Raw genomic sequence first — 56,633 nt, 5'->3', positions numbered from 1 at the left:
ATAACATATAGAATATACTTTTCTTAACATTCTTATTTCATTCATGACTATTTTAATTATCTCTCCCCGTGCTCTCTGACATGTGTTGTAAAAACACCAAACACGAATGTGTTTCTGTCTATGTGTTCAACACTTCCTCCTACAATCAAAACACTAACGTGTTAAAATTCAACATACGAGACCTCTTAACACACCCTAATTTCAACTCTAGACCCTGAGGTACTATTCTGAAAGTGGCTAACTCTAAAGTGTAGCGTCAGAGAGCCTAACTACATCATTCAACCTTTAACACATATTCACCATGATTTAATCTTTACAGTCACACGAATAACAAATTTTTAACATTACTTTCACTTTTACCATATCACGGTATTTCTAAACATTCAAAATAACAGTTCACATGTATACAAGAACATATCAAGATGCCGTTAATTTTACACATTTGAAAACATACATTAGTAGTACATTGTTAACTTCTATTCTTTTCAAAGCAAGTGCCAATTCTTTCTACATTGAAATAATACTACATTTCAAAAAGTCTTTCAGACTAAAACTTCTTTCTTGTTAGAATGTTTTAAATAAAATTTATACAATAACTTTTTACAATATTTAAGTCTTTATACAACGCTATTATACATCAACTTTAGTTTTACGCGCGAGTAATTGAAAAACATAATAAGAAAATCGGTCACAACTCATTTCTCGCCCTTTTGGCGATAAAGGTAGACCTCGCATGAGGTAAAACTTCTTGAAATCTGCCACTTGCAGTAAGAATGAAAGATTAACTTAAGTTTGTAAAGTAACATAAAATTTTACTTATCTTTGTAATATTCAGACATCCTTTTCTGGGCCCAGTCTTTAAAGGTGCTGCAGACCGTAGCTTGGTTGATCCTCCTTCTTGTACGGGCTCGCCCTTCAGTGCTTTCCTCTGGAAGCTTCCGTTTTTCACCACTACGGCCACCCTTGAACATCTTCCTTTTGTGCTCTGCTTGTGGTCTTGGCCGTTTGAAGGCAGCTGGTCTTGGTGGAACCGGGAAACTTCTGTCGTGATCCTGCTTGGACCTCGTTGTTGGCCGTTCAAATTTTTCTTGTACTTTTTCCTCCGCCGCTGATGGCCCTTCCGCAGTTCGGCGACTTTTGCTGCGGAGAGTTCTGTCGGATGAGTCAATCTTCCGTTTCACAGCCGGGTTATAGTTGCCGTCCTTTCTCCCGGTCTTTTCCACATACGTCGTCCTTCTCCCTTCTTCATTCTGGGGGTGTTCGTGAACTCTGTTTTTTGGACGGTGGAACGGCTTCTTTTTCTTTTTACCTTCAGTTTTTCCGCGGGGCAATTTTCTTTTCACTTGCTTCTGTCTCTCATTGGCTTGCCCTTGTACCTGTCGTTTTCCCACCTCTGGAACTTGTACCTGCGGTGTCTGCCGTACCGGATCCTGCAAAAGATCTGAAAAGATTTGCATTTTATTACGATCGAAGTAGGGCTTGATTTGATCAATGTTTGCGGAACAGGTTTCACCATTTCTTGCCTTTAACACTACAACAGCGTGAGTTATTTTTTCTATAACATATGGTCCTTCAAAGCGGGGAAAAAATTTGGCAGTTTTATCTTCTGGTGCTGAAGAAAGTGAATGCTTAATTTTTAGTACTTCATCCCCTACTTTATAAGTTACTCCCCGTCGTTTCAAGTCATAATACAATTTTTGTTTTCTTTGTGCTACTTCCGTATTCTTTTTTGCTTCTTTTATTAGTTTTTCTATATCACCCATTTTAAATTCTGGGGCTCTTTGTTGCACATAAAATAGTTTATCTAACGGTGTTATAACCTTTCTGCCTAGAAATAACTCAGCAGGAGTTTTGCCCGTTGTATCATGTTTTGCGGTCCTAAGGGCGAAAGCAAATTCATTGACATAGTTATCCCAGCTTTTATGAAAATTTTTAACATAACTACGGATAATTTTCACTATATTTCTGTTGACCCGTTCCGCTATATTTGATTGCGGCCGATACGGGACCATTTTTAAATGACGTATGCCCAGTTTTTGGCACATGTCTTCAAATATATTACTTACAAATTGAGGACCATTATCCGATATAACTTTTAGGGGCGCCCCGTATTTTAAAATATATTTATTTAAAATAGAATCGGTAACTAATTTCGCGGAGGCTCGTTTTAAGGGAACAATTTCGGTCCATTTACTAAAATGATCAACTATAACAAGGAGATAGCGACTTTTGTTTAACTGACTTTTTGGGAAAGGGCCCAATAAATCGATGCCGATTATTTCATTTGGAAATTCGGATTTAATACTATTTAGAAACCCGGCCGGGCGGAAATTAATATAATTAACGGCTTGACATGTTGGGCAGGACTGGACATACGCCCTTGTTAACTTTTGCAGTTCAGGAAAGTAGACTGCCTCGCGTACGCGTTGAGTAGTTTTTCGAATACCAGCATGAGAAGCTAAAGGGCTGTCATGGAGCTCTTGCAGGATATTTAATCTAAGACTAGCTGGGATAACAGGTCGAAATTCGTTGTTGGAATTCGTAGTTTTTGTATAAAATAATAGACCATCTATTAGTTCGTAATGGGCCGCCCTATTTCTTATCGCCACAATATCTTGGTGGCTAAAATTTTCAGGATCCTTCAAATACTCATAAATACTTCCAAACTCAGGATCCTTACCCAGTTCGGTTATTACAGTTTCTCGGGAATTTATTGTACACGCTGTCAGCATTGCAACTTTTACGGTATTACCCTGTTCGTCTAATTTAATTCGTGACAGGGCATCTGCTACGATATTTTCCTTTCCGGGGGTATGCTTGATTACCAGATTATATTCTTGCAGCTTGAGTGCCCATCTTATTAACCTTGGGGATAAATTTTTCCCAGAGTACAATCTAGTTACCGCCGCATGATCAGAATATACTGTTATCGGCGCCTTTCCAAAATAGACTCGGAACTTTTGCACTGCTAACAGAACTGCAAGTGCCTCTCTCTCGGTCGCGGAATAGTTTCTTTGTGTTTGATTTAAAGTTCGGCTAAAAAATGCCACTGGCTGCTGATTTTGCGAAAGTACCGCTCCTACCGCATAATCCGAAGCATCCGCTGAAATTTCTAAATTTTCATCCTTTTCAGGAAATTTCAACACAGGGGCTTGCGTTAATGCTTGTTTTAATTTTTCGAAAGCACTATTGGCTTCGGCCGTCCACGAGAATCTTGCCTTTTTCCTTTTTAATTTTAACAATGGCTCAGCGATAGCCGCAAAATCTTTTATAAAGGACCTATAATATGAACAAAGTCCTAGAAAAGAAGAGAGCTTCTTTGCCGTGTTTGGAGTCGGATACTTTTGTACAGCGATTATTTTTGATTCATCTGTCTCGATCCCTTTTTGCGATATTTTGTAACCTAAATATTTTAATTCAGGGGCTGCAAATTTGCATTTTTCGACATTAACTTTTAGACCGGCCTCATTTAATAAAGAAAACACCTGTCTTAAATCCTGTACATGTTGGTCTAGATTATCACTAGTAATAATGATATCGTCTAAATAGATAAATGTGGACTTTCCGAGAACAGGTCTTAACACAATGTCCATGCATCGCTGAAATGTTGCTGGGGCGCCTGAAAGGCCAAACGGCATTCGCAAAAATGCATAAGTGCCAGACTTGGTTATAAAAGCAGTCTTAGGCACGTCCTCAGGCCTGATCCCTATTTGAAAATAACCATTCGTTAAGTCTAAAGTCGTCATAAATTTGGTTGATTTTATGTTCCTTAAAATTTCTTCTATAATCGGTAACGGATATACCGGATATTTCGTTATGGAATTTAATTTACGGTAATCAATAGCGAATCTCCACCTTTTTGGATGCTCCAAAGGATAATCATTATTTTTCTTACATAAAACCACCGGACTAGCATAACTACTTGAGATAGGCGTTACGATCTTTTTACGTAGCATATCGGTAATATGCCATTCTATAATTTTTTCCTTATTCTTATCATACCGGTATGGTTTTTGACGAACCGGCAATGCATCTCCGGTGTCAATACTATGGTTAGTAACCTGGGTAAATCCTGGAATATCACTAAATAAGGAAGCAAATTCACTTACCACTTGTCGGATTCTATCTTGCTCGTCATTAGGCAGGTGGTCAAGATTTAACCTTGGCGGTTCAACCTTTTTTACACGCACTGGTTTCATCGTCAGCTTAAGAAATCGTCAGCTTCATTAAAATCCAGTGTAGCTTGTGCGTCTGAAAGAAAGTCTATTCCTAGTATTAAGTGTGCTTGCAAATTCTTTACTATAAAAAACATCACCTTTACTTGTTCGTCCTTGATACGGATGTACAAAGGTACTTTACCTACGCACTTACATTGTTCTCCTTGCGCCGCTAATACTGTTGTATTATCCGCATTATATATGCGGTATTTGCGAAAATACTTTCTAAAAAAGACTTCTGCCACACAGGAACACTGCGCGCCGGTATCCAGGAGTGCGGTGGCCGGGATATTATTTACCAAGACTTCAATCTTCGGAAGAGTTAAAATTTTCACCATTACTGTATTTAACTTGTAGGAAGAGGGGTTTTCGTGGCCTTCGGATTTCCGCACCCTCTCGTCAGCAGAAATCCGTTTTAGTTTAAATTATTTTTCCTTTCGGTGCTTTCCTTCTTTCTCCACTGGCCTTGAGATTTTTTTCCTGGGTTGCTATTGAACTGTCGACGTTCGCCGGCTGTTTTTGAATGCTCGGGTTTCCTTGCCCACTGATTCGCTTTTTCTCCGTAGCCATGTGCTTGAGTTTGCTGTAGTCTTGGCGTACCAAATTGGTTTCGCTGTTGATATTGGCGTCTTCTTTCGACGTCCGCCGTTCTTCTACTTTCAAACTGGATTGCTAGCTCAAATAATTTTTCCAGTGTAGTCGGATTTCTCAATTCAATAAAGTCTTGCACTTGGGGTAGTAACCTCGGCAAAATCACTTGAATTATTTCAGGATCCGGACGGTTTCCATACAAGAGCTTGAAAACGTGAATTTTTCTTAAAATAAAACTCGAGAGGTTTTCCATTCTTTGTTGATATATACTGAAAAGTTCTGTTTCTAATTTCGCACGATCCCTTACAACAGGGAAGGCTTTTAGTAGGGCAGTCTTGAAATTTTCGTAGGTATAGGTGGGACTTCCTGTTTGACCCAAGAGACTTCTGCCGATACATTTGAACCAGTTAAGCGCTTGGCCCCTCAAAGCGCTGGTAGCTAAGGTAACTTTTTGAAACTCGTGCACGGGGTAGAGCATGAAGTGGTCATCCAATTTTTCCAAAAAACTGGTTACCTGTGAGTTTCCATTAAACGTTGCTTCTGGTTTCATCGAAGCGCGCATGGTCTGGACAATGTACCCAAATCCTTCCAGGGCGGCAGCTGGCATTTCTGGATTCTGAGCTGTTTCTGCAGGCAGCACAGGTTCTTCTTGAAACTCGGCCATGGTTATTCTTCGTCGGGCGCCACTATCAGGTTCAATGTTTCTTCTAACCTTCTTCGGAAACATACAATGACCTGACTAGAACAGAGAGCTTACTAAAGCTATGTTTACTAATTGTAGTAAGTAGACAGGATACAGACGAAGGGTATACAAAACCCTTTATTTTTTTCTTTATATACAATGACTTCCGTACTTCGGAATACAATGACCCTCCACTCGGGGTCTAACTTAAAAGATATCAAAATAAAACTAAACTCTAATTTAACTTTAGAATAAGATTGGCCTTATAATAACAGGAAGCGTATGTAGCACAGAGACTGTGAACACTACAATACGTTTAATTTATCAAGAGGATTAAAATCTCTGGCCTGGAAGGCAAAGTAGCAACTGCGTAACTTCTAAGGTAAGCGGCCTGCTTCGAACTCACGGCTTCCTCTCTTCTGCTTGGCAAAAAGGCCACACTTAAATACTTGGCGTTCGCCAGACAACTTTGCATAAACTCCTTCACGCTTATAATTCTGGCCGGAAGTAGAAAATAAGAAGTGATAGTTAAGATTTAAAATAAAATAAACGTTAGTAAAACTTAAGATCCTTACAACTTAACAATCCTTTACTAAGGATCTTAGTCTATTGTTCTGCCGCTGGACACTTGTAATTCGACTAGGTTCATATCACGAAGAGCAGGCTAGTTACTAAGGATTTTTCTGATTTTCCCTATCTAATAAAGCAAATATGAGCCAGTTTCCTTTAGAAAGCCCAGCTCGCGCTGGGCTTTCTAAAGATAGATTGCTCTTCTATACTTAATAAACTCTATATAAAGCAACAGGAATTTAATAAAACCAAATTATGTTTTTGACTAATATCTATGTTATATGCGCTATTATAACAATAAAAAAGTGGTGAAAACTATACAACTTGGTTAATTAAGCGCGAAATGATTTGAAGATCGATTCAGCATGATAGAATTTTCAGCAGGTTCTAAGGAAAGCAATTATTCTTGACATTTTAAAATCTTCTTGTTGTTCTTGATGTTTAATCTTGATGCTTTTAAATAGTCATAATTGGTGTTTATTTAGAATGTAGGAAAGTAAATATATTGCAGTATCCGCAGCAGTTATATAGTTAGCAACAGCTTTCCAGAATCTCCGTTACGGAAGAAATTCATTAATCTGTAAAATATTTTCATAACCAGATGATAATGAGTAATGTCTTACAAATGCAGTATGAGTAAACATAGCGTAAGAACGATTTCATTTTAAATAGTGTTTAGCTACACCCTGACGGCTTAAAATTCTTTCATGTACCTTTAAAACTACACTGTTGATCATTAAAATTGCTACACCATGAAAACAAGCGTCAAGTTTGCATGAAAGGTACTAAATGTTGGGATATGTAAATGATTAGCATACCATCACATACGAACAAAACATACATATATGAGTAATACTATCCATAATGTGTATAAATGGGAAGATTGCATTATAGGTTCCTCATTTGAAAATCGCATTTTAACGTCGGCAGGATCGGGGCCTATTAGAATTGCTATTTATAGTTCCGCGACATTGCTGCCCGTTTTAGTCAAGATCTCATGACTGTCAGATAAATATTGAATTGGTCAATCTAGAAAAGACGTACTGAACGCCATGTTTTTCCGTGCCACTAACATCCGAGAAGACAGTCATGTTATCCTCTCGGCCTTGCAGCATCGTACAGCCACGTCACATACCATGAACCAGAAACTTGGCTCTTTGAAGAGCGACAAGTATCCGTACGATCAGAGCAACGAAGTCTGCTGAACCACGAAGTGTCAACATAATGACCATTACTGCTACTTTTCTTGACGCTGCAGCAGAGACAGGCCCTCCTACAGTGGTGGGACACTGTACAATGAATGACAGTTCTGGACACAGGAGTGACATCAAATACTTCTTTTCGGACCAATCCTGGTTCCGCGTACAGCATCATAATGGAGTATCCATATGGGGAGGCACCGAGAAAAACAAACGTTTCCAGCTTGTATTCTGCATCGTCATACGGACCCAACATCCGGCATGCTGGGATGGGTGCCATTGGTTACATTTCCGGTCTGTTCGCATGGCTGATAATAAGAACAGCTATCGTTACCATTATGAAAGATATCAAGATATTCGTTTATCAACAAATAAAAATAACAGTTTGCATGTGATTTAAATATTTAGACACATTGACTAAAATTTGCACATGTTGATTAAAATAAGCAAATATTTAGCGTATAAAAATTAAGAATACACATATGGTAGAATTTGTCTAATTCAACATATAATTTTAAAACTGAAATTAGAGAAAGTAAATTCTTATCAAAATTCTAATACACGTGAAAAAATATTGTTCTTTCTGTAATTAAAATTCAGAGTATGAGAAATTGAATAAAAACTATATCAATAAAACAAATACACTGCTCAAAATAATAAACATTATTGAGGTTGTGAGTGGATCTTGCAGCTGGCGAATTGTTTAGATGATTGATACATGATTGACAGACGTGGTAGGTTATAAGAGAACACAATTACAATTTTTTGGCAAAAAAATGCATTTTTTTTAGTATTTAGGTGCAAAAGGGAAAAACATAATTTGTGCATATGAGAAAAAAATGAATAAAAAAGGTCTTTCCTTTAAAAGAAAATCGTTTTAGTAGGGGGTATGGCTTTTCCTGACGCCACCTTTGAAGCCAAGGAGTCAATAATGAAAAGCTGGGGTAATCTGTTCCACTCCTCCAGAAGAGCTCTTTGCAGTTCTTGGAGCGTTTGTGGGGGTGGTAGACGGCTAGCAACTCGTCTTCCTAGCATGTCCCAAACATGTTCTTTTGAGTTCATGCCCGGAGAACACACTGTCCTTATCGTCTGATTCCTTCCTCCAAAAGGAATGGCGTGCAGTTGTCGTTCATTAACATGAAGTCATCTCCAACTGCAATAGGTCTGAAGACCTAATCTCTATTTCAACGACCGCTTAGAGCTCCATTTCGAATGATGTGGAGATTGGTGTGCCCCTCGATGGAGATGCCAGCATAGACCATCACTCCCCCACTGCCAATTCTGAAACTTTTGTGAACGAACGCAGGATTGTTTCTAGTGCCCCGTTCCCTCCAGATGTAAATACGCCTATTATCAGCATGAACAGAAAAGCGGGACTCGTCAGATAAAAGACTATTACGCCATTCATTTCTCCCCCCAGTTCACATGCTCTGTTGAACATTCCTTGCTGGTGCGACTGTGTCTTGCTATTAACGTAACACAAACCGTTGGTCGGCGAGCCTACAGACCTACAACGTGTAGCCGGTTTCGGACAGTTTGTGTTGAAATTATGGTGCCAATAGCTGAACGAAGGTGTTGTTGAAGAAGAGTGTCATTGATATTTCTATGTTTTCAAGTCGTTAGCGTTAAATATTAATCTTCACTGGGCGATGTTGCGCGTCTATGACCTTTTCCTGGTCTTCGGCCTGCATTTCGAGTCTCCAAAAGACGGTTCCAGACCCTGGAAATCACACTGTGAAACTCCGGGGCTTCTGCTACTTCGGTTTGTGTTTGGCTCTAACGAACCAACTTCAGTTCTAACCAACCAAAAACTCTCCAACCTTTTGAATGGGTTAAATGACTTCGTTGCGGCATCGCACCCATCGAAACAACGCACTTACTGAATGTCGATCGTTCTCTTCCGTTTGTCTTTCATTAAGTTGAAAGACAAATTCCATTCCCTGCCGCTACGCTAAGCTTCCCTGCTAAGCTTCTTTTCATTTTTAAGACTTCTTTCATTTTCTGAAATAAAAAAAAAATCATACCGTTATTTTATATAAGGCTTACAATATCCTTTGCTCGTGTTGAGCAGAGAAGATGAAAATGTAGATAACATGTACATATAGATAGAACACATAGATAATAAACAAATATTTTAAGGTAAAGAAATATTGGAGGAAACTGTTAATATATTATAGGACAAAGTCATTTTTGTTACAGGAAATAATTGAAAAGAAAAGCAAGGAAGAGCTGACTAAAAATAAAAGCGGAAGAAGAAAACCTGAATGCAATTTCAGATGTTAAAAGTAATGAAGTAGTATCTAAACCACGAAGTATAAGTAAACCACGGGAGACTCCTTGATCGAGACATACGTGTTATTTTCAAAGTTACCTGCGTTGCTGATAACTGCAGAATCCTGCAATGTATTAACAAATTAGACAAACCGCTCGCAGTTTTTTTGCAAACGTTAGTTGAAGAAAACCTGCATAAGCCTGTGAAATATAGTGAAAATAAATACTTTCATTTTGAAGTTGACGTTTACGTGCTTCTTTTAATATATATTAATCACAAATAAATTTAACATTGGGCAAAAATTTCTGTGACCAATGCAGCACGTTAAGATGCTTTGTTTTATATTAATAACCCTTTTGTTTCTTGATTTAATGTTTCGACATATGATTGGGGATTGTTTAGAGTATGCTGCACGCTTTTTAAATTAGTTTTACATGTGTTATTCAGTACCAATGAACCCTCAGTCAACGCTTACTAAAGAACATAAATTTAAAAATAATTATGAAATTCACAATAGCCTCTTTTTGGTTACCTTTCCGTGCCGAGAAACTGGAAAAAATTGTAAGAAAATAAGAATTATGGAAAGTTCTTTTCAAAAATTTGTGTCATATTTTGTACATTGAATAGAACAGAAAGTAGTCTTGTATTCTCAATACTTTTTTAATCAAAAACTTGCAAATGCTTCATAGTTTTGAATTGCAAGCATTAAAGTTTGCTAATATCCATCTATTCAAAATCCACACTTCTGAAATACAGTTAAGCACCACGAGAGCAAATAACATATTTCCTATCGTGATGGATGTTCAACTGTTAGTAAAGAAACACGCTCTTGATTCAAATTACGTAATTACTGTAAAAATGTGGCTACTCTGCTACTGTAAACAACTAGTATATTCTCTTGTCCAAATCTTGAGATGTAAATAACGTTAAAGTTTGTAATCTAGAAGTTAAACATGCATGCAAGAATATACAATAATGAGTAACAATCCTCTGAACAATGTCCTGCAAGAAGCATGTAAAACGATACTTTCAGATACGATCTTAAATTACTAAAGTTTGCACCATGACGCTTGAAGTCTATTACAAGAAATAAAGGTAATGAATTTAAATGCATACACTTTCTTTTACGCACTGGATAGAAGAGGAAAACATTTTGCATTCACATCTTTTAACCAAAAATCTGCAATATATTCTTTGAAGTTCCATTAACTTTATGTTTGAAGTTTTTGTTTCCAGGGGTGGATGTAAATATCCCAAAGGAAATCATTTATTGGATCTATGGACGAAAAGTGATCGCACTTGCATTTTAAAATCTGCTTTCATTTAAGAAACTTCTGATGCATTTTTTATATTTTTGCAATAATATAAAATAAAACTTTGTAAAATAAATTTTATCCGTACTAATCTGCCTCGTATGGTAGCAATGTCATTAAGAAAATTTATTGTATATTTTATAATAAGCAAAGAAGATGTTAGGAAAAGCACTCTTTTGTCCATTGATGTTGCTGTGGAATATATTATAGCTACGACTTGAGAACACTTAAATATTGCTTTGTATTCAGAACAAGAATAAGCAATTTTGCCTCATCACAAAGACTAGATCTCTAAGAAAACGTCTGGGACTTTAGCGACAAGAATTTTATGTATTCTACAGTAGCAAATGTCTCTAGAGACACTTGTTAACAGTTCTTTTGGTCTTGTTCAAACATGGGAAAATTTCAGCTTCTCAACACATTACAAATTGCATTTCAAATAAAGTTTTAAGTTTGCGTGACAAGAATTTCTGTATCTTTCTTGTAGTTAAGAAATGTGCATCCTCAGAAGTTCTAAAGTATCTCTGCATTACAAGTATAATATAGTATCTAAAATATTTCTGTATTACTTTCAAAATAAACACATATGATTATTATCTGTAGCTAATAAACATACGTAATTTAAAAGTACATTTTCCAAGTTCATAAAAATAATACTTTTTGAGAGAATATCAGATCACTTTCATAATCGCAAAAGAGATGGAAAGCTTACTGGCAGCTGTAAAAAGCTATTTTACTTATCTCCATAATAATAAGAATTGTTTAACTATCAGAGCCGTTCTCCCTTGCATGCGTTGAGAGGAGCCTTCAATTGCTAGCTTGAATTAATTTTGCCAGAACTAACACTAATGCCTGCACAGAAGTAGTATACAAACTGCAATTAGTAAACATTAATGCTTTAAAATTAGCGAATAAAAATCACACTTTATATTTGAGAATACGAATTTTGTGAGAAATTAATGCGAATTTTCCCACTTTTAAAACAACGTCAATAAATTCGAATTTATCTCATTTTGAAGTTGACATTTACGTGCATTACATATTTAATATATGTTAATCACAAATAAATTTAACATTGGGCAAACATTTCTGTGACTAATGCAGCACGTTAAGATGCTTTGTTTTATATTAATAACCCTTTCGTTTCTTGATTTAATGTTTCGACATATGATTGGGGATTGTTTAGAGTATGCTGCACGCTTTTTAAATTAGTTTTACATGTGTTATTCTCTTGAATTTCAGTACCAATGAACCCTCAGTCAACGCTTACTAAAGAACATAAATTTAAAAATAATTATGAAATTCACAATAGCCTCTTTTTGGTTACCTTTCCATTCCGAGAAACTGGAAAAAATTGTAAGAAAATAAGAATTATGGAAAGTTCTTTTCAAAAATTTGTGTCATATTAATACAACTTATATTTTGAGTCAGCTAACAACTTTCCTTTAATAGTTAGTATGAACATTTTGCAAAAAATGCATATGAAAATTTTTTGCAAGAATACACCAAATGATCAATTCATTTTTCTTCTTGGTATTAACATGGTAGTGTTTTATCAAATGGCTTAACTTATTCACTTACGTTTGAGACATCCCACCAGTGGCCGAGCGGTAAAGTCACTGAACACTGGTAGTACCGACCTGGGCTCGATTCCAGGCGAATGAGCTTACTGCATGGGCGTTTCCGTGGTTTTTGCTCATGTGTAACGTGTATACGTGTCAGTTTCCCTTAGAAAGTCCTCCACGAAGGCATCCCTCTCCTTGGGCAGATAGTCTGTGTGATTTTCCGTAGTGACAAACCGAAACATTTGAAACAGCGTTTTTTAAAAAGGAGGTATTTATTTCAGATCCGAAATAAATTACTAAGTTTGTTCTAGAACTTACTATTTCATTTTGGTAATCGAAATAATTTTCATACAGTACATAAATTTATTTTGATATCCGAAAATATTCATCAGCTCGTTTTTACGCTTCGTGACTGTAGGGAATTTTATCTTAATCAACTAGTCATTTATAATTTCGGCCTTTACTGTAACTTCTCCTTTCCGTAATCTTCACCAGAATGCAGATAAGTAGCAAGTATTTAAATTGAAGTTTCTGAAAAGATAGAGCGTGTTTTCGGCATCGCGTGCACTTTACGTTTTAGTTTCCTGGTTAGCTCTGATAGAATTATACGGCTTTGCGTCTTCTCGCTGCCGACAACTTAATTCTGACGCTCCAATAGAAGCGTGAGCCAACCTCTACTCTAGTATCTAACTGTAGTCTTTTGACTACTACCCCACGTTTACGTTTACCCCACGTTTAAGTAGATCTGACTGTTCTACTTAGTTGCATCACCACGAATTGTGACTCATACTGAAGCACAAGACTGTGCCTTTGTGTTCGAATTTCCGTTTAAATAAAAAGGTTATTTTTATCTTACTACGACTCTCGTTGTTTCAGATATAGTGATTATTCGCTTTACGTCTCTTAGGGTTACTAGACATAATTAGCATTAACAGGGAAAGTAAAACCCTACATGATATTTTTGAAACAGTTCTTAGGATAGTTTGAATCAATACACTATTTTAAAAATCCGTAATGAATTTCGAATCTAATTCGGCTTTTAGTCAAAATAATGTACTTGACTTGTTTAGTGCATTAGGTGTACAATTTCAAAGATTTTACACTTCGTCATCAAAAACACGCGTGAATAAAGAATCAGTACTTTCTGAATTTTTTTTTTTTTTTTTTTTTTTTTTTTTTGTCAGAAGCAAAAGTAATAAAACCTAAATTTGCAATTAAAATTCCATGGTAATTTATCATGAATAATCATATCATATATTATTCTCACTACGTTTAACCAGTTTTAGCAACTCTTAAATGATGATAATATTTATGCATTAAAATGAAGCTAATGGTTTTTACCCAGGACACAACTTGAGACATCAGACTTTCTTTACTAATTTTTTCTTTTTTCACCAATTTTATTGAAGGAAAAGTGCATACATAAATTATCAGATTTTGTTATCCCATATAGAATAGTAGATGAATTTTAATAAAATTTCACATCGCTTAATAAACATATGCAGAGTTTCTATATAGTTTCCAGTAATGTATTTTAATATTTTTCATGAAATAATTTGATATAAGAATTGCTAATAAATAAAAATGCACTAATGATATCTTTAAAAGTACATTTTATCACTTATTTTCACAACTTAAAAATTATATTTCTGTTACGAAGTTCTAATATCGTTTATTAATCCGAAACTCCTTGCTTAGTAACAAAATGGATTGGATTGGATTGTTCAAGTATGGCAAAGCACACGAGGGCTATCTGCCTAAAGGGAGGGATGCCTTCGTGGAGGACTTTTAAGGGAAATTGGCTCGTATACACGTTACACATGGGGAAAGCCACGAAAACTCCCATGCAGCCAGCCCGTTCGCGGGATTCGAATCTCGGACCGAACTACCAGTGTTCAGCGTCTTTACCGCTCGGCCGCTGGTGGGCTCTTAGTAACAAAATGAAACTTACTACTAGAAAGAACTGAATTCGAGGCAAGTAGGATGAATACCTCGCAGCAAATATAAAATTTCATGTAAAACCAAAAGCAAAAATACTGGGATTTAAAAAAAAAAAACCTTGCGCTTTAGATTCAAAATTATATTACGTAACAAAATGCATTTCTCTTTAAATGGGAAAACATACAATTTCTTAAGCTTACTTTCATGTGAACTATGATTCCTATTCGGAAGACTTCCTGAGACACTAAGTGAAGTAAAAAACGCCTTTACACTCACGCAAAAGTTGCACAATAGGTTATGATAAAACGCAGTTCCTTTTTTTTATTCATTTTTTTAAGCTAAAAATAGTCAATATGCGATCATCAAAGAGCCCTCTGACGTTTTTGCAATTAACGCTGAGTGAAGAGCATTTTAAGGCTTTTTTTTTTTTTTTTTTTTTTTTTTTTTTTTTTTTTTTTCTGCTGGATTAAAGCAAAGTGAAAGAACACTATCCAAAAGCTGCTGGAGTTAATTTACTGATAATATTGTTTCGGTTCCTACTGCTTCATCAATTTTCTACGCTTTTATCATATTTCCCTTTTAAGTAATTTGGAAGCCAAATTTGGTTAATACCTTTTAATGAGGCATAATTTAACAATATGCTTCCCACTCATTATTTTTATTCACGCCATGGCTTCAGGCGTAAAAAACATCAATTTTAATAATCGCAGCCAATCGATGGGAAAGTTGATTTTCGTTTTCTGTTAAACGCAGACAGATTTAATTCCACTGTAAAGCAAAAAGTTTAGGAGACGATCATTATAAATCCCGATTAACATTTTATTGGTAAATTCGTCTCCTACATACTGTACCTAAGGGAAACTGTTATTAAAGGTGTCGAAATAATTCTGTTGTATAGTAACTTAGTGTGTATTAAATTTACGTAAATTTACGTAAATTCGATGAAATAAATAAATAAATACCAGTTTTTAACTGTTTATTATATGAAATGTCTAAATTTGCGGATCGATATTTCTTCCAGAATACTTCCATTTAAGTCAGATATGACTTACGCACGCACCGACTTGAGGAAACAAATTTCCACGGTCATCAGTACTGTTATTGACTATGATCTCTATACAGAGAAGAGCAATCTATCGAAAATAAGATGTTCTATCTATCGAAGATTCTTTGAAACACTGCGAATTTACTTCTTTTCCTCAGAGATTAGGCAGTTTATAAATACCTTAAAAATGACTGACACTGACAATTAACTAAAAAAAGGACTTTCAACCTTGAAGTCACAACCTCACTTCAACTGTGAACAACTTTTCTCAAAAAACATGTACAGATCTACTCATTTAGAAACATAAAATAGTAAAAAAAATTAGTTGTTAATATTCAACAGGTAATCCAAAACCCATAATGCTAAATATATAATTTTTGAAAAGTCTGAAAAACAGAAAAAAAATTTTTAAATAACGGAAAACATTTTGAGGGATATGGCTTATATTCACATCACCGATGCAGAAAACTACAAAAACCCCCATGCAGGCAATCCGCTTCCTCTGTGATTCAAAACCACGTCAAATACATTTAGCTGTTTTTTGCAGCTCTGAAACTTATAACTCAAATAAAATAACTAATTGCAAATGGCGTGAAATAGATTGTTGCTTTGATCTTTTCTTACTGCACCTCCTTTGCGCTACACTTGTAAATCGCAGTCAGTGTATTTTATTTTTTCACAAGCGTGTACTGTGCGCATCGTACTAAAATGACTACAGTGTGCGATATCTCTTTTCGCGGTAAAATGATTCTCAGAATTTCTTGTATTCTCATCTTAATTTTCAAAGATTAAATTTCCACCAGCTGTATTTAATCTTTCATTTTAAGTTACTGCCTATTTTTACCTAAAATATATACTTTCGCTTTTTTTCTCTTCATTCATTATTTGACGTCATTTCATTGCATTTTCCTTTGCTGTTTGACTACTTTTTAAATTTTAAAAATTGCATTTTGAAAGTTTTCAAAATGTATGTATGTTATCTCCAAATATCGTTATTGCTTCTAATTTTTAACTGTCTGTGTATTGAATATTAGCAGTTATTTTTTCTGCTACATATATTTCAAATGAATAGGTTAATGTGTAGGGTTTATATTTATTTTAACTAACATTTATTTTAAGTTTAAACTATCTTCCTGTCAAGCCTTACTTTCCCCTGGAACTGCCAATGCCAGAGTATGTAAATTTTAGTAGAACGCGCAAGGATTCAAATTATCAGCGGAAGTATTCTGAGTTAAATAGAAAGGAAACGAGTTCGAAGTGTGCTTTTCTTACTTCACGAACGCGGAGGTAGTTAGTCAGAAATTGAAGAACCACGCGTTTCGGCCTGTGTGCCCTAGGCAAATTGTTAATCTTTCAACGTAATATTCAGAGTTTGCTGAATTATCAGCGGTATTTTAGAACGCGGTGAGGTCAGTTACGTTTAGAGAGCCTCGTAGTCTCTTGTTATTATCTCTTTTCAGTTTATTATTTTTATTTTACCGCCGGGTCGGCGTAGTTTGTGAGCGTCAAGAGCACGCATTTGTAATTTCTAAAGTTGAATAAAAAGGGACTTAAACCCTTCTCAAGACTGTCTAATTCCCAGTTTCAGCAGTCACAACTTTGTTGCGTGCAGGTTGGAGGCGCGCAACTCTGTATTGGCGCCCGAACACTTGTCGAACTGAAATGGCTGAAAATTGGATGGAAGCCGCGGGACAACAACAAGAAATGGCAAGCCAATTGGAAGGATTTGGATACCTGGTCCAGACGTTGAGAGCGTCAATCAAGCCAAACGTCAATTTCGACGGAAAACATTCGGTGGCAATACTTCTAGAAAGCCTAGACAATCACTTTCAGCTCTACCCTGTGCCTGAAAGACAAAACGTTGCCATCGCCACATCTGCACTAAGAGGACAGGCCGCGCTATGGTGGAAGAATATAAGCAAATTTTTATTAGGGGAATTTGGAGGCCAGACATATACATTTGAAAATTTCAAAAAATCGTTATTAAAGGCCTTCCCCATAGTGAAAGATCGAGCAAGGCTAGAAGCCGAACTATATAGTTTCTATCAACGGGATATAGAAGAGTTAACGGACTTTATTCTGCGAAAAATTAAACTGACGGATATGCTGTATGGGAAGGAACCCGACGCGGAGATTATTGAAATAATCTTACCAAGATTGTTACCTGCTGTTCAAGACTACTTCGAAATTAGAAACCCAAGCACATTGCAGGAGCTCTTCGAATTGGCGGTGAAGTTTCAAAATCGCAGAATAGCGGAAAAAGCTAGAGGGGCATCGTATTCTCAAAGTACCCGAAGGCAATCTTCAAATGAGCAGACCAGAAATGCAAACCGCTCTTATGGGGGAAAAAGCTATCAAGCTAACTCATCGAACCTCGAAGGTCAAGGCCCAAAAAGGAAATTCGAAAACAAACGTTCGCGTACCCAGAAGGCAGAAGTTACGAGTAGAGGGGCCTGTGAAAGCGAGGGTCTAGACCCCGGAAGTTTTAAAAGAACCCTCAAAAAGACACTTAAATACGGTCATCGTAAAGAACTCACATCTACCAATTAAACAAGTCCTGGTGGGCGATGTACCAGTAGAAGCCCTCATCGATACAGGAGCAGAAGGTAATTTTATGAGTGAGACATTTTTCAAAAAGAATTTTTATAGGTTACGATTATTTAAAAACAAAAACACAGAAATTATAGCGGCGCAAGGAAACACCCGTCACTGCATCGGGAATTTATCATTAAACATACAGGTAAAAGAGGAAAGCCTCAAAGTATTAATTTTTGTAGTGAAGAATTTGCAAAATCCTCTTATTTTAGGTATGGAGTTTTTAAGGGCCGCGAGGGCCAAATTGAATTTTCAGGACAGTTCTATTGTGCTAGAGATGGACCAGAGGGTGGTGGAACCTGTGGAACAACCGCAAGTTGACCTTAGCCATTTGAATGACCATGAAAGTCAAGCCATCCAGCAAGTGGTGAGTACTTTTTCAAATTTGTTTTCAGAAAGGCCTGGTAGCTGTCAAATAGTTACGCATGAGATACAGTTAACTGCCGAAAAACCTTGTAGGACTAAACCGTATCGTTATGATAAACAAAAAGACCTAATCATCGAAGAACATATTCAGGAAATGTTAAAGAACAAAATAATAACGCCCATAAATAGTGAGTACGCGAGTCCAGTCGTACTGTGTAGGAAAAAGAACGAGTTTCCTCCTTCGGATAAAAGGGCTTGGAGGTTTGCTATCGATTACAGAAAACTGAATAGTATTACTAAATTCCCAGTTTACCCTTTGCCGGTTATAGAGGAAATTATTAGAAACATTAAATCTACTAGATACATGACTACTTTGGACTTAACGTCTGACTATCAAATAGCTATGAGACCCGAAGACATACATAAAACCGCGTTTATAACAAAATCGGACACTCATGCATTTTTTACGCATGCCCTTTGTGTTATGTGGGGCCCCGTCAACATTCCAGGGAGCTTTGGACATTGTTCTAAAGCCTGTCCTAGGAAAATCGACTTTAATCTATCTAGATGATATAATTATAACGAGTAGTACGTTGGAACAACATATTAAAGATCTAGAAGAAGTGTTTAAATTATTAAAAGAGGCCGGTCTTACAATTAACGCCTCAAAATGCAAGTTCGCAACTAAAGAACTTAAATATCTGGGTTATAAAATTTCGCAAAAGGGTATAGAAACTCAAGATTCAAAAATAAAAGCAATCAAGAATTTTCCACCGCCCAACACTGCCAAGAAACTTTCTTCTTTCCTTGGGTTATGTTCTTATTATCGGTCATTCATAAAAGATTTCGCTAATATTGTTGAACCCCTTTTAGTAATTAAAAGAAAGAAAACTAAATTCACGTGGACAGCGGAAGCAAATACAGCATTTGAAAGATTAAAAGAAGCGCTCATCAATGCCCCTGTTTTGAAATTTCCGGAGGGGGACGAAAACCTGGAAATTGCAGCAGATGCGTCGGACTATGCGGTGGGTGCGGTTCTTATGCAAAATAGCCATCCTCTGGCATTTTTTAGTAAAACGTTGAATCACACACAAAGGAATTATACAGCTACAGAAAGAGAAACATTAGCCGTATTAATGGCTGTACACAAATTTCGAGTTTATTTCGGCAAAGCGCCAGTAACAGTCTTTTCGGATCATGCGGCTGTTGGTAGACTTTACTCGGGGAAAACCCTAACGCCCAGGTTAATAAGATGGGCTTTAAAACTCCAAGAATATAATCTAATAATAAAATATAAACCGGGTAAGGAAAACAATGTAGCTGACGCACTTTCTCGTATAAAACTGGACGATGAAGGTAATGAACTTAAATGTGCTGTGTTGACTTCAAAAATTTTAGATTCTAGAGATACAATTATCGCTGAACTGAAAGCTGATCCTGAATTTGGAAGTATCTATGCATATTTGAAAGACCCCGAAAGCTTTGAGCACACAGATATCGATTCGATAAGAAATAGAGCAGAAAACTATGAAATAATAGATAATTTATTATTTTATACGAAAACAACAAACGAAAATCTCGAGTACAAACCTGTCATCCCAGCCTGGCTTCGATTAAGCATTTTGAAGGAATTACACGACGCGAAACCAGCAGGTCATTTAGGGGTCAGAAAGACTTTAAAAAGGGTACGCGAGGCGGTATATTTCCCGCAATTATACAAAATTGTAAATGCGTATGTCAGGTCCTGCAATCAATGTCAGTTAATAAATTATATTAATTACAGCCCGGCCGGGTACTTAAATAGCATTTGCGCTACATTTCCGAATGAAATTTTAGGCATAGATCTTCTTGGTCCTTTCCCCCAGAGTGAGTTAAATAAAAATCGTTTTCTTTTAGTAATTGTAGATCATTTTTCAAAATGAACAGAAATTGTTCCACTTAAACGCGCGTCAGCCAAAACCGTCGCAGGTAAGGTTCTTACACAGATACATTTTAAAATACGGTGCACCGATAAAAGTCATTAGCGATAACGGTAAACAATTCATTAGTCAAATATTTGAAAACATATATTCACTGGACTTGGCATACGCCATATCAAAATGGTTCCGTATAGACCACAGGCAAACATAGCAGAAAGAGTTGTTAAATAGCTTAAGTTCACGCCGGGAAATAATGTTATGAATCCTGGTCACGGCACCAATGTTATATTAAAAAGTTTCGACACCAAGGTTAAATAGTTTTACTTCTAGGTACCATGTTATATCTGAAATTCCTATATTGTTAAATGTTAAATATGAAACTACTTGCCGTTAAAGGGAGTGATCGCATAGTGAAACGTGTACAGCATTTTTGCGTTGTGAAAAAAATGCATTCCGGGACCGCGCCGTGAGAGGATCGAAAACATAAAACATATACAAGATATAAAGGAAAAGTTCATATTAAATATATAAAGAAAACATACTGTAAGAGGTTCCAGATTAAATATCAGTTTATTTAATTACAACACAATAAGAAAAATCTTAACCTCATCTGAGAGTCTGTTCATTTAAATTCATAAAAAAAACTTAAGGTTTGTCTGGTGATTTAAAAGAAAGGAAAGGGAAACAATTTAAGGCCTGAGAGTTAACTTTTAGATTTGACGTTGTTTTTTTTTTTTTTTTTTACTGCTAAGGACGTTTTTGAAAAGCTTTCCTAAAGTTCAAACACACCAAAAAAAATAAAACTTATCTTGAAGGGACATCTTGAAGCGGAGGACTCTTATCTTATCCCGCGTTGATGTCGGCCGGGCTCATCTTGACACTGGTTCTAAAAATGTAGACTCCACTTCACTACTGTAGAACAGAAACAGGAGCACTGCTGCCCAGGACGGCTATCCGCTTGGTCCTGAAAGTCCTATGTCAACACGCAGGTAACTCGTTCAAATTTCGCCGGTCAGAAACGTTGTTGCTAGGAAATTACTGCTCGCCTGTTCTTACTCATCCCAAGAGCAAGCTTCACGGGTAACGTCCCAAGTAAGTTCCACCCACCAGTCAGTAAGGGAGAGAATCAAACTCCAATTTTCTTCAAGCCAGTTTTCAAGAGCAACGTCCACAAGTCCAGCAAACCCGAAAGTCAGCGAGTCCAAGAGTAAGTGTGTAAGAGAGTCTCGCCTCTTAACCAAAACGCGGCCGGGGAGCATATTTGCCGCTCCCCGCCGGAAAACACCTCTCGGAGTCACTTACATTTTGTCCAGCAAGCCCAAAAATCAGCGAGTCAGTCCGAGAGTCAGCCAAAAGTAAGTGTGTCCAACTCAAATTTCCTTCTTGTCCTTCACCAAACGGGCTCCCACTATGGCTTCACTTATCGCCCCCTTAATTATCGCAAAATCTTCGTTTTCAACTCCAGAATGCGGAAATAAGGGTGATCGCGCATGCGCGCCCTTCTTCACTTAGCCAACAACCGGACCCTCAATCGCCAAAACCTGAATGACTTACATTGAAAGACAAGTAGCAACCTTTGACCTTTCCGTCACGTACTTTCCTCTCTTAAGGTCAACTAACAATGAAAATTCTTTCTCGAACATTCTAAAGCGCGCGAAATCATGACTTGGCGAAAATTGCCTCCCTTTCCCTGCTTCTTTCACAATGAATAAAAGTTTCTACAAGATTTACAAATAGAGGAAAATAAATAATACTCTTTTAAACTAAATAATATTTCCAGAAGCATCTGTTTTTCCCCAAAATTAAAGCCTTAAATTAAATAATTCAGAATCAAAATAAAATTTAAATTTCCATAAATCATAAAATCATTCACCTAGTTTTTACAACGCTATCAGATAATTTCTCTACATAACATTCCTTTCCCCTAAGGAATTAAATTTTGGTTTACCAAAATTTAGCAGACAGACACTTCTTGAAATACCATGACTCATACTGTGCAATAAGGCTAAAGGATAACATAATGTAACAATATTTCACACGACTACTTGGTACAGTGACATTACTGACACATTAAATTTAAAGTCCAAAATGTGCAAGTAAAACAACAAGATTAATCAAAGCAATTACTAATTAAATACTCAAGGAAGATCATTAAAAAAACAATTAATCAAAACATCAATTAAATCACTTAATTAATTAAACCTAGAAATACTCAGAACACATACAAAAATAAAAATAAAATATAAGGCGTTAATCACAAACAAAATATGTCTAAGATCAATCAATAATTTTATGACAAAAAGAATTTCTCTTTTTTTTTTTTTCCAGTTCATTGCATCACATTAGTGTTGCAGTCTCTGTGTGGCCACATTTCTGAACGTTTATTTATCTATTCATTCCTTTTCAGTCCATTAATGTAAACAATTTCACCTGAGGTCGAACACCATTCTACTATTGTGACAATTTCTGCTGAGCACAATCATGGAGTACATTAAATGAGTACGGAGTTGTCAATGCAAGCGAGGGAAAACCCTGTCTTTAGAAATCATTGTGTTAACAACTCCCCCCTGCAGCCTTCAACGCGAGAAAATGAAAGCAACCAACCCCGGAATGTGAACTCAGCACCACAATACTCCTTAGTAGAGGAACTTGACCTTAAAAGAAACCAGATTTCACCCTCCTACGTCTCACCTTCGACCAAGGAAGAACAATCACTCTTTCAAAGTTGAAGAAGACTTTATCTTTCAATTTTTCCCTTACGATAGATAAGCCACTGAATGTGTTCGAATACACACACCTGAAGAAAGAAATAATCTAATCCAATTGCTCACACCACAAAAAAAATGAAATAAATAAAAATAAGATAATTAACGCGCCGCAGATACATAAAATACATTCCCGAGAAAATAAACACACTAATAATTCAAACAATTCCAATTAAAATATGTCACATGAACGTATTCAAATAAGGAGTAAAGACCCCTAAGTACTACGAAATTGAATAACTTCTAAGATTGAATCCCAAATAGTCACGTCTAAGAACAGAAGCGGCCTGATCAGGGCCAAGCATTAGAAAAGAAAAGAACGTTACAACACAAGGAACCTCGGAACCAGCCGAAAATACCCCACACAAAGATCAGAAAGAAGGAAAACGTGATTGTCCAAAAATTCAATCCAACCAAAATCAATTCCGAGAATGAACATAACGAATACGCTGTGCAAATACCAATTAGAATTTTATCCAAAACACACAAAAATAATAGTAATAATACAACCTAATGTATATACAAAATGACGTTTGGCCAATAATTACAAACAGATACTACCAAGATACACATATAGACATAAAATGAAAATACAATTAAACTGTAAAAATTTCGTACATAATTCAAATGAGCAATGAGATCAGCGATACTTAAAAAAAATTTAAACTGCAATACCTAAACAAATACACAAATAGTCATTATGTTAAACCATATCAAGTCAAAAAATATTTCACTGTAATTCAAATCAAGCCAAAAAAAAATCAACCAGCAAGAGTGAAGTGCCGCTAAAAATTTCAAACCTCACGGTAAACACTAGTGAGTAACAACACCAAACTTAAGTCCCCTTAGTAAGACAACACCAAAAAATAATCCAGTAATTCTAAAAATCCCTTAAGTCCACGAGAAAAAAATTCAACCTAGTCAAAAAAATCAATTAAAGCTGGACTGAAGCACGTTACTAGAACACTAAATAAAATATCACAAATAAAAAAGGTGTTCAAAACAAACCCCCCAATTTAGGCGAAAACTGAGATCTATTCTGCATCAGACTCTTCCAAAACGTTGTATAGTAACCTAAGTAGCAGCCTTCAGCAACACCTCCACCCAAACAAAAGAAACAAAGTAACTCTTTACCGCGTCCATGTAAGCTGAGAAAAGCGCTGTATTATGAATGACAGACCCAAACTTTACGTATCAAGCAAACCTCCAGACACGTTGAAAGAGAACATAAGATCTCTTATCTCGGAAAGAAAAGTGCGCTGACTGAAACGTTACCAGTCTGAATCAACACAATGAAAAAAGATACAACAATAGTTTTCTCAGATAACAAGTTCCTGTTTCTCCCGGTGTAAGAGGTCAAGTGCCACCATGAAGTGCAAGTATTTACAAGAAAACGAGCTTTCAGGACATTACAACTTCACGCAAGACCTAACTGCAAGCAACAAATGCAAAGTTCTCAAAAGTGCTAAACTAAAAAAAAATACTCATAACTCGTAACTCAGAAATCCCTAAAAATCACACAAATGAAATTCATAACTCAAATTCTACTATTTTCCTATGACCACAGAAATCTCAATTCTTCCACAGAAACCAAACATCAGAGAACTTACATTTTACGGACCTTGGCAGAAACCACCAAAACAAAACAAAAACCTGATACAACTATCTTGATACTACCAATTCAAATACAAAACTCAAGCCAAAACAAGAATTAACCCCAAATTCAGCAACAAGTCCAACCAAGAAAGAAATTCAATAACTCAAATCAATTCTATTACGATTCACTAGCAAATTCAAGACAAACTACTTGTAATCAACAGAAAATTCCCACACATGAGTACAGAGCAAAAGTAACTAATCTTCTCAAACTTATTTCAAAAAATTCCATAAAACCAATTCCCGTTGTCACCAAAATTCTCATTAAAATTCACTTTCTACAATTCACAAGACTAACTCAATTTCTACTGTTTAAACAATTCTCACCTGACAACTTTTCACAAACTTAAAACTCAGAAAATAACTAATCCCAATTACTCTGACTCATTAAACTAATTAGAACTTCACTCAAGCTGATGAATTCAATCCAAACAAATTAAATATGCAAACATCACTATTGCTGATCTCAGGCAAAAATTCAAATCTAACCCATGTTCATTTTAAAACAGAATTTGGCAATTGAAAAACAATCTACAATTTTTACTCATTCATTTGTATCATTATGCCTTCAGAACTTATAAAATTCATTGCTCAATACTAAATTAAATTACTAACACATTACACAATATACTGGAATCATAATAAAACATTGTAAATCAAAAAGCAATAATATACTACGCTAGAGAATCATGAAAACATTACATACATTTCACAAAATATTATTCAATTAAGTCAAAAAATCAAAATTTCTCTAACGTTACCCCTCACAATTACACATTTCACAAGATTCTAGGTTAAATAATTAGCAAAAACACACACAAAAAAAATTTCTAGCTACGCATAGCTATGGCTTGTCTCATTCAGTAAAATAATTAGAGTCTTTAATCTCTTTCTCTTAGAAGTGCTCAAAAAAATGAGTCCAGTTTTTACCGACAAGCACTCGAAACTTTATACAAGGATACACAAATAGCATAGGATTATCGTGAAATAATTCATTTTCCATCTTGTATCAGAAATCAGAAATCAAAAGTATACATCCAGAAAACACTCAAGGATTTTCTACAGTAAAAATATACAGTATCTATTCTCCTACATTAAAAATATATATTTTTCCTAACTTTAAAGTTCAATTCTGTGTGCCTAACGTTAAAGTCCAAAATTCCTGAAATTCACACACATTTTCAAACTTTATCACTCTCGTATTAACAAATAAGCAAACACAAATCAAAAACTCTAATTAATCCTAGCACCTAAAATTTAACACCTTCTTAAAACAGTAAGTTATACGAAATAAATAAATACACAAAATCAGTTACTGATTCGATCCTTCACTAAGCAGAGGTCACGGCACCAGTGTTAAATAGCTTAAGATCACGCCGGGAAATAATGTTATGAATCCTGGTCACGGCACCAATGTTATATTAAAAAGTTTCGACACCAAGGTTAAATAGTTTTACTTCTAGGTACCATGTTATATCTGAAATTCCTATATTGTTAAATGTTAAATATGAAACTACTTGCCGTTAAAGGGAGTGATCGTATAGTGAAACGTGTACAGCATTTTTGCGTTGTGAAAAAAATGCATTCCGGGACCGCGCCGTGAGAGGATCGAAAACATAAAACATATACAAGATATAAAGGAAAAGTTCATATTAAATATATAAAGAAAACATACTGTAAGAGGTTCCAGATTAAATATCAGTTTATTCAATTACAACACAATAAGAAAAATCTTAACCTCATCTGAGAGTCTGTTCATTTAAATTCATAAAAAAAACTTAAGGTTTGTCTGGTGATTTAAAAGAAAGGAAAGGGAAACAATTTAAGGCCTGAGAGTTAACTTTTAGATTTGACGTTGTTTTTTTTTTTTTTTTTACTGCTAAGGACGTTTTTGAAAAGCTTTCCTAAAGTTCAAACACACCAAAAAAAATAAAACTTATCTTGAAGGGACATCTTGAAGCGGAGGACTCTTATCTTATCCCGCGTTGATGTCGGCCGGGCTCATCTTGACACTGGTTCTAAAAATGTAGACTCCACTTCACTACTGTAGAACAGAAACAGGAGCACTGCTGCCCAGGACGGCTATCCGCTTGGTCCTGAAAGTCCTATGTCAACACGCAGGTAACTCGTTCAAATTTCGCCGGTCAGAAACGTTGTTGCTAGGAAATTACTGCTCGCCTGTTCTTACTCATCCCAAGAGCAAGCTTCACGGGTAACGTCCCAAGTAAGTTCCACCCACCAGTCAGTAAGGGAGAGAATCAAACTCCAATTTTCTTCAAGCCAGTTTTCAAGAGCAACGTCCACAAGTCCAGCAAACCCGAAAGTCAGCGAGTCCAAGAGTAAGTGTGTAAGAGAGTCTCGCCTCTTAACCAAAACGCGGCCGGGGAGCATATTTGCCGCTCCCCGCCGGAAAACACCTCTCGGAGTCACTTACATTTTGTCCAGCAAGCCCAAAAATCAGCGAGTCAGTCCGAGAGTCAGCCAAAAGTAAGTGTGTCCAACTCAAATTTCCTTCTTGTCCTTCACCAAACGGGCTCCCACTATGGCTTCACTTATCGCCCCCTTAATTATCGCAAAATCTTCGTTTTCAACTCCAGAATGCGGAAATAAGGGTGATCGCGCATGCGCGCCCTTCTTCACTTAGCCAACAACCGGACCCTCAATCGCCAAAACCTGAATGACTTACATTGAAAGACAAGTAGCAACCTTTGACCTTTCCGTCACGTACTTTCCTCTCTTAAGGTCAACTAACAATGAAAATTCTTTCTCGAACATTCTAAAGCGCGCGAAATCATGACTTGGCGAAAATTGCCTCCCTTTCCCTGCTTCTTTCACAATGAATAAAAGTTTGTACAAGATTTACAAATAGAGGAAAATAAATAATACTCTTTTAAACTAAATAATATTTCCAGAAGCATCTGTTTTTCCCCAAAATTAAAGCCTTAAATTAAATAATTCAGAATCAAAATAAAATTTAAATTTCCATAAATCATAAAATCATTCACCTAGTTTTTACAACGCTATCAGATAATTTCTCTACATAACAGAGTTAATAAAAACATTGTAAAAATAATTCGCAGTTACGTTAGCCCACATCACAAGCGCTGGGATGGCTACATAAATGAGTTAGCTTACGCTTTAAGAACGGCAAATCACGATACTACGGGAAAAACCCCAGCAGAATTATTTTTAGGCCGAAAGTTAATTACGCCTTTAGATAAATTATTCTTTGCGCAACAAAGAGAGCACGAATTTAAACAGAAAGATGTGCAAAAACTTATTGACCAGGCGCTTAAAAGCTCGGATACGTCAAGAAATAGGCAAAAAATATATTACGATAGAACACGCCGTGAAGCAGATTTTAAAGTTGGGGATAAAGTATTGAAGCGGAAATTTTCTTTATCAAGTTCCCCAGACAATTTTACTGCAAAGTTAGCTCCAAAATTTGAAGGCCCTTATGTAATTCAGGAAATCAAAGGAGTCGTATTGTACCTTAAGAACGAGAGAGGGGAAATCTGTAAAGCAAGTCCAGACCAGGTGAAAAAATAATATAATCAAAATGATTTTGAAATCCTTAAAAGTTTCTTGCAGGACTCAAGCGTAAAAGAAGTAGAAGGTCCAGAAATAACGTCACCCGTTCCACCACCCAAGAAGCAGAGAACTGAAGAGAGACCTAGCCCTTCTACAACGACGGTACCGAAAAGAAAAAACAAAACTTTCAGACTCCAGCATTTAAGAAAAACAAGAATGCAAAGCCACGGCGTAAAGAAACCTTGGTAAAGAGGAAACACCACCTACAACGTATCGCAGTAGAAATTATACATCAAGGAGAACGCTCCCAGGGCCAGAGAGTCAGGTGCAAACAAGGCCGCCGTTCCGGAAAATAAAAAGACAGCAGGAGGAACGAAAAGACCAGCAACAACAGAAGAAATTCAAGAATGACTCCAGACCGGAGGACGCCAAGACCAGCCGTCCAGGGGGAAAACGAAAAAGACAGCAACCCAACGACTACTACGCCAAGAGGCCGGCATGCAGAGGACGAAAACGAAAAATTAATGTGGACGACACTCGGAGGTCATTAAGGAGAAGATTGACGTCCATGAAACCTATAACGTGGGAACAGTTCTGCCAGAAAAGAATGACGGAGTTCCAATCATCGAAAACTCAAAGATAAGTTAAAATCTTCTATACATTTTTTTTCTTTTGTTCCGAAATGTTATGCGTAAATACGAAGTTCTATGTTTTGACGAAAGTCAATGTGTCTCGGTTGAGACTTAGTTTTGTTTTACTTACTTAGCTAAGGCAAAAGTATTATTTTCTTTCAGTATAAAATCTAAGAACAAGCAGTTTCTGTTGGTCGAAAGACTAATTATGTTATGTTAAAGCCAAAATTTGGCCGAAGATAAAAATAACTTCGTATTCTTTTATTAATAAGAATTTTAGTTTCAGTGCTGCCAGCTTGGCGAAGAATGAGGAAAGTAAAAATTTATTTTTCTCTTATTCATTTTATGGTAAATTGTAAAATCATATGTATTAGAATTTTGTAAATATACGTAAATACTTGAAAGTTATGTAAAAGTAGAATCTAGTCTAGAAGCATAAAATTTTAGATGCTAAAAGTAAATGCTCAAAAGCAATGAAGTCAAATTTAAGTATTAAACTGTAGATAAAATCATGCTTTAGAGCGAAAGCCTGCATGTCTAAAGATGAATGAGGGGGAAGTTAGAATGAATGTGTTTTGTAGGGTTCTCCACCTACACTTGAATTTTAAGAATGTTAAAGTAGCTCATTGAGTTGTAGAATGTCGAGTAATGTGTGTCTATTTGGTCGTTGAATTCTAACAAATCATTGTGTTTAGGGGAAGTGTTGCAATACTAAAACACGAATATTCCCGTTTGACACCACACATGGTGGAGAGCCAGGGTAAAGTTAAATTAATGTTTGAATACTTGAATGAATGTGAATTAAGCACTAACTAAGGAAAATAAATCGTTTAAAAACAAAAATTTATTCAGTGTCAAGAAAGTGTAAATTATAATGTATTTCGAAAGATACTGATACTTATTCCTTCAGATGCTGGAAGGAAAAGAACAAGATTGATTGCTGAAGTCCAGGAAAAGTTGCTGTAAGAAGAGAGATTTAAATATATCTACAAAAATTTAGTATACCTTTTGTGACATAAGATTTTTTTATGTAAACGAGGCTCTTAAAAGTTAGTTCAGAATTGTAGAAACTTTACAACAGGTCGTTTGTAGGACCTGCTTCCAAGTTTTCCAAATTCTGGCAGAGGCAAATGTAGGGTTTATATTTATTTTAACTAACATTTATTTTAAGTTTAAACTATCTTTCCTGTCAAGCCTTACTTTCCCCTGGAACTGCCAATGCCAGAGTATGTAAATTTTAGTAGAACGCGCAAGGATTCAAATTATCAGCGGAAGTATTCTGAGTTAAATAGAAAGGAAACGAGTTCGAAGTGTGCTTTTCTTACTTCACGAACGCGGAGGTAGTTAGTCAGAAATTGAAGAACCACGCGTTTCGGCCTGTGTGCCCTAGGCAAATTGTTAATCTTTCAACGTAATATTCAGAGTTTGCTGAATTATCAGCGGTATTGTAGAACGCGGTGAGGTCAGTTACGTTTAGAGAGCCTCGTAGTTAGTCTCTTGTTATTATCTCTTTTCAGTTTATTATTTTTATTTTACCGCCGGGTCGGCGTAGTTTGTGAGCGTCAAGAGCACGCATTTGTAATTTCTAAAGTTGAATAAAAAGGGACTTAAACCCTTCTCAAGACTCTGTCTAGTTCCCAGTTTCAGCAGTCACCACTTTGTTGCGTGCAGGTTGGAGGCGCGCAACTCTACAAATGTATATTTTTTTCAGAAAAATTGAGAGTTGTTGGAAAAGTTTCTTTGCAAGATGAATCACAATTTTTTTCCCAAAACTGATTGGCTATAATTTTGAGTATCATATCCTCTAAGATGATTTAATTTTACGCCTCTATGCATTTCCACAATAATTATTAAATATCGAACACGAAATTATTTCTGTCATTATTAATTTCTGTTAAATTTTATATTTTGTGCATTAAACATTATTGTATTTTATGTATAATGGTATTTTCTGAGAATGCATTGGTTTATGTTTCTTTGTCTACCTATTAAGTAGTTAGATTGATGCTTTCCTTATCTAGCATTACTTACGCAAAATATACTTACTTCTTTGCACTCTCAAAAGACAATTGTCTACAACAACATTATTTAGAAGTAAATATGATTGCTAGTTAAACGACGTTACTTGCATGTAAGTATTGAAGTACACGCCTAAAGTATTGTTCCTCATACCAAAACATACTGAAAGAAATTTGTAGAAATCTCTCTAGCAAAGTTTTGACTACTGAAAATTTAAAACTTTCTCTGCGAAATTTCTATCCTGAAAATATAACAGTTCTTCACAGTTATATTTTACAGTACAGAATACCAAAAAAGCTTTCGCTTTGCTTTCTTTTAATGATCAGAAGTATTATCACGAATACTTATATGTATTTCCTAAATATTAAAGTTATATTTAACTCCATAACATATTTTTCTTGGAACTTTGAAATACTTGAGAGGAGATTTAAACAACCAAATAAATTCAGCACAATCTACATTCAGTTTCCTTTGGTTACTGAAATGAAACTGAGGTAACTCAAAATATAAAAATTCTTGGAGGAAACACCTTCTAAAAATTCCAATAAAATCACAGTTGTAATATATCAATCTTTAAAGCCCACCAATGGTCGAGCGTAAAGTCGCTGAACACTGGTAGTTCGGTTTGAATCCCGCGAAAGGGCTGGCTGCATGGGCGTTTTCGTGGTTTTCCCTATGTGTAACGAGTATACGAGCCAGTTTCCCGTAAGAAAATCTCCACGAAGGCATTCCTCCCCTTAGGCAGATAGCCTTCGAGTGCTTTGCCATAAACAAATCAACCAAACCAGAAATCAAAAAAATCAAAGTCAGAAAATGCCGTTTAAAAAATTTAACATTGTTAACATGTTAAAATTTTAACATTTAAAGTGTTAAAAAAATTTAACATTATTTAAAACAGGTAGAATAAGGTTAATTTTGATGAGTGTATACGAGGGTAGGATATGGTTGGAAAATATTTCTGGTTTGTGAAGGTTTCTGTATTTTAAATCTGTAAAATATTTGAAATTTAAATTCGAATACTTTAAAACAAGGTGATGTAGAATTCTTTAATGGACATTTGACAAGGTAATTAAGAATTAAAATCAAAATATAGAGTCACAATCCTAGTTTGTAGATGGTTAAGATTCCTTTCATATTGAACATAGTTCTATACTTTTGCTCCTGCCTTTTTTTTTATTTTAGTTTTCTAAACTTTCATATAACCCACTGTTTTAGTTCCATTTTCCGTTATTTTATTAGTGTTCTAAATTTTTCCTGCATTTATTCCTAGGATTTTTAATAAAAAACTTGTATTGATTTTAAAGCTTTTTACAATGAGATTTTATTTTGAATTGAATTTCATAAATTATACAACAACGTTGAATGTACTCTTGGCATTCGATAGTTAAGTAACATTTATTACATATGTTACTTAGATGCTGAACTTAAAATTAAACGCAAACACTTTTTGCTATTAGTTGATTTAAGAATCTTAAATTCACGAATTACTAAAGGCTGACGAAAGAAGTTCCTATTACTTTATTGGTATGGCGTGCAGGCACGAAATAAAAGGAAAGAAGCATTAAGTTGAGAACCAAGTTACTGATGGCATAAATATGAATCGAAAGAAGTAAAACCGGTAGTTTTTTAATTTGCAGTTTGTTAATAGAGGTAAGAATGAGATAAGAAAAGTGATACAAGGTTTGGTTTATTTGATTATGGCAAAGCACTCGAAGGCTATCTACCTAAGAGAAGGAATGCCTTCCTGGAGAACTTTCTTGCTCCTATACCCGTTACACGTGGCGAAAACCACGAAAACGGCCATGCAGGCAGTCCATTTGCCATAATTTGAACCCCGGACGTAACTACAAGTGTTTAGCGTCTGTACTGCTAGGCCGCTGATGGGACCAGATACATGAACTAAACTTTGTAACGATATTTACTCAAAATCGCCATCATTAAAGCTTAAGACTTAGTTAAAGAGACATTTCCCTAACTAAGGAAGAGTTCGAATTGTATTCTAAATTTTCTAAATTTTAACAAATAGGCCATTAATAATTTACTTGTAAATGAATAAAACGTGTTGATAGATATTTTTTTAAATTCAAGCTCAAAATTCTGAAGAATAGTTAATTTATTGTTATTTTAGATATAAATTCAATATGAATATGGTCTTCAGTGAAACGCGCCTTTTTTATGAGAAAGTGAATTTCTGACATCCAAATATCGAAGATGAATTATGAAAATAGGTTGCATTTGGTAACTATTTTTTAACAATAAATGAAATGCTGATAATTTATGTCATTTTGTGTGCAGTTGATTTTTAAAATTAAGATAAGTGTAATGAATTTTGCTTTGTAGGAATATTTTGCTAAATTAATTGCTTTCGGGAACATAGATAAGTCTATTTCTTTTCATAACAGGTAACTATGTTTTAAATAAAAATAAAGAATCTTTTAATGTACCATTATTTGCTTACTTTTTCTATTCGCCAGTACATTTAATGGAAGTTTCTCCAAGGAGTACCCGAAGTAAGGTTTTTATACATAAGGGACTTAACGTTCTTCCAATCTGTTCGAAATATTTTACTGAACAATCAGAATTTATTATTGAAATTTTTAAATAATTTTGCACAATAGTAAAACTGTAGTTCTCTTCTCTTAAATTATGAGCATTCGTGCTGAAGATGTGGAAAAATCAGAATAAGGCTGTGAAATTTCTGCATACTGCATTGGTATTATACAGTAACTTACATTAATTACACGGTTACTCTCGTATCTCGGTATTGAAAGCATGGAAGACAAATGTATTATTTTCAAAGAATGCTCGAAGCTGTTCTGAATGATTAACGTGATGATTCTATTTACTAATTAATTAATAGCTCACAATTTTTTACACCAGAGAAAAGTTTCATACTTTTAATAATATATACTTCTATCAGTCAAATAGTATTTTCTTGCAGAGAAGGCCCATTGGGGGATTGTAGTATAAAGTTGTGTGAGTCTTATCATCTAAAAACAGCATCTTACATCTGGAAGTTATTCCCTATAGACCAGCAGCCTTAGGAAGCTTATAATCGTCCTAACGAACCTTAGAATTTCTGCCAATAGCATCATCTTTGCACCGGCGGGACTTTTCCCATCGTGGGTAGACGTCCTATGCGCATTTTGCAAGGAGCTTAGTCGCTTTTCATAGATTATTAGGAAGAAACTTATTTTAGGTTTACTTACATTAAATCCTCTTCACTGGGAATTATAGTGGTTATATAAACCGTCTCCGACTTCTTGATTTCTCACATTCTCGAAATTCCTGGTTTGTCATGGCAGATAGGCAGATCAACCAAACAGTTGGTAAGTCACCCAATTTATTATACTTTTGTATGTGTTAATAAAATGTGCTCTATAGCAGGGTGTCTTAAAATATGGGTCGCGACCCCTAATAGGATCGCAAATCTAAGTTTTGGGATCGCGAAAATTCAACTCAATAATTGAATTTAAAGAAACTGCATTCATAAGACTTTTAAAGAAGCTATACTTATTCACAATAATGAGATTAATTACCGTTACATAAACAGCAAAAGGAATTTGTAAAACTATCTAGCAATTCAAACCTAAAACTTGAGATTTCGCAAAACTCCTTGATGAATTTTGGACCGGAGTTAGAATTATATTTCTCACTATTTATGAAATGGCATTAAATGTTCTTCTCTCATTCAGCACCAATTATTTTTATAAAACTACTTCTTCAGCTCTAATTAAAACCATGTGTCGTTCAACGTTGAAACATGCTGAAGATAGCAGTGTCAAATATCACACCAACATTTAATTTGTTATTCAGCAGCAAACGAGCACATCTGTCTCATTGGAATTTTCTCTAATGTTTGCTTTCTTAAAATAAATCCTAAAACTACTTCCTTTTATATGTATATCGTTTACCAAAAAAAGTAAATTATTTCGGGGAGGATATTTATTTTTATATCTTTAATTTATATTTGATATCTGGGGTTGCCAAAAAAGTGTCAATGATAAAAAGGGGTCGCGATTGAAAAAAGTTTAAGAAGCCCTGCTGTATAGTGAATAAGAGTGAAGGCAAAATTTAAATTAAAACCCCTGCAACGTTCAAGTTGATCGCTGAAAATGCTTCTATCTTTACAACTTCTAAACCATTTTAGCTTTGAAGGTGAAATTACATTATTTTACTAAAACTAACCAATTTTGTAGCACGTAAAATTTCAAAACGAAATCGGTTCTAGACTTGAACTTGGAGATATTTATATGTAGAACCGCGGCCAGTTGTATGTTTAACCACTCTATCATTATTTTTGGAAGAAAAGATTTTATTTTTGTGAAACTGATTTATGCTTTTGAAATAACGAAATGAAATACATACCTGTGTCTTTTTAAGCAGTTGCGAAATATCATATCTGTCAGTAAGGGCATAATAAATCGTGTTTTTGTTCAATTAAAATTACCATGCGAGATCATTTTCGAGAGCTCACTCTGCATTTTAGTGAAAACGAATCAGATAACAAAAATAGTTATGAACTGCAATACATCAAAATGACCATAAAAATGATCTTCATAATTAAAAAGTGATGGTTCATAATTAGCAAATGAGGGAAGAGGTACGAAACTGAGATGTATGCTGCCGGATGAAACTATAATCTTAAGTCTGTTGATGGTGTAATGAATAAATTCAAACGAATTCTTGTTTTTAAACGAAATTTGATATGAAAAGCTCAAAATCTTAAACAGGAAAATAACTCCAAATTCTACCAAGACTACTGCGAAAGTGCAGTCTAATTTTTACAAAATATAATGAATGTATCTTTCATCTACGTGTTTAATTTTAGGAGTATTGTTATTATCTGAAGTAAGAAACAAACTATCTACATCTTAACTTCTGGAGATCAGGCTCCGATTTCCACAAGAAAAATGGGACACGTGACCCTCGCCTTCACTTTCAAGAAGCCTCCAAATCATTTTAAACTGTTTTATTTAGATTCGTTTATTTTCTGCAAGTTGGTAATCTAAACCAGATCATTCATACCAGGATCAAAACTATAGAAATTTATAAACATGAAATAATTAAGGGAGTCATACCATACTTTGAGTGAAATGTTCAAAATGCTGTCCATCTCGGGCGAGACGGAAAGCATATGCCCAATCAACGACCCTCAAACATGTCGTTCAATATAAAATCAATATCAGCGATTACTAAGACGGATAATTACTAAAGCAAGTCACTTTATACTAAGATTATGTTTAAAAAGTCCGCTAGCGTTGGATCTTGCATATTTTAAAAATATCTTATCTGAATTAGAAACGTGGCTGCTTAAATGTTTCTTTGTTTGAAAACTGCTGCGGAAAACAAAATGTATTAGATTGCAGTTATTTTAGTTCGAATATCTGTCATACCGCAGCAGTTTCAAATGGAATATTAAAAAAGCAGAGAGTATTCCTTGAAACTTTTGTTTTGTGTCTGCAGTTGATACTCTGTAATTCGTTCATATAATTGTCTTTCTCAAACTACAACAATTATGAAAGTTCAGCTTCGGCGGGAGGGAATTAACTAAATATATGACTTAAACTTTTATTAGAGCAGGAAAATTTCTTTTCGTCTGTTATTACAAAGAATGTCTTTTCCAATCAATTGATAACAAATTTCGTATTAATACATTGTTAATTGTTGTTCAAATCTTTTCAGTCTCACATAAATCTTTCATTAAAGATCCAACAAAACCTATAACTACTCAATTTTCTTATAACCAGCTGAAACAAAATCGGAACTACTCTGATATGCGTCCTCAAGGGGCCAAATTTCTCGCCAAATCATGCTGCCATATTGCTATCTAAATTTTGTGTCTACATTTCGAACTTTAAGACTAAAATGTCTCCAAAAACCACGTTTTGAACACACAATTTAAGCTAAAAATCCGAAACAAAAACAAAAAATTTAGATAGCAAAACCGTGAAGTTTCTAACCAAAATTATTTGACAAGGGTCCATGTACACAGCGATATGTTTTAACTTAAAAAAACATCTACGAATGGCACAATCTAGGCTACGAACGAATTTACGAACTACGCACACCTCGCTTTAATAAATTAACATCTACGAATGGCACAATCTAGGCTACAAACGAATTTACGAACTACGCACACCTCGCTTTAATAAATTAACATAACAATAAATTTCAAAGAATACCATGTACACAGCATCCTGTTTAAACTTTAAAAAAATCTACGAATTGCACAATTTAGGCAATAAACGAATCTACGAACTACGCACACCTCACTTTAATAAATTAACATAACAACAATAAATTTCAAAGAATACCATGTACACAGCGTTCTGTTTCAACTTTAAAAAACATCTACGAGTTGCACAATTTAGACAGTACGCACTAATCAACAAAATAACTAAAATAAATTTCAAACAATTCAACAAAACAACAATAACGACAGAAATTCATACTAAAAAAACAATGAACATAACATTCTACAAAATAAGAACAAGAATAAAATAAAATGCACTTACCATTAATGCTTTTTCGAACAGCAGAAATACCAATTTCATACCGCCTTTAACATGCCGCCACGTAATCACTATCGTATTTATATGACAGCCAGACACACTATCCAGAAAATTCATACTATGGTTCACAAATAAATAAAATAACAAATAATCACAAATCCCTACTTCTATCACGCACAGCCACTAAAAATAATCTCCCATACCTTCTTTCTACACCTCCAAATACCCATTTCCCCTCAACAGGATGGCCACGACGATATTTCCTTATGCCGACTTCAATTCAACAACTTTCACCATTAAATCTTTCCCCCTAGCTTCTCAGACACAAAGCATGACGGGAACCAACGAACTCCAGCGAAAGATTTTTCAACGTCAACAGGGTTGCCATACAATCATGCCAAAAACCAAAAACAATCGCGCCAAAAACAATAAAAATACAATGCGCCAAAAACCAGCGCAGAACACATATCGCCACATTTGGTGAAATTAGGGCGTATATCAGAGTTGTAGCACAAAGGAACTATTGTAATTATCGTTGTAAAAGATGAGGTGATTTTGAGAAAACTTTCTGAATGACAGATGATACTGAGTATGACGTCCTAAAATTGATTCCACTACTCAAAAAATAGTGAAGGGGAACTAAGATACAAATAAAATATGCAAAATATATCAAATTAAATTTAAATATACAAATTATGCAAAATTAATTTTTTAAAAATAACTAGGTCCTAACTATTATAATCAAATTAGATTTTAAAGGGAAATCTGAATGAATCGAAATCAAGCTGACGAAAAATCAGCGATGCCCTAACCGTGATTCAAACTCTCCATCTTCCGATTGCTATGTGGACCAATCCATTTATTGTATGAGAGTACGCGACGAGAAAGAAGAAAATTCCTTAGATTCACTTCGACACAGCTGGCCATTAAAATTGCAACACCATGAAGGAAAGTAAATATAAAAACGATATTTATTCCACGTAAATAATATGCCATGAAGACAAAATGGTTAAATTTGTAATCATTTTGGAGGTTTTACAGGCGTGCGAAATTGCAAAAACAGCTGCCACCCCTGGAAGCTAAAGCGACCCTTACCCCATTAGGCATGAGTCAAACTGGGTTTGGATGGTAGAAATGGGCAACTCACTACATGCTGTTCAAGTCTACGCCATATATCATCAATCCTATTTGCTGCAGATGGGGGGGGGCGAGCCAGTCTCTCAGCAACTCATGACTAGATGTTTTCAATGGCTGACAGATCTGGAGACAGTGCAGGCCAGGGCAGCATTCGAATACCCTGTGTATCGACGAAGGTCAGAACACGACGTGTAGTCTTGCATTATCTTGTTGGAACATGGCATTTGGGGGCCTCGAAGATAGGGCACAACCATTGGACGTAAGATGTCAGAAATGTACGCATCTGCGTTCAAATACTGTCGATCCGAACTAGAGATGTGCGTGTCGTATACCCAACGGCTGCCCAAATCATCATACCAGGTGCATGGCCCCTATGTCGATATCGAATGCAAGCAGGCGACGTGCGGTCTCCTCGGACGCTCCAGACACGTATACGGCCATTAGAATGCTGCACATAAAACCGAGACTCGTTTGAAAAGCGACATTGTGCCACTCCTGTACGCAGCTTTGTCGTCGTTCTCCGTCTCTCTCTATGTTATATTATCAAAGGAAGCCGAAGTAATGGTCCCCCTGCTGATAGTCCACATTGCTGCAAACCTCAACGCACCTCACGAGCTGATGCTGGGCGTGCTCCAAACATGCCCATTTCCTGACTAATGGTCCATGATGTAGTCGTACGGTTTTGCAGGGCTGACCTCACAATATGTCCGTCCTCTCTGGCTTTAGTCATGGGAGGGCACTGAGATCCTGCATGCCGTTCAGTACGTTTCTTAACAATCCATTGATTCCATATTCGTATGACAGTGATTGGACGTCGACCAGTGCGACCGGCGATATTACGAAACGATAATCTTACTTCACTTCACTCCAGCCTTACAACTTCACTTTCCGAATGACAAATCCACTACACAACTTTTCTTTTATGCAGTGCTTCAGATGTCGTTTCTCCCTCCTGCGTCATCTAAATGCGCTGAAATACTAAGCATTTGCATATTCCCCCTTCTTCTTTCTTTCGTGTGATTTTGACTTTCGTGATCATTCCTTCCTGGTGTTGCAATTTTAACGGCCAGCAATGTACTTATAAAGCAGCTGAGGAAAAGAGCTCTATCTCCAAATTCAGGTGGTGACGAAGTATCGTTCATCACATTTTAGTCTGTCGCAATTTGTAGAAAATTTCAGAATTTTTTTAAAGCTGGAAAACATGCAGAATCGGCAATGGGATTCGAACTTCAGTGCTATACCAACATGCTTCTATTTACATCTTGAAGGCACGCGGGGAGGAAAGAGAAAATTCGTCAAAAGATGATAATATTGTAACGTTTTCATTTATCGGTTTAAAACGTTCTTTCTGGATGAGATCAAAATCTTAATTTAATATAGTTTGGTTTTCTGAACTAGTAGAAAGAAAACTGACAGTAGCAGAAAAACATCGGATGTGGCCAGAACATGACTGCCCACCAATTCCATGTTTTAAATAGCAACGAGCTTTAAATAAGGTATCATTTCTGATTGATCGTTTGTAAACAAAATCTAATTTGTTCTTTCAATAAATGAAAATATCTGTAATACAAAATTTTGGATTATATTTTATTAGACATACTTGGCCATATGTAAAAGCAGGTTTACTTTATATCAATGTAATCAAATATGCATCTTATTATTTCTTTTAATTAAAAGTTTATTTTATGAGCAGTTGAATAACGTATAATTTATTTTCAGTTAAAGAGAATTAAGTGTTTATAATATATTTAAACCAATACTCTGAAAAGAATATTAGAATTTAATTGTCTTTTATGTTATTTCTATAGTATCAACAAATTTATATTATTTTGATCAACAAGTATATCGCCGCGATAGTTAAATATCAGTAAACAATGCTCGTTAGTTTTTGGAATTACAGCTAAATAGTGACTGCCTAGCGTTCTTTGTTCTGTAAGAATTAAAGTAATAGGTTATAAGGTATTTTGTCTCTCATTTCTGCATGCCTCCGTGGTATAAATGTAGTATACTCGGCGCGTATTTGAGAGGTCCAGGTTCGAGTCTCCTGCTTCAAAAATACCTAATGACTCTGCAGTGGCGCCCGAACTAAAAGGAGTAGTGGATGATGATTCTTCACAACCAGAATTTGGCGACTGGATCCCCTAATCCCCAGTCGTGCTTTAAAAGGGGGAGTATATAAGGTATTTTCACCCTCCTTTCTGCATGCTTTCGTGGTGTAACGATAGCACACTCGGCGCGTACTCGAGATATCCAGGTCAGAGTCCCAGCGAGGACATTGCTCATTTTTCATGTACACCTGCTTCAAAATAACCTAATGCTCTACAAGGTGTTTCCGAATTTGCTATTTGCTCTTGTACTTCGTCATCATTAACAGAGCAAGGGAATAACGAGTGCATTTTGTTTGGTAATACGCTTGCTTTACAAGAGTTTTAAAGCTCTTCAAATGAAATGCTGTTATAAAAATCATACTTTTCTACGGCTTGATATAAATAAATATAATGTCTATGTGCTACATTATTTTAGATTAAACTCTTATTACAGTGATTCTATATTTTTTCCACGAAAATGTGTTAAGTGATCCGAGTATAAAATCTAAACTAAATTTGAAAAGTTTTGGATTACATCATAATCATGAAAATCAGTTTAGAGCTTCAAGTAAGAAATGACTTCCGTTTTATCAATTTTATTAAAAATAATATGCTGTTCCCGTTGATATAAAAGTCTTAAATACTAAAATTTAAAATTTGTGGATTATGTTTCAAAAGTTTTTCATTAAAAACTCTTATGGGCTTCAAGTAATACACCACTTTCGGTTGTCCAGCTTTATACAAAATCTAATCAATTCTTCATAGGAATGCAGAAATCTTCAATAGGAGAAATAGAAATCACTGGAAGTTTGATATAAAAGCTATGGTGGACAAAAAAATCGTTGCACACATACAGACAGATATTATTGTAAAAATAGTTACAATGTGTAGTGGGGACTCTCATTTATGTTTATTCACTAAACATTCACTATCGAGTTTTTGGAGCGAAAAAATTACCTGCCTTATCTACGTATGTAGTTTGACGAGAGGTAAAAATTGAATATTACAGTGAGTTCGACGATTATAAATTTTGTTTGGAGAATAAATCATCGATTCTATCTTGAATCACTGATCTTCAAAATAGTTCACAAAATATAGGAATATGTAACTGGAAACTTTATTCACCAATATGATCAGGGTGTAATTTTAAACGTCCAGGATTACCATATTTATTCCTAACACTGGCAGTAATAAAAGTAATACGTATGTACAGAAACGTAACTTAACACGTAATAAATTGCTTGAAACCCCTGAATGGGATCCAACTCAGTGAAGCATTTCGATGTAAATTTAATTCAGTTTGCACCAGCAATTTTATTTTAAGATTCTTTTATATTACATAGTCTTTAGCAATTAACATTTTAATATTTGGCTGAAAAATGCTAACGTAGTTTGGAAAGAAAAGCTATGAAACCTCAAAATTATTTCCTAACAGGACGAAATACAGCACAGCAAATGTTTATGATAATTATTATAGAACTGACTTCAGTGATTTAATAGTAGAACGCATCTATCTGGTACAGTCTTTGTAAGTCTAGAAAGAAACTCCTTAAAACTGCTTTTTATTTACAAAAATACATAAATAACTTAAGCAACAGTTTCTAAGCTACTGTTTTGGCTGAACTCGTTCGTTCTATTTCAGTATAAATTTAATGATTATCTTGAAATAAAATGGCTGGCTCACAGCATACGTAGTTTTATTTACTTTTATCCAGAAACCACACACCTTCAACCAAACGTATGGAAAATTAAAATTTTCAATACAAAAGCGGAATCAATTGGGATTAAAACACTTTATTCGACCATAGTAAAAAATTCAGTTCCTTATTACTAGGCAATTTTTCAATTATCAAAAGCAGAAAGCGAGTGTAGATCGAAGAAATATAACAACAGAAAATGTAATATGAGTTTTATAATTTCTAAAATAAAATTAAGAGTGAAAACAGAAAAATTTAATTCATTTAGTGATAAAAGAAGTCTGGTTGCATGGATTTTTCGAGATTTTTCCCGTGATTAATGTGAATACTTATCACATGAATGGTTAATCGCATAAATATGAACACTAATTTGCCTCAAGAAGTCTTCCACAAAGGTAGCCTTTTCCCACAAGATAACTCTAGCATGATTTAGAATAATTAGCTAAGCTACCGTTAAATAACAATTTTAAAAGATTATTTTCAAGCAGTTATATTTACCAGAAGAGTATACGGTGTACCTTTAAATCCTTTTAGATCGGTTTCAAGGTATTACGATATTTTTAGCGAAACAGTGTAAAAATAAAGATTTACGTAAGAATAAATAAACAAAGATGATATTAGAAATTTCAAACTGTGAGTTATTTTATAAGGTATTTCTCCCACTTTTCTAGCGTCCTTCGTGGTGTAGTGGTTCTGCACGCTGGACCGGTATTCCAGAGGTCCGTGGTTCGATTCCCGGCGAAGGCGGTTGCTAATTTTTCATCTCTACGCCCTCCAAAAAATCCTAATGTCTCTACAACTTAATTAGTAAAAAATGTGCTAAGGATAAGTGGCTATGGAAAGAGAAAAGAATGTTTAATGTGGGCGAGTATTTTAACCCGAATCTGCTCATACTGATTAATCATTCCTAACTAAATTATACTAGGAAACAGGAAAGCGATGAAACACCTTACAAGCCAGTCCGAATCGCCTTAAAGTAAGATTAAAACATACAAAATCTGTAGAATAAAAAGAATTTCTTTTTTACAAAAAAAAGAAAAAAGAAATTCTTTTTGTAAAAAAGAAATTCTTTTTAAAATGCATAAACTTTTTAATGAGAAACACATCATATTTTAGTCTCCCTACAAAAAATGCGCCAGTAAAAAAATTTTTTTACAGCGCTTTCCTTTTTAGGAACTCTTCTTGTAGATGAAATAAATTTCAGTTATGAATCAAGTTTTTCCTTAGGAAAAGGTCAGCATTTTTTACTGACCGATTTTTTGCTGTTCCTGAAATTTAAATTTCAGGCCTTCAGAAATAAATCTAGATGATTCAAGATTTCTTTTCAGGCTCATTATATTACAAATACGAAAGTGTGTCAAAACAAGATTTAAGATAACCTCATTTAATTGCCTTGCTTACGATGGCCATCCTGAACGGTGACTGATTTTCACGCCTTTGAGTTTGAGTTCAAATACGTATGTCATTAGCCGCACGGGGGCACGTACACTACAGATTACGGGATCAAATCTGTCAAGCCTAAAACCCCCGCGAGAGGTGGATGGTAATAAAGGACAAAACCCTTAAATTCCTGCTTCCGGCGTGCTCTAAGACCACTTCCTATGTAATGGTCTTATTGTTCATTTCCTACGTAAATGTATAAGTACTTGTACAGACTGCCACACACCCACGCCCTATGCAAATCTATTTGTATCTTCACTGACTGGCCCATGTTTACATTCTACGCGCTCTGCTTGTATTTGCATTAATTGGTATGCAATTATTTCTTATGCAAATATATTTTCACTCTTTGTTATGTAAAGTGTATACAGTCATATATTACTTTGCCTGAACTGTCACTGCAGGTATCTATATTTTGGCAGAGGAATATCTCCGATAAAAAAGGCATAATAGTAGTTAAGTCACTGGTCCAATGGCGTTAAATGGGGTGCTCTGTGTTAAATTTGGTATGTTGTTTCTGATAGTGTCTTTGCAATATGGCAGCACTTAAAATATGTTGAACCGAATACAGTCCCGAATAGTTATTGGTCGGAGGGAAAAAAAGTACGTCTTCAAATTCCATCTTCCGAGCTACTGTCGGTACAGAGCTATCCAATAAAATGCAAATTTAATGTGACTTTCTTGAACTGTTAAATTTGCTTACTAATAACATGAAATGTAATGGAAATAAATATTAGGTAGAAGTTGAATTTGGTATAGGGGATGAATGTCTTAATTATTAAATTGGCAAGAAATCGTTTATATTTACATTTATAAGAACCTGAAAATGCCTTTTCAGAATCTGGGCTTATAAGCAATATTTAACACTTGCATCATGACCTGCTTTAAAATGTTGCAGATCGTAATTCTAAGACGACAGTCGGTAAATTTTCACTCCAGGCTCGGTTGTTAACAACTTTTAATGCTCCTCTGACTGACCTATGAAGTCGTTCTATTTTGCCATTGGGACCGTAGATGGCAGGCTGTTGTTAAGCTTGCTACAACAGATTCCTGACATATTTTTAAATAGTTCGGATGAAAATTGTGTTCCACAGTCTGTTATTATTTTACAGAGTGTTCCAAATCTTGTAATCCAGTTGTTGTAGAAAACTTTGGCGATGGTTTCTGCCGGTATGTTAGTTAACGGAATTAATTCAACACAGTTTGTAAATCCACCTATGCAAGTCAGACAATAAACATTTCCATTTGATGGAGGCTAATGACCTTATTATGTCAATATGAATTTCTTGAAATCTTTCAGTAGGTTCTTGATATTTTCCAAAAACTGATTTTATGTTGCGAGAAACTTTGTTTTTTGGACAGGAAATACATCCTCCATCCCATTTTTCTATACCCTTTTCATGTTTTGCAAATGAATTTTGACATCATAAGCTTTACTGATGATTTTATTCCTGGGTGTAAAAATCCGTGAAAGTGAATAAATACTTTCATTCGATATTTCTTCGGTATATGTCGTGGTTGATGTGTCATACCATAAACTTTTTCCTGGAGGTAACGGATATTGTTTAAATTTTAATGAAGTTGGTCTCAGTGAAGCTTTTTTTGGTTTTTTTCAAAGGCGTACTGCAGAGGCTTGTTATCGGTAAATATGGTAAAATTCCTTCCTTCTAAAAGATTTTAAAGGTTTTACTCACTTGTAAATTCCAAGCAATTCACAATCATATATGCTATGCTTTTGCTGTGAAGTATTGAGTTTTTTCGAAAAGAATCCTTCCATCCTTTGTGCCGTAATTCTGTAACCCTTACCCAAGAGCCGAATCCAAAGCGTCTATAAACCATGCCACAGGTAATTCAGAATTTGGGTAGGATAGCAATGAAGCATTAGCAAGATCTTGCTTACACTTTGAAAATTTCTTTAATGCTTCATCTCTTTATTGAATTTTTATTTTGTCTGTTTTTCTTTAAACCTTTCAAGTAGTCATGTAAAATGGCTTGAGATTTTGCAGCGTCTTTTAAGTAATGACTATAAACGTTAATCATGCCAAGCAATGTTCTTACACTGGTGTGCAAAAATTAAGGACGAAGTCGAAAAATTAGCATATCAGCTGAACGAAGAGGCAGAGCGGACAGAAAGACCATTCAGGAGATTAAGTAAGGTGATGTACGGTAGCACATGCGCAGATATGCAGGTAGACGTAATGGGGGGTGTCTGAGTAGTATAAAGCATGTTCTCTGTGTAAGATCAGTATTTCTGGCAAAGAGATTGCACGCCGTATAGCAGTTAAAATCACACCGAGTTGCTGCCTCAGCGAGAAATGGCGAATAATCAATCTATTAGACGACATCTGGATGCTTTTACTCGAGGTCGAATCATTGGGAAGTTGGAGGAAGGCCGCAGTGTGACAAGTGTGGCTGCAGAGTTCGGAATTGCTCACAGCTTCGTTTCACGACTTTGGAGACAATTTCAAACTACAGGAACAGCTATCCGGGGGTTTAGTAGTGGTCGTCCACGAGGAACCACACCCGCAGATGACCGGTATATTGCCTTACAGGCCAGAAGAAACAGGCGACAGACAGCGGGAGAAATCGCTAGACACACGACACAGGCGACTGGACGACCGATATCGCGTTTTACCGTGGCCAGAAGACTGCAAGGTGGTGGTCTGTTTGCACGACGCCCTGTACGGTGTGTACCTCTAACGCCTGCCCATCGGAGAAGGCGTTCTCTGTGGTGCCGGGAACAACAGAATTGGAGAGACAATGAATGGGGACGAGTACTCTTTACAGATGAGAGCAGATTCAGTCTGAATAGCGATTCTCATCGCATACTCATCTGGAGAGAGCGGGGAAGCCGCAATCGTCCCTCGAACATCATTGAAAGGGACAGGTATGGAGGTGGCGGTGTTCTCGTTTGGGGAGGCATCATGCTTAGTATTCGTACAGACCTTCACATCTTCGACGCAGGTTCAGTCAACGGGACCTGTTATTGTAACGAGATTCTTCTTCCATATGTGCGTCTTTTTAGAGGCGCTATGGGTCCGTAGTTCCTTTTCATGGACGACAGAGCACCATGTCATCGCACAGTAGCTGCCAAACAGCTCTTAGAGAGTGAGGATATTGAACGTATGGATTGGCCGGCACGATCTCCGGATCTCAATCCCATCGAGCATGTATGGGATTTTCTAGGCAGACGCTTGGCAGCTCGTACCTTACCACCAGTAACGATTCCGGAGCTTCGATTGGCGCTGCAAGACGAATGGGCAGCCATGCCTCAACAACTCTTTGACACCCTCATTCTCAGCATGGGCAGACGCTGTGAAACCTGCCTAGCAGTCAGGGGAGATCATATACCCTATTAAAGACCGGATGTTTCTTGCTGGACACCCATCACAGGGATGTTTCGGCCTTCAGTTGCATTGCACTCCATGCTACTTTTTCAATAAAGCTTCTTTTTATCCCTCTGATTTCTCTTTTAGTAAGTGTTGCTTACATTACTCATGTCCTTACGTATTGGGGATCTTACGGTATTAAATGTGTTGATTTGGAAAGCTTTTGTACAAAGTTATATTGAAAAAACCGTCTCGTCCTTAATTTTTGCACACCAGTGTAGTTCATGGATGATTTGGAGTGTTTCGTAATTCAATATAGGGCTCACCAGCGGCCGAGCGGTAAAGTCGCTGAACACTGGTAGTTCGGTCCGACGTTCGAATCCCGCGAACGGGCTGGCTGCATGGGCGTTTTCGTGGTTTTCCCCATGTGTAACGTGTATACGAGCCAGTTTCCCTTAGAAAGTCCTCCACGAAGGCATCCCTCCTCTTAGGCAGATAGCCCTCGAGGCTTTGCCATAATCACACACACACACGTAATTCAATATAGCTTTTACTTTTTGAGGTAATGAATGAAAACCTCAGGGGTGTAATCAAATACCCAAATAATTCTATACCCAAAAGTTGTCTTTGTCAAAGCCATATTTGTTTATTCGTTCAAAAACTAGATTCAGGTGTTTCACGTGTTCTTTGTTATGTGATGTGATCAATATATCATCTAAATAAAAGTGAAATTTAAATCTCTAAAAATTTTATGGATGAATATTTGAAATGCTAAAGGTACATTTTTCAAACCAAAACTCATAACGTTAATTTAATACAAGCCAAATGGGTTAATTATCGTAGTCTTACATTTATACTTTTCTGCTACTGGAATTTGATAATATGCTTTAAGGATATCAATTTTAGAAAAAATTAGGTGTCTTTTAAATTGTGGTGAAAAATTTCAATTCATGGCATTGGGTATCTATCAGGCACTATCTGGGAATTTAACTTCCTGGCATCCCGCATGGACGATATGAGCCTTCCATATGTAATGATTATTACCATATGTAATGGACTTGTCCATTGTGAGTTAGAAGTAGGAATTATTTCGTTATCTGGTATGAATTAAGTTCTTAGTATTTGACATCGTGCTTTGTATCTGAGATAATAAAGTTCGGCTTAAGCATACCAATGTACTCGTATTTACAAAACAGATTCGAATATTTATTTGGCTTACTTAATTTGCTTATACTGTTATTTAAAAATATTGAAGAAACGTCACTGTTAATGCACAGCTTAGTTGATGTCCTTTCAGGTCAATAAGTAAACTGAAAATTTGTTTAAAACATCGGCTCCTATTATCCCTTTACTTACTTTTGCATAATCAAAGTCAAGATTAAGAATTTCAACTCCATACGTTTCAGACATCGGCCTCATTATCAACGAGTAATTGCAAATTCAATTTTTTTATCTTTTATAAATAAATGAAATTTTCGACAATCCTTTATGTTTGCAGGAGAGCTTGTCGCGAAATCTACAGCAACATTTAGTTTTCCTGATTTTCTTTTATTTATTTTTTCATTTGACATGGCGCTTCACATTTCTCTGGTTTGCATTTCCAGATTTAAATGAAAATAACAATATTTTCCATTAGCATTGTAGTGTGCTCTGGCACCGTAAGCGTGAACGAAGGGTATTACACTTCGCCTAACTGAATTCTGTTAAACAATTCATCATGTATTGCTTTGCTGATTTGGACAGTTGCTTTTGTGGGCATACGCACAACAAATATTTCTGTGCGTGGATTCATATCGTTGATTTTATATGCCATTATAGCAAGTTTTAAAAATATCTTCTTCGTTTACTAACAGTATGTTTTTCATTATTTCTGGTAATTTTTCAAGCCACAAGGTTTTAATCAGATTTGCTGATACGTTAGTTGGAGCAACGGATATTAACGTTTGCAACAGTTGGCTGGATTTCATGTTTCCCAGATTAATGCAGGTAATTAATTTCTTTATTCGGACACTTTGACTTTCGATAGATTTAAAAATCTATCTTTAGCATTTGTAAATTTTTTGTCGCTGTCGGTACTGACTATCTCCCACGTGTTTTCTACGTATTTAGGCTTCAATTCTGAAACCAAATAATTCGTTTATTCAGCTTTTATTCCCGAAATTTTGAATTGTACTTCTACGAAAAAAAAACGGATTTAAGGTTTATCGATCTACGAAGGAGAATCAAGTAATGATTACTTGGTTTAGTTCAAGCGATGTATTTTCTAAATCTCCAATTTCATCTGTTTTCGGTGTCTTTTGTGTTCAGCGGGTCACCAAATAAAGATGATTGAGAAAAAACAATATCGATACTAATGAAACAGTTTTATTAAATGAAATGTTTACAATTAAGGTACACTTTCCGAGGACTTTAACATATTTTAAATCCTTCCATCAAACTAGCATTTTGATACACAATTGCTGTCTGTTTGAAAAATTGTGGTCTTTTCGGAAAACCGTTTGAAAATAAATATTACAATAATGATATTTTTTAGTTAAATTTTAAAAACTTCTTTTATCTTTTTAATAGGCATAAATTTAAATTATTGTTTTTGATATTAATCTTGGCTGAAAGTATAAATATTTAAATATTTTTTAAAATTTTAATACGTTTGTACTCCTACAATTGCATATTTTGAATACTCAATGAGAACTGAGAGAGAATTACATTAAAGTTATCCTCCGTCCTGTAGCTATTCTAATCAGTATCTGAATTTTTGTAAGTTATCAACATCAAGACGCCTAACGCATATGTTACTCATCACGGTAAGATTTGTAAGAAGGATCATAGAAAATCCATCTTCCTTCACAATGTAAAAGTGCTTTAGCTTAGATTACGCTTTTACCATCACATACATAAAACTAAAATTTATTCCTCTTAATTTTCGATTCGATGAAGCCAAATATGAAGTTTAGTTATCAAATGAAATTAGAACTTTTGAAATTTTTTGCAAAACACTTCTGTCAAATTGTACCCATGACAGTTGACAGAACTAATTACAAATATTTCACTTGACGCATCTTCAGTCAGCTTGTCGATTTTAATCGTACTGTTCATAATATCATCTACTTATAATTTAACATTTAATATGTAATAAATCGTAATTGACCAAAACTAGTCATAGAGAAATATATTTCTTCTAAAATGCTATCTGAAGTTATGTAGCAAATAATTAATATATATTAACTTTTACAGGCATTTATCTGTTCTCCATGTTGATGCTTTTGACCCTTCTTCCTCCAGCCCATGTTGTCTCCATGGCATGTAATGCATGTGGCCCGGAATGCGCTAATGCTTGTGGAACCGCAATGTTTCGCGCATGCTGCTTTAACTACAACAGAAAGCGAAGTGTTCCAGAAGAAGAAATTGATCATATGGCTATTGATAACGCTGCCAATCTGTCAGAAGGTCTGGATATAGGCCCTTGGTCCAGTGGAGATTTAGGCAAGATGACAATAGCAAAGATTAATCCAAATTATCCAAAATCATTTCTTACGGAAAAATGGTCTCAGTTGTTTGGAAAAACAACTGAAGGAGGTCTGAATAAAATTCGGTATCAGCCTTATTATGGAAACAATAATTACTGAATAACAAGAATATTTTCCTTATTCAGCATAATAATATGGTGACATTTTAATAAGTACTTTGATAATTCCTGTAATACTCAAAATATTCTTTTGTGAATTAAACAAGCAAATAAATAAATTATTGAGATTATGAAATTAGTATTTCTTTCAATTCTTTTAGCATACCGTATGAATTTTGCCGTATTTTAAATAGTTCATGACTTGGTATCGCTACGTACGGTACACATTAATCGAACAAGAAAAATAAAACATTAATATTACACCTTGCTAAAATACAGATAAGTTGCAGCTCAGTACCTATGTTCGAAACAAATACTCAGGTTATTACGAATATATGACATAAAAGCACGAATTAACTTATTTCGCAAATGATATTCTTGCTTACCACTACTGTATAGTCTTAAGCTTCAAATTAAAGCCGTTCTAAACGAAATATCTCAAATAAAACACGTGATTTGATAGAAAGGTAATTTGAATCAAATCGTGTATTTTTTGGTTTAAATTGGCTATGTAATTAACCAAGTTATTTATTTTATTAACTTGGTTATGTTAACTTTCTTGGTTTTCGTTATATAATTTTTGGTTTAACTTGGACTGATTTGATTAAATAAAAAAAAAAACTTAAGTACACAAGCGCTTTTCTCTAACCTGACATTTAATGATATGAAACAATTTGGATTTTATAAATAAATAAATTAACCTTGTGAAAATATGTATACCCTTCTTATGTTAATAATAATCTTCTAACACATTACGCAATATTAAAGATACATGCAGGGTAAAAGGGCTGAGAATAAAATAATGTTAAAGTTGGAAAATAAATTCTAAAATATAAACTTTGCAAAATTATCTGTCAATCTGACAAGTTGGAATTAGTTAAAAATATCTTAAATCCACTACTTTTAATTTTACCATTATAAAACTCAAATACTTGATTTTAAATTCATAATTGAACTAACGTTGGATAATAGTCACGATTTCTTAACACCCAGTAGACTATAATTATGTTTATGCTTTTGAAAAAGTTTCAAAACAGCAAACTTTTTGACCAGGTTCTCGAATTCATCTTCGTGCTCTTTAAAGTAATATCCATTCAATAAGTATATGCTTTTGAATACTAGAATAATAGCAAATTTCAAAAACATGAATTTCTTTACATGATGCCTTTATTTTACTATAAGCATGCTTTGATTAAAAAGATGAGAATGCTATTAATAAATCACAAAAAAGGAATCTCGAAACCAATTAGGTAAAATGGTGAGTTAATTTTCCTTAAACGCGGCTGAAAAGAAACATAAAAAATTCGCTCCTTTCTGTCCGAGAGATAAAAAATTAAATTTAAAGGATTTTCATTTACAGCATTTAATCAGATATACGTCAGCTTTGAAAAGAAAAAATAAATAAAGCTCATAAAGACCTTTTTTTATATTGTTATTCATGCATCTTTAAAAATTTGAATTTTGTATCAACACATTTAATCAATGGAACTGAACATTGTAAGCAATAGATGTTTTGTTATTTCGAAAGTAAAAGTCACGTTTTGAACAACTAATTTATCATTGTACAAATGATGGATGTGTTCACATTTACATATAAATGAATTAGACGACAGAAATCGGGTTCGAACTAAAATTATCTCAGGAATCTTTAATTTCCTGAAAACTGAGTAACCTATGCGAGGAAGCACAGCTACAGTTTCATCTGAAAGTCTAATTATTCTGCAGTTTCAAGAAAACTGGTTATCTTTTTATAACTATTTCAAAAAGATTTTTAAATTCTTTATTTAGACTCGTACACTTTTACTTGTAGTGTATTTCATCTTATTTATATATTCATCAGTGAATTTCAAAAGAGAAAAGGCAAAATAGGTATAAATAAATTTCATAGCAATTTTACAAATTTAATATTTCAAAACTTGAAATATGGTATTGTTTTCTAAATATTATTACTGTGTTGAACTTAAAACATTTTATTTGAGCTTACAATTTATTCGATAAAAAATTAAAGATATGTAAGCTTCAAAATAAATTTTAGCTTAGAATTATTTGAAAACAAATTTTATTTTAAATTACTTCATATTTATGCTTTATATTTTCACCTTAAATATCATGAAAAACTATTGAAATATAAATCAGCTCTAAAAACATCTCACATAATTTAATAAAATAGTAACTGAGTCATTGATAACAGGAAAATATGCAAATAAACCGAAAAATAGTAGATAATAATAATAATGCAAGTTAATAATCCTTTGTAATGATGATACAAAATACCATTGAAAATACCACTTTCGGAAATGCAAGACTATATCGCAACGTATTACTGATACAATGTTACCTCGTCTTGCAGGCTATGCCCCGCACATAGGAGCTTGTTTAGAAGGAGTAACGCTGCATACGAGTACATCCGTATCGGAGGAAAATTATTTTCGCATCTCCCCATAGGGTGCCTTGCATATTTTTTGTTGTAGAATTATTAACACCAAGAACAGGGTTTATTTCAATTAACTCTTCGGCACAGTTGAAACCCTATTAAACCTAGCATCCTATATGGCTCGTATACCCCATCCCTTAATTCGACAAGGAAGTAAATAAGGGGAAAATTTTCTTGGTAGATTTTTCTCTATACATCTCAATCAGCTCTCAGTAAAAATGCTCTTTGCAGCTCGCACACAGTTCTCCATACATCACGCAGGAAAATGTTCCTTGCATCTCGCACAAAACTTTTAAATATCCCGCAGAAAAGAAAACGGTACCCAGTCCCTCTTGCACAGGAAGCCCGCAGCAGAGCAAAGCGCCCCACGATCTTTCTTTCTCTTTCACATCGCGGCTGCTCAAAACTCACTCAAATCAAACTCCGCTACAACCATCACCGCATCCCGCTTGTACAAGTCGCTCGCCCCGCAAAGGGGGAGCCCCGCAAAACTTTCTGCTTCTCCTTTTCCTTTTCGCTCAAAAATCTCAATCAGAAAGATCTCTAGCCTGGTGCAAGCACCCAGAAAATCTCGGTTTCTCCGCCTCTGTGAGTTCATAGGCTTTCAAAAAAATCATAAAATTAAATCTTACCAATCCCGGAATTTTATGTTATCTAAATTGAGAAAATGACACACCCATGACGAATCAAACACCAGAAAATCTGACAATGCAATCCGAAAAACATCTGCACACATAACGTGAGAAAACGTAGACCCCTCAACTAACAAGCGAAACTAGCTTTTACGAGTATCCAATTATCTAACTTAGTACACCTCCCACTGTTTTGAAGTAAGAATACTGCAAACTTTAACAAAGCGATTTCCGTTTCCCACGCAAAGAGTTAAAAGGGCGACACACGACTCCCAACTGCCTCCATTGTTGGAAAAGGCCATAAACCAGATGTGTGTCATCGCAACCGTCTCTCGCCTTTGTCACAATTCCAACTCAAAAATAATGAGTTAAATAAAACCTTAAGAGCTTAAGAATACTTTTTTTCCAGATTAAAATACACATGAATACAAATAAAAATATTAGAATAATAATAACTTAAAACACATATTAATAATTGAAATTCGCGACATAACATATTCCTATTAGAATAATAATAACTTGAAACACATATTAATAATTGAAATTCGCGACATAACATGGGTATGCCAGAAAATTATCCAAGAGGCTGGTGTCGCATCACTAAACAACGTTACAAACAATAAACTAAACACATACAAAAACACATGTATTGCGACCATGACATCGTAAAAGACCGAACGGGCAGGAAAATTGTGCAATGGCAACCTCACGCTAATGATGGGTGTGATACCCTCTAGCTGAAATACATGCTTGATAACGGGGAGGCAAGTTGCAATAGTGTCATTGATCGCTTGTTGTGGCAGTAGCACCCATCCCTGTAGTAATTCATGTCGGAGCTCCCACATGCTCCGTCGACTGGACTCCGCACCACTCGAGTTCTTTCACAGCGGGAATTATCTTTCATAAATATCGCGTCAGTACTCATTCCGCGGTGAAATGTCGCACAATATGGTGCAGGATTTCGTCGCTGTATAGGATGGCTGTCACGGAAACACCAGGAATCGTGTAGAGGTCAGTGTGAGCGTTCGTAGCTGTCCCAGCCCTTACAAGAAAGTATGGAAATGGAAATATCACGCTAAGAATGCTAATAACGGATATGATCCCTGAAATGCATTCTTGACAACGGCGAGGCAAGCTGCCAATAGTGTTGTTCATCGTTTGTTGCGGCATCAGCCCCCATTCCTGTAGTATTGCATGTTGGAAATCGCGGAGGGCGACTGGCGGTACACTGCGGACTGCTCGTATCAACATGTCCCACATATGCTGAGAGGGATTCAGGTTCCGTAATCTAGCAGGCCATGGCCGGTGTGAAATGGTTTTCACTCAGCAGATAACTCCGCCTTTCTCCATCTCTATGAGGGCGGGCGTTATCATCCGTTAATATAGTTTCGGTGCGCACTGCAGTGGCAAAAGAGCGCACAGAAGAGTCTAGAATGTCGTCGCAATATCGGGTGACTGTGATGGAACCACTAGGAATCACGTCGCGGTCGCTGCGGCCTTCGTTGCTACCCAAACCCATACAAGTAAGCCTTCTCCTCTGCAACGGTCTCTTTCGACCACGTTTGGCGCCCGATAGCGTGTCCCTAGCTCCCACATCACTGCTCATCAGGAGTCGCTCTGGGTAATTAATCGAGACTCACCTATAAAGCGTACGTGGCCCCACTGCTCTGTTGTCCATCTGCGATGTTCACGGGCCCAATTCAACCGCGCTCTCGCATCCTGCGATGGAACACAAAACACATCGCGCGTACAGTCCACCTTCATGCAGTCGATGCGACGTAGTTTGATGAGACACTGGCCGTTCTACAGCAGCAGAGAGATGCGACTCCAGCTGCCGTGCTGTTAGTGATCTACACAGTCTTGTATATAGCAATAGGAAACGATCGTCTGCCGTTATGATAATCCTCCGGCGTCCAGACCTACGTCTTCTGCAGCGGTTTTGATCCCTTTGGTAAAAATTCCACAGCCTACAGATGGTTCTAAGATGGACATTCAGCTTTCACTCAACAGCGGATTGTCTTGCATCAACCTGCAACATCCAGCATGCAGTTACATTTTAAGAGTATTAATGCACTTTTAATATATATAGCTATCCTAAATATTTTAAGCAGTGTATAATATAGCCTCTTTCGGAGATTTTCCAGTTGATTATGACATGATGCCGTTCTGTAAGTGGATAGAGATGTTAGCAGAAATAATGATAAATGAAAAATGCAAGAATAGCAAGAATAATGAAAAATGGTTTATGAGATGACTGAAAGCAGTATTAAACAAATGTTTTAAAAGAAAAAATACTATTAAGGTAGTTCAGTTGCACATTTTTCTTTATAACAATATTTTACATGAAACAGGATTCAAAAGAATTGTTCTTTTATTATATATAACGTAAAGGAGACACAAAAATGTTTTATTTCTATGTACGATATTAGTGTATTCTTACCATAAGAAGTGATTTTCAGACTGTTACAAGCAAAATAGAACCATATTTTACATAGCCTTGAAACTACGATGCTTTTAATTGAATAAACACGAATTTCTATAACACTTACATACTTTTTAGCATATTTGCAAAATTTAGGTTTTAAACAAGCATGGAAGTAGGCTTTTCGAAATAATAAAACTACGAAAGGTACCAGGTGCATATGGCAAATAAACACTGAAGCGAAAAATGGCAACATGTAATGCTGTAAAATATGGAATGCAGTTTTCCGTAAGAATGTGCTTCCTTAGATTGGAATTTCAAAGGCAAAAAAAATGGAATAATTTTTTAAGATGTTTATATATAAGCATATTTTTAAACCATTGAGAAACAAAAAATTTCGAACATCTAAAAAATTATTTTAGAAATACTCTTTCGTT

At 35.5% G+C, this 56,633-nt stretch overlaps 1 protein-coding gene across 1 annotated transcript; it reads left to right on the top strand.

Annotated features, from left to right (window-relative positions):
• Positions 1-34,063: 34,063 nt before the first annotated feature.
• Trissin (trissin) lies at positions 34,064-50,838 on the top strand. Its single transcript, XM_035374897.2, has 2 exons — positions 34,064-34,207; positions 50,318-50,838. The coding sequence occupies exons 1-2, from the start codon at positions 34,177-34,179 to the stop codon at positions 50,707-50,709; spliced, it is 423 nt and encodes a 140-aa protein (XP_035230788.1). The 5' UTR covers positions 34,064-34,176; the 3' UTR covers positions 50,710-50,838.
• Positions 50,839-56,633: the final 5,795 nt, after the last annotated feature.

Source organism: Stegodyphus dumicola, chromosome X1, assembly GCF_044657685.1.
Source record: "Stegodyphus dumicola isolate Sdum_Otavi_A_Nest chromosome X1, ASM4465768v1".
NCBI lineage: Eukaryota > Metazoa > Arthropoda > Arachnida > Araneae > Eresidae > Stegodyphus > Stegodyphus dumicola.
This window is presented reverse-complemented; position numbering and strand designations above follow the sequence as displayed.

What these genes read in the sequence shown, in the direction of transcription:
- Trissin (XM_035374897.2), top strand. Translation starts at nt 34,177, where the DNA reads ATGGCAGATAGGCAGATCAACCAAACAGTTG. An exon ending in GCAGATCAACCAAACAGTTG is followed by an intron (nt 34,208 to 50,317) that starts GTAAGTCACCCA and finishes TAACTTTTACAG; the next exon opens with GCATTTATCTGTTCTCCATG.